A 72089-nucleotide genomic window follows, 5' to 3' on the forward strand; every position below is an offset into this window, starting at 1 on the left:
CTGGAGCTTCAGTCAAACATCTCTTCAATTCATCAAAACTCTACTGGCATTTATCTGTCTACTAAAATTTCACATCTTTCTGAAGCAGCTTAGTCAGTGGAGAAGCCAACATGGAAAATCCCTTCGCAAATCGACGGTAGTATTTAGCTAAACCTAGAAAATTTCAAATTTCTATGATATTCTTAGGTGGCTTCCAATTAAGGATAGCTTCAATCTTGCTGGGATCTACCTTAATACCCTCTGCCGATACTATGTGGCCCAAGAAAGAAATTTATGTTAGCCAAAATTCACATTTCGACAATTTGGCGTATAGCTGTTTCTCCCTCAAAGTCTGTAGCACAATCCGCATATGTCTATCATGCTCCTCTGCACTTTTAGAATAGACTAATATGCCATCAATAAATACCACCACAAACTGATCTAGGTATGGCCTGAAGATAGTGTTCATCAGGTCCATAAATGCAGCCAGAGCATTAGTTAACCTGAATGGCATAACCAGGAACTCATAATGGCCATATCGAGTTCTGAAAGCAGTTTTTGGGATATGCTGCTTGTAACATCCTTATTTTAGCTAGTCCGTACAGTTTACTGTTCCGGTGACCAGTGTCGGTCCGGACAGCTAGAACGTCCAAAAAAAATAAATAAATAATAAATAAATAAATAATATATATTTAAACTAAAATGAGAAACTATAATTAACTCAAATATTAATAAGAAAAATTTAGAAAAAAAATTTTAGAAATAAAATACAACCAAGTAAAATGAGCCGGTGCCCAAGCGATGGGTAACCCAGTGGGAAGTTGCGGTTCTCGCAACTAGGAGCCCTAGACCCGAGAGAAAATTCATAAAATAATTTTTGGGACTCCAGAGAAGGGTCATTGAGGTTCCTATGGCATTAGAATTCCAAGAAAATATTTAGAAAAATTTTTCAATCGGTACAGACAATTTTGGCCCTTTGAGCCAAACAGAGGGCATTTTGGTCATTTCGCCTTCAGAGGTGATTTTTGGCCGACTTGTCCAGTTATGTAAATAATTATTATAATATAAAATGTGAATAAATAATGCTAAAAATTAAATTGGAAATGAGTAGAGAAGAAAAGAAAAGAAAATGAATTAAAATTATAATTTTGACCTCATGCTTATGTCACTAAGCACTCCCACCCAATCACCACTTGACAAAATAAATAAAAGGGATAAAAATGAAGCAAAAATGAGATAAAAACAAAAGAAACCAGCAGTTTCCTTCTTCATACGGGCTGAATCAAGAGAGAATGAGAGAGAAAAGGAAAAGAAAGAAAGAAAGGAAGAAGGAGAAGGAGATGAACAGTAGCAGAAACAGGGGTTCAGCAAGGCAGCATGTTTCTCTTCCGTCCAGGTGAGTTTGGCTCAACATATACGGCTGATTTTTGGATATGTTTGAGGTATGTATGTGTGGAAGTTATGGTTAAAATTTGGTGATTGTTCAACTGTTGGATTTGGAGAAATATATTGTTGAACACAGGCTGTCTGTAGGTTGAATTCTGAATTTTGGCTACTGAAATTTGAGAAAAATAAATATTTAGGATGCTTATAAAATTATGAAATTTGGTACAAATGATATTTGGGATGTTGAGGCTGCTGGGTTAAAATTTGGTGAATTTTAGACTTGTGGTTTATGAGATATAAATTGTTTTGCATGAGCTGTCTGAGTAAGACTGATTTCTGCAAAAATTCAGATTTTGAAGGGTTGAATGAATGTTTTGATATCTCATGATATAGACATTATTTGATGCTAAAAATTTTACTGATATTGTATAGGGATGTCTTGAATATATGGTTAAAATTTGGGATTTATCTAACGGTTAGATCATTATATATAAATTTGAATGCACAAGCTGCCAGATTGGGTATTAATGGGTGGTTGTGGATTTAAGATTTATGATATGAGTTTAGTCCAATTTAAGGGGAAATGCTGTTGAATTTTTATTGGATATTTAATTTAGGAAAGTGAAGTTATAATTGATTATAATTATTATGGTTCTAGGAGAAATCTTGAAGAATAACAAGCTCAAGGTTGGTTTCAAAAAGGTTAGTGCTAATTCATCCTTAAAACTTTGTATATATATATCATGTGGAGTATGAAATGAGGGTAAAATTAAGAGAATTGAAACAAGTTTGCATGAATAAATTCCACCAATTTTGGCAGCCTTAGGATACATTAGGGTTTCATTGATTAGATTGAGTTATAGTTATACATGGCTGCCATTGAACATAAATTAGATACTTTGATTCATTGATTGCATGTATATGGAGAATTGAAATGGTAGAGTTAGGGTTTGGGCACAAATTTGAGATTTTGTTTATGTAATGATGAAAGTGAGTTTTAATGGTCAATTAGTGACCATTTGATTATGTGTAAACAAGAAATGAGGTGGTTTGATTAGTGGGAATTGCAGTTGGTGTGGCTGCCCATGGTGACCTGCAGAATTGGACATGAGTCCAGTAGGTTTGGGCAGCCATATCTTGAATTTTATGGGTTCAATTGGTACAAGGCCAAGTGGACATGAAACTAGACACATAATGGCAAAACTTTGGTGAAGAAACCATTCCCATAAAACTATACCAAGTGGACCAAAAGCTTGCTCAAATCCGGGTGACCTGCAGGCTGTTTCTGCAGAATGACCAAATGAACAATGGCCATAACTCAATGTAGAAAGGTCTAATTGACCTGAAATTTTACCATCAACAAGATAAGATATAGACCAACAACTTTCATGAAGAAACCTACCCCAAATTATGACTAGAACCTATCCAACAAGGCAGTTGCAGTCACTGTTCACTGCACTGTAGATATGGTCAGTTCTAAAATTTTTCAATCCAGCCAGTTGTGGTTTTTGGACCATAACTTGAGCTACAAAACTCCAAATAGAGTGATTCAAAAAAGGAAATTAAACTAGACAAAATAAGGAACAACTTTCATGTTGATCATTTTGCCAAATTCCCACTGCAAAAATGATTAATGGAATAGTAAATATAAGGTATAAAAACTGAAAATTCTGCTCAATTAACTTTAAACTTATAAATGGTATTGGCCACCAATACCAACAAATTTTGAATGCAAAACGTGGTATGTTGGGAGTATTAAAACCAATGTACCTATTGTCTATGCAAAAGTCAACATTTTAGTTGACTAATGAAATGAATAGTAATATTCAAACTTGAAATTCAAAAATTGTGAAACTTAAAAGTGCAAAATGCCCTAATAGGCCTAATGTGATTGGTTTGGATAGGTTGGCATGCCAATAGGGTTTTGATAGCAGTACTGCGTATGATGTATGGCTTCATTGCCATTCTGTGATGCGATAGCCTATGGCTATACTGATTATGATGTTTTACTTGACTTTATGCCTTATTGCTCTTATGGCTTATTAGCCATTCTGTTTGCACACCAGGAGACACATTGTGACCGATGGTGTGACGGCCCGAGGTACCTGGTACCCAGTGCTAGTTTACCCGTTTATCCAGTCCGGTCAATTTGTATAGGTTACTTGGGCATGGAAAAGTATAACTGTAATTGAACTGATTATTAAAGAAAATACGAAAATTAAATATCAGGAATGATTACAATAAAATACAAAGAAGCTCAAGATCATGAAGAAAATAATTAACAAAATGCATGAAAAAGTTAATATCATAAAACATAATTAGCCCTCGACTAAACAATAAGTTAGTAATTATTCATTTCTTATGAACACAATAGCTAGGAAATTATTATTTTTATTTGCATATTATATTTTCTTGTATTATTGGCACCACTAAGCTTTATGCTTAGCGCGTCGCTTTTGCAACGCGTAGGTACTGAAGATTTGGACAGAGGGCCCAGTAGACCACAGATTGGGTAAGGCCGTTCATAGTTCTGCATAGTGTCCGTGTCACCTCACAGACTATAGTCCATTGGTAGGACACTAGGTCCCATTTTGTATTTTATGATTTTTGTAAATTTTGTAATTAAATTCTTATTTTATCATGTGTATTTGAAACAAATATAATATAATTTTGTATTAATGTAAGTACTTGTAATTTGTGATTATAAATAACATATGAGAATTTATTTATGATTTGAGTCTAATGATGATGTGAAATGAATGAATGACAAATAGAGGAATTGTTAAGAAATTATTGTAAATTGATGTGATACAAATGGAGCTTGTGAATGATTGGAAATTATTGGAAGTGTTTTTAAACAGGTTCAGAAGAACTGTTTTTCCAATTTACAGCCGGCACTCTGCCGGATTTTTTAGAAAAATTGCGTAAAAATTTAGATTTATCAAAAATTATAAACAAATGATTTAAAAGGGATAAATTGTAATAGAACTATGAATTGATGCTCCGGCACACTGAGTGGCATAACTTGCTCGGCTACACTGTAGTCAGGTAAGGGGTGTCACACTGCTCTTGCACCTTCAGTTGATAATAACCCGATCTCAAATCAATTTTGGAAAACACAGCTGTACCCTTTAATTGATCAAATAGATCATCAATGCGGGGCAATGGGTATTTATTCTTTATTGTCACCTTATTCAACTGCCAGTAATTAATACACAAGTAGAGAGTGCCATCTTTCTTCTCAACAAACAACACTGGCGCTCCCCAAGGTGACACACTAGGACGAATGAAGCCCTTATTAAGCAACTCTTGCAACTGTATTTTCAATTCTTTTAGTTCTGCTGGTGACATTCTATATGGTGTTATGGAGATTGGATCCACACTAGGCATAACATCAATCTCAAACTGCACTTCTCTTTCTAGAGGTAATCCTGGCAACTCATCAGGAAACACATCCGGAAAGTCACATACAGTAGGGATGTCCCTTATTGCTGGACTCCCCACTTGGGCGTCTACCACATGTGCTAAGTATGCTTCACACCCCTTTCTGATCATTTTTCTGGCCAGTGCAGCCAAAATGATGTTTGACAGCAATAGTTGCCTCTCCCCGTGTATTACCACATCACCGTACTAAGGGAGACCAAAAGTGACTATCTTCAGTCTACAGTCAATCATGGCGTGATGCCTGGCTAACCAATCCATGCCCAAGATAATATCATAATCTCTGAAGGGCATTTCAATCAGATCGGATAGAAAAGTATGTCCTTGGATCACTAAAGGACAATCTCTATACATTTTATTTACCCTAACCTCTTATCCCAATATACTTGTTACTAGCACCTCAAAATCCATTTTCACACAAGCAACAGCAGTAAGGTAAGCAATGCTGGCACTAACATATGAGTGTGTAGACCCGGGGTCAAACAAAACATACACATCTTGATTAAAGATTGAGAAGGTACTAGCAACTATGTCTGAAGTCTCAGCCTCTTCTCGTTGTCTCATGGTGTAGACTCTAGTTGGAGCTTGCTCAGGCTGATTTACTATGCTCTGACTTCCTGGGGTACTACCCCTACCTCTGCCTCTGCCTCTGCTAGCTGGCTGTGAACCCCTCGGTGTAGAGGCTTGGGCTGATCCCTCTGATGTGGCAGATGGTCCAAAACGGCATGGACTGGTATAATCTTTTGCAAAATGTCTAGTCCCTCCACAGTTAAAACATGTGCGTGTGGCTTTGAAGCATACCCCACCATGTGTTCTACCACAAGTCTCACATTAACAGACTGATAATGACCCTCTAGGTGTCTACTAGGTCTGTTGACCAGATCGGGGTGGTCTCTGGCCAGAAAATCTGCCTTTGCCAGATTTACGGGAGCTGGATCCCTTAAAATTCTTTCTCTTCCCAAAACCACTTTCAGGTGCTTGATTAGTGGCCTTTTCAGTCTTCTCTTTCTCTTGTGTACCCTTCTTAACTGATCCTTCCTTTTCAATTCTTTCTAAGTCCAAAGCCTATGAGATCAGCTCAGAGAAATTCTAATGTCGGAACCCCACAACTTGCATTCTCAGATTAGGCCTTAACCCGGCCTCAAACCGCTTAGTGGCTCAACCGAGAGAAGTCTCTCTCATACTCTGCTATAATTCTGTCCCTTTACTTCAAACTCAAGAAGTCTGACCAGGTAAGGACTGGAGGTTCCACCAGGCTGTGGGAGATGGTCTTCCACCATTCATAGGCATCCCCTTACAAAAGTGAAACAGAGTACTCAAACTTCAGCTCTTCTGCACACTGTAGCTTCCTGAACACCTGTTCCATCCTTTCTAACTACTATTCTGCTTCCAATGGATCCACAGTTCCTTTGAATTTGGTAGCCCCAAATTTCATTAGCTTCTCATACTGTCTTGCAGGGGGCTGTGGCTGTGTTGCAGGGGTTTGTGTCTGTACTGGTGTTGGCAAGTTCCCAGCCATTTGCTGAAACAACGTAGCCATCTATTGTGCAAACTGATCAGGAAACTGCAGTACTTGAGGAGGAGCTGGAGTGGCTAACCCACTCACATTCTGGAGTGCTGGGGCTTCCTCTTGTGCCTCAACCTCGACAGATTGTTCAACAGAATAATCTCCCTCTTCCATTTTAATTCCAATAATTTTTACGTCCTGATAACAAATACAAGGTGGTTGACCTCTGTTAGTGCACATTCATGATGTAAATATATCATATGTATCAATTTAGGACACTTGAGCAGTTGCACTTATCGAAAGAAATAATCACTATCATAATCAAAACCATGCTCTGATACCACTAAAACATGTCACACCTTACCCCTCCGTAAGGCATAATATGATCTCATAGTATACTTAATGAATTATCGTACTTCGCCTACCAAAAATCCATTAAATACACTACAAGAGATTTTAAAACAATTTTATTTCCTTTTGAAGGTGGTGAGCACTTTTAACAGGTATTAAAAACTTTTAATTATAGTTTAAATACTAAGTACAAATTTTGATAAATTTTATTTTTCTGCAAATTTTATAAAAATTTTGGCAGAGTGCCATCTATAATTGAGAAAAACAAAAAATTTAAACCTGTAAAAAGCACTTCCAGTACAATCACTTCACAAATCCCAACCTCCAATGTAACTCAAATCCACATAATCAACACAAATTCAATTCAAAATTTCTCATCTCCAAATTTTTCATAAATTCATCCACATTGCATTCAAAATATTTAATCTACATTCACAAGTTAAATTTACAAGCATAAAATCCAAAAATAATATTATTATAAATTTATGGTACAACTGCTCAAATTACATTAATACATATGACATTACGATATTTACATCAAAATAACTACAAGAGTATAAATAAATACCCGTACAAAAAGGTTAATGTAGTCCTCATAATAGCAGCTCACTCTGCTGCTTTCTCCTTACCCTTATCTGCGACAGCAAAATAAGTTATCGCTGAGTAAAATTTATTCAGTGGTGCACAATAAAAATTTAAAATACTGTAAATAAAACATTTATTGACAAATCATAATTTAATCATTTCACAATCTTATTTCACAATTTTCAAATCACATTAATAATGCAATTTTGTCAAATAATTTCATAAATAGAGTGTTGCCAATCCATACATAATTTAAGTCATGACACAAAATTTCGGATCAATGCCGTGTTGTACACCACGATAAAGCAATCTACAACTTCACTAATTAAAATCAATGAGGGAGGTGGCTAGCTAACTAATGAGTACTCATCCGATCTCGACCTTAACTGGTAAGCCAAAGAGAGAGGAAAATAATCGATCTCAACCCTATAAATGGAGAAGGAATAATATGGCACTATTATGCTAAGTGTGAATCCGAAATCAATTTAAAACAATTTGTTTAAGTATTGCATACAAAATCTAATTAATTTCCTAAGTCACATTTTCATTCACAAAATGGCAACACAAAAGTTCTTAAACTCATAATTAACACAGAAATTTCATAATGCATACTAAATCAAACTTTCAATGAGAAAATGCTTAAATAAGGTTTATTGTGTACAAACCTGATTTAAGTAGCCTCTAGGCCTTGAATCAATGTTTTTTATCCTTTCCCGGATCTTTTTCAACTGAACACACAATTTACAGTATTTTAGTATCACATCTCATAATTAATCCAATAAATAAATTCACACCTACTTAATTCTAGCCTAAATTTGTTTAAAATAACGTTCTTTGAAGTTTGCATTTTGAGGTTACTATTCATGATACTATTTAAGTTAAAATGTTGACTTTCTCATGCTTAATAGGCATGTGAATTCCAATTACACCCACATACCACATTTTGAGTACCTAATTTGTTGGCCTTGGTTGTCATTTCAATTTCTAGGTCTCCTAAGAGAATTTTTAATTTTTCATTTTTGGTCCCCTGTTTTGGACTATTCCATTGGTCTAGTTACTGTAGGAATTTGGCTAAGTGTCTTTCATCAAAGTTGTTCTTTATTGTCTTAGCTTTAATTCCCTTTTTAAATCACTCCATCACTCCATTTAGAGTTTTGTAGCTCAAGTTATGTTGATTTTAATTTGGCTGCCCAGATTGGTCCTAACCCAGAATTCTGGGTAACCTTTAGGTTCTGGCAGTTTTGTGGTACCAACTTTGGGTGGCAAATTCACTTGGTTTTGGGCAGAATTTGGATTTATGTTCTTCATGAAAGTTGTAGTCCATTGTCATAGTTTCCAATGGTATAAATTTCAGGTCATTTGGACCTGCCTAGTCCAAGTTATGGCCAAATGAACAAATACTATTCATTTAGTCATTTTAGTACAGTGGCAGTGCACATTACCCGAATTTGACCTTATTGTTCACTATCTTAATGTCATTTTCTGGGCATGGTTTCTACATGAAAATTGTGTCATTATGTGTCTACTTTCATATCTAATTGGCCTTATATCAATTGGGGTGGCATAATTACAGTTTTGGTCCATGAAAGGGACCTAGGTCATATTGCCTAAAATTGACCCTTCTCCAATCCGAATTGCATTGCACTTCTAATCACTCCAGCACATCTCAATTGGTCAAAATTGACCATTTCTAACCTTAATTAGGGTCAATTGCATCAATTAACCATTTCCTCTAATTTTTCCCCCAATTTCATGAACTCAAGAACCCTAATTTTTGCAAATGGCTTAATTAATGCAATTAAAGTAGATATTCAACTCCTACACACTTAATTAAGCTCACATACCATTTTTATCTCATCAAAATCATGTAAAACCCTAATTTCCCCATGTGGCCGAAATTTCTAAATGGTCCAACATACTTGATTTGTTTGAATTTTCCATAATTTCTATGTTAATTTTAACTACTTAACCATGAATTTGAAGAGAAATTGAGAAGAACAATCACTAACCTTTTCTTTGGATTTCAACTCTTTAATTCTCTCACTTTCTTCCTTCTTTTCCTTCTTCAATCTTCTTGTCTAGTTGTAATAGCAAGGTTTATCAAGAAATTTAGGGGAATTTATGGTTAATTTGGGGGTTTAAAAAGCTTGAAATCAAGCTTTAATGGAGTTTTTTGAGAGAGAGAGGGAGGAGAGGGATGAGTCGGCCAATGTGGGGTTGAAGATGAAGAAGTAGATTTTCAATTTTTGTTGTTTTATTCCCCATTTGACTTAGTCAATTTTCAATCAATTAAAATTTAATTATGATGTCATTGCTTATGTCACCATATGATGTCATTAATCAAATTTTACTTTTCTTTTCTTTTTCCTTTTATTTTTCCATAGCTCTTTAATTTAATTCTATATTTCAAAATTTTCATTTCTCAGATTTTATTGGACAGTTAGGTCATGAGTCACCTCTAGAGGTAAATTGACTAATTTTTCCCTCACAGGTCTGATCCGATTTGCAAATAATTTGGTATTTCTTCCGAAACCCTAACCTAATTATTTGACCCACTTATCAACTCTTTTCTGTAATTTTCTCTTTTCCACTAGCTTCGCCATAGTCCTTAGGATTGCGGTGTCACAATTTCCCGTTCAAAATTAGGATTATAGTTGACCTCGCAGTCACTTCCCAGTTAGGTTACCCATCGCTGTGACCCCCGGTTCATTTAACCTTTTATGCTTTGTTTTTCTTATTAATACTTCACTATCTGGTACTCACTATTTATTTTCATTCAAGGCTTTTCTAGGTGTCTTAAACATAGTTTTAATCCTCTTAATTGTCCGGACCAACACTGGTTACCAGAACAGTGCATTACACATAGCTATGCATATAGGGGTGTTACATTCCATGGCTAGCCATGCACCTCATGGCCTCCAAAGCACTTCCAAATGCATCTCACAAGAAGCCAAGCACCCCAAGATGAATCCCATGGCTGGCCATGCACCTCATGGCCTCTAAAACACTTCCAAATGTATCTCACAAGAAGCCATGTGCCTAAGATGAATCCCATGGCTAGCCATGCCCTTCTAGACCTCTTCCCATAGCTAAATGTGAGCTTCTCATGGTCGGGTGAGAGATATTCCTCTTCTCTTATAAATAAAGATGTTTTTGGCTCTAAGTCATGACTAAAGGTGAGAATCTCATGGTTAGGCATGAGATATTCTGCCCCCTTTAGAAAATGAAGATATTTTGGCTTATTACCATTTGTTAAAAAAATTATTAGCATTGAATACCACCAAATCCATCCATGCACACTTGCACTAGTATGAGACATTTGAACTCTTTAAGCATACCACACTTGAACTAAGATGACCCATTTAAGCTACTTGAGCATGCCAAGTTTATCAATCTCATGTCTCTTTCTAACATGTGCTTGAATGAACCCTTGAAGAAATTCTTTGAAACTTGGTGCTCTCATAATCACATCATTATCCGATGTAGTAGGAGCCATTTGATGGATTTCTCCTAAAGATATCTATGACATATCTCTCTATGTTGCCAAAATGGTTGTTTGCAACTTAGGTTTCAATTGTTCAGGTAGAGACGTAACATAAATAGGCCTCAGATTCTAGTCATTGTAACTATTAAACATGTAATATCTTTAAGACATCATTTGATAGTTAAATTTAATGTCCTTTCTCTTTATTGAATAATGTTGCATGTCAAAATACTCCCGTCTCATCTGTTTTTTGTCAACAAGAGAATGGTTACTAAGAATTTCGTATTAATTACTCCAAGAACAATGTGGGCTCATGTTGCTTGAGAGAATTTAATTTGTCTGTATTCTCCCAAACATTGAAACCATTTTATAAGGAATCTTGTCATCCTAGCAACAAATTATTTTAAAACATTTGATAATTCTACTCCAAGTTTAGCCATTTACAGATCAATCCAAGCACCAACTTCAAGTAATATGTCTCTCCTCTTGGAAGGAGGTATATCATCAAAAGTGAACTAAGGACTAGTAAAAGTTCTTGGATATGCTTCTCCTTAGGATTTTGAGATAAATTTGGCTCAATAGAACTAGGTGTCTCATCTATAGTTTCTGTTACTCCTTCATTAGAAGCTATAGAGGTTGCCCTGAGCATACTTGTGATATCTGCTAAATATTTATGATATCTACTAAATTGTTCTTAAAATCAAATGAAAATTCTTCTTTTGAAAACTCACATTCAGATTGCGCAGCTTAAGTAGCCATTTGTTATGGAGGTGGACTTGAGGCCAACATAGGTTGTTTTTTCTTTTCTAAGTGAAGGTTTCTCCTCTTTCATTAACTATGAAGATGAGATACTTTTAATTGGCTAGGTTTTTTAAGGAGGAGGTTGTGCCGTTAGCATAGTTGTTCTTCAAAGATCTCATGAACCATTTTGAATTGGTTATAAAATGGTGATCAAGATGTACGGAAGGATGGTTGGTAAAATATTTTGTATGTGAAAAAAGGGTAAAAAAGAATAGAAAAAAACTATCTTTTGATGGTGTTTGATTTTGGTGAGCTAAGTCTGCTTCAATTTGAGCATTTTGAGCCTTCAATCTCTTCATTTATGATTCTTTCAGTTGAACTTCTTATCCAAATCTTTTTTGATGAATTAGACCACCACGATATGTGAGTTGATTGATTCTCAACTGGAGATTCTAATAAAGATCATGAATTTGTCAGAGACATTAATCATGGTTTCAATAAGCTTTACTTTTATTACTACCCTATCAAGTTTTGAATTTAATATTTCAAAAACCTTATTTTGAGCTCTGACATTCTACATATGTTGATCAAGAACTTCTTCAGTTTGGCTTAAAGATTTGGATTGTCCTTCTAATCCAAGCGTGGATGGCTAAACAAAAGGCTGATAGGAAATTTTCTAAATGGGATCAATGATGTGCCTAAGAGGAGGAAATTCTTCTTCATAGATTTCTTGAGAGGAGGAGAACATCATGCATGGTGCTACTAGAAATAAGACTAGAAGAGGAGTTGGCGTGGACTCCTTGGATTTTTCTTGTCTTAGAATTTCCAAGGCCCTTTCATAGATTGGCAAGGGATTCCTTTCTTTGACCCCTTTCATAGTCTGGTGAAGAGTCTCTTCTCGAAGCATAACTTTTGCACGGAGAGTGATGCTTCTTGGTTCTCCTTGGCTTAGGCTAAAAATTTCATCAATATCACTATTTTCATCATTTTCACAATCGCATTTTTTAACATACATATGGAATCCTGAAACATACATAAAAAGTAACCATTAATTTTATCCGTGTAGATACAAGTCCTATCTACCTTGAATGCAAGAATCTTTTTCTTTAGGACAAAGGTAATTGATAACTTCTCATATAGGTGGTATCTTAGATGAGTGACACGTGGATAGGATACTACAGGATTGTTGAGATTGGCTAAAGATGATACGAGTAGTCCTTTTGCTTAAACAACCACTCTAAGGACTCAGGAGGTTGGATGCATCTCCTACGGCCACTCTGAAGCTTAAGTTGGGATAGGGAAAAGACAATGTAAGAAGAGCTCAGAGAGAATGAGTGTAGAATAAGGGTTCGTAAAATGTCCATACCTGCCATAATGAATGCTTATATACTTCTTCCCATCTAATAGAATGGTGCCACATGAAAAGATTTGTACACGTGGGCCTGTAATATTTACAATAGGTTCTGAAATGTCATAGAATGTCTCCCACAAAGTGTTATCATTATTTTAACTCCTTGAAATGGTAGTTGCTAGGAGTTCAACACATATAAGTCGCATGCAGCTACCAAGTCAAAACTACGGCATATTAATGGTGGGCAATCAATATATATTGATCTAGCAAGCTAAACATCTTATTGTGTAACATAAGCATGTGAGGTCCTTAGACCAAAATGTCTTTGTTACATTAAATGAGTTGGTTTCTTATGTGAAAAACCCTCCTACTCACGCCTAAAATATGAAACGACCTCTCACGAAGCATCGTCTAACGACCACTTTGGATGAGTGATTGCCACAATACTGTTATAGTGACCTCGTGCCATAGTCTCTTCAGCATCATAATGTAATCCATATTCCAAAGCATTCATATAGTGCTACATAAGGTCACATACCCTACAGCCTCTCACGTTACATATATCACCCATCAGAGAGGTCAATTAATTTATATGGTATCAGTATCATACATAAATAAAATAATAACTGTTGTATGAGAAGTTTTAGGTTTTTTAAAGATCATCTTGATAATTTCATTAGACTATCGGTGAAAAGTAGAATCAATTGCCTGAACAGGATGAGAGCTGCTTTAAAGCTTTTCATTAAGAATTTTGCCAATATGATTTTTAAACGAATCCAATACTAAATATGTGAGAATGAAAATAAATGTGTAAAAAAAGTTAAGAATAAAATATTTACATCTAAAAAAGTAATATTTTATTTATCAAAAAAAATATTTACAATTAAATAAAAAACCATATTTATTCATACATCAATAATAATAATAATAATAATAATAATAATAATAATAATAATAATAATAATAATAATAAAGTAAGAGATGTGCCTGCCATCCATCTTTGTTGGACGTTACAAATTATTCTCAATACTCTTTACATTAAAATGCGTTTATAAATGATAAGTAATATTAAATTGTTTAATAATATTTTTCTTAATTTAAATTGTCAATAAATTGACCAAAATATAGTCCTCTAACTTAAGAAAAAAAATTATTTTTTACTGCTAAAGAGAAATATTTTTTTTAAAAAAAATTATGAGACAACTAACTATAAATTAGATAATATGTTAACAATTTGCAATATTTATTAAGAATTTTCAAAATCGTTTCTCCACCCTCGCAACAGTGGGTTGGTAATGGTAGTGAAGTGATTGTACCACTCCCTCTTGAACCCATGAATCTCATTTCTCATATATATATATTTCATACAATACGATATGAATAATAAATCCACATATAAATTAAATGAGAATCAAATATTCAAGTAACTTCATGGTTAACCAAGATTATAAAAATAACAGTTTTTTTTCCCTAATGTTGCAAAACGTGTCATACCACAGTGGCCATGATTGTCATATTATTAACTTAAAAATATGAGAAAATAAATAATTCAAACAGAAATAAAGACTCGAGATATCGTATGCATCTTATCCATTCAAGCTTTTTCATGGTTATTATGGACACCACAAACCTACAGATAGCTGAAGCAGAGGCAACTACATGCAACTAAAATTGCCAATTTATCTATTGGCTTGATGTATTACACCAAGTTTAAGCAAAAATTTTCGTAAAATAACATGATGATGACCTCATATTCCAGGGAACACGCATACCAAATATACATGCAAGTGTGTGTGTGGTCAGCACTGGCAAACTGTGAACGCTTGAAATGATTTATCATATTTTAAGTTTTCTAGCACGGAAGTCTTACAGCGTCTCCTCTAACTCTTTTCCCCTATGTAGAAGGATGTTAACAACTTTTTATGATGTGGCTTCCTTCCAGTTAGCCTTTTATGAATATTTGATAATAATCCATCGCCCATGACCCTGTCATGACTTAATTCTGCTAAGACGAAGGGTTTGATTTCAGGACCACAAGAAACAGTAGATCCTCATCCCAACTTAATTAATAAATCTTAAGGAAGAAAAATACTTAGTTAAATACAAAATATGATTAATTCCACTGTTGTGACAAAGAAACAGTTGGACTTGATGCCTCTAGTCCTCGTTTGCCATGTATGGCAGATTTAGGCACATTGCATTGCTTAATCACAGAATCATATAGAACCTGTGCATATGCTTCCTTAACCTGTTACAGAAAAGGTCAAGCAATTTAGAAACATTCAGAAGACAGTATGCAAGGGCTTTAACTTCTTTAGAAACAAATGAGAAGTTCTAGAGTAGATATCATCATCAGTCAAAACATTGGACAATCACAAAAGACTGGTTTAACAAGCAAGTGACATATCTTATAGGGGAGACAATTGATGGTATTTTTACAATTATTTATAGGTGGTAAAATATGTCCTTAATTACCATCTACAAACAAATCACAGGAGCTAGAAATCAAAATTCATTATTGTCCTAAGCTCTATAGCATCTGTTTAAAATTTATATGAAGAAGAATTTTTACTGCCAAGATTTTATTGTATAAGTTAAGTGTCTTTTATGCAACTCACTAGCTGAAAAATAAAAAGGACATTCAAATGTCTAATTAATTATGAAAAACAGTTCCCTCATTGTCTTGCAGCATAATTGCTCCCAAAATCAGATTTAATACAGCAAAAGTTGTTAAATCCACAGCGATGGCTTGATATTGCAGTATTAGGCTATTCTAATTTTCTAAAAATATAAAATTACAGCAAAATAATACTGCAATTCATAAGGCTCATTATCCAAAAAAAATTCTAATTTTCCAAAATCAGATTTAATATAGTAAAATCATGCATGTTCAAAGTTTTGTTTTTTTTAATGTGTTTTGTTTTTGTTAATGCGTGCACGTAATTATAAAAATCATATATTACATAAGGCTCAGATTGTTCAGTGATCTGTCACTGGCAGCATGTTACAGCCTAGATATTTTGCTTCTTCCTTATATTGCTTTTTCTCACTTCAAGAGCAAAATTACTTGCTTCTTTTAGGATTTATACTATTATGAAAGAAGATATTAGGAACTATCTAATGAAAGAAGATATTAGGAACTATCTATGTAAATGTCAAAGGTGCATAACCAGAGTATTAACTAGGACCAACCTCTTCAGGGTTTTCACAAGCAACAGCAATTTCAGAAAACAAATTTCTGGTGCAATTGATAATCCAGCCCCATGAAAGGAGATCATTTTTCTCTCTCCAATCTCTTTTTCCACCCGAAGATTTCAAATGTGTTATAGAGATAATGTCACGAGAAAAATAAAGAGTCAAACAAGCATATACCTGTGGCGGAGGGGGCATGATGTCATGGCACAATAGGGATAAATATTGTCCTGGAGCACCAGAATGTTCAGCAAGCCTTCTCATGTTGTCCACTGACGCAGCATCAAATGGTGCCTGCCCCACTTATATCATCATGAATGAATATAAAGGCATCACAAAAAGAAACATAGTCCTCATTGATATGATAACACTTGTTTTTGTCTCTTTGAACAAGAAGATATGCAAAACATCACCAAAGATGCTGTGATTAGCGTCCTAATTGAAGTCGAGAAAACCTCAACTAGTCATAATTTGCAAGAATGCTCAGATCAAATGTGAGCTCCTTAAAAACTCTATAGCCACCTTGCTGTTAGCCAGAGACAGACTCCTCAGAAGCGTAAATCAAGTAGATTCAAACAATGCAACATTGGCACCCCTTCAAGCGAGGATATTTTAAATTAAATTGTATCTTCAGATCACAACTTGGAAAGACAATCTAGAAAAAAATTGTAAATATATTCATTCCTAGGTCTAGAAAAGAGTAAATTGGACAAAAAGTGATGAGGTAACAGAAGAAAAACAAGTGTGAACACAATGATTCTTCACTTATATTGCATTTGAGCAGACTCTCCAACCAGTTACTGAATTTATTAGATCTAGAAAGAAATAGGTAAACATGCACGACAAATCCTCCTCTCCCAATTGACCATAATTCTACTTAGGCTCTAATGAACAAGTGCTCTACAGGTAATTTACTGTTACAGGCCCCCGTTTGTCATCTGGTTATGGGTCTTTGCAAACTAAAATCTGCGATGATTTCAGTCGGCAATTTGTGCTCCTGGGAATTTCTACCTTTCTTACCTATTTTGTAAGTGAATGGTTAAGAGCTCGTTAATGAGAAAGCACTCTTCGATCTCTGAGTTCAAAGGAAACTCAACGTTGCTGAAATATCACTAGTTCTTTCCTTTCATAATAACAAATAAATAATACCCTGAATTCCCAAACTAATAAATAATTCATTGAATTCCCAAAATTAACTTGGTAACTACCCAAAATTCAAGCACCCATGAACTAAGGAAACAATCCACAATAACTAAGGAAAATGCCCACAATTTAAGCAACACAGAAAACAAAGGAAACTACCCATAACATAAGCAATGTAGGAAAAAGGAAATACAAATGACAATAAAGTAAACCAACAATTAAAGACTTCATAACATTTACATCATATCTTTTAAAAGTTAAAACACTGAATTTAATTCCTAGTGAAACATTTATTTTGTTATTATGGGTTAATTACAAAAGTAGTCATGTAATTGTTGTCCTTACTTTGGAAATAGTCAGTTATAGCTTATACTTTAGCTACTGGGTGCAATCATAGCCATGCCATCACAATCAAATTAATCACATGTAAAATTAATTTCCAACATAGCCATTGCAAGGATATAAAATGATAAACCCATCAATACTGGGCCACAGTATTTATTAGAATGTGTGCTCAATTTCAATATTTATGTGTTAATTTACATGTAATTAATTTTAGGACCTGGCCATGATTGCAATAAACATTAAAGCAGAGAGTTGGCTATTTCCAGAGTGCTGTCCATAATTTTAAAATTAGAAAAAGTTGACTTTCTAGTGCTTAGCAAGATTTTAAGTCCATGGTGCACTATCACACAAGCATTAAACTCCCAGATTGCTAGAAAATTGAAGGCTATGAGAAAAACCTGCAGCAATTTCAAACCTCATTAAACAAATGATGCTTAAACTGACAAAAAGAATTAAAAATAAATCTATGTTAGAATCCCTCAATTAGTGTAAATCCCTTAATCAGTGTAAATTAGTTGTAAATTAAAATATAATTAGGAATCATTGTATTTATTGACTATTATTAGTTTCCTAGTTAGTCCTAGTCTTTGTATATAAATTAGAATTTTTGTAAATTATTTTAGTATGAAATATAAAAGAAAATTTTCAAATTCTCTGTTTTCTACATGGTATCAGAACAGTGCCAAAATTTATTGGCGTGAACAGTGTAGTTATGGGTATTTTTTTTTTGTTCAAGCTTCTACGTCGTTCTAGGAAGGGAGGTGACAGTTACCACCCACTTGAGGAGGAAGGACACCAGCCGATCGGCCTACGCCCGGAGTCCAGCTGCCGTCCGGTGAAGCGCGTGAGCTCACACACCTCCAGAAGTCTCGCATCATTCTTCACGCGCCGACGCGTGCACCCTTTTTTTTGGTGATTTCTCCGACCACGCCTCTTGCCGACGACCTTCCCTGTCCAGCGCGTCTCTAACCAACGTGTTTTCACACCTGGTTTGCATTTTTTTTTTTTTTGGAACATTCCGTTGCTCAGTTTCTTACTTTCTGTTTCAGTACCTATTTTTTTAATTGAAAAATGACTGATGAAAAGAAGAAAGCCTCTGAAACAAAGGCTGGATTTGTTGGTGATAATCCCTCTTTACAAATTAATCCTGTAAAGTTGGATGAAACTAATTATTTGACATAGTTTAGATCTTTTCTACTGTTCATTCAGGCTCGAGTATTGCAGGGGTATATCACTGGAGATAGAAAAAAACCAGAAAGTACTAGTTCTACCTATAGCCAATGGGAGTTGGAGAACTCTCTTGTTATGTCATGGCTCATCAATTCTATGCAACCTTATATAGCTCGTAGGTATTTACTGTTGGACAGTGCCGCTACCATTTGGAGTGCTATTTCTCAGACTTATTCTCAAGTTGGGAAAGATACACAAGTTTATGAGCTTAATAACAAGGTTCATGGAATGAAACAAAGTGAGTTGACTGTTGCTCAGTATTATGCGGAATTGAGTGGTATATGGCAAGAGTTGGATTTCTATTAAGGCTTTCAGGCTTCATGTCCGGCTTATGCAGTTAAGTTCCAAAAATTGGTTGAAAATGAGCGCATCTATGATTTTCTTGCTGGGCTAAATGTGAAGCATGATCAGATTCGAGTCCAAGTGCTTGGTAAGGATCCTTTGCCCACCTTAAGGCAGACATACTCTTATGTTCAGCAGGAGGATAGCAGAAAGAGTGTCATGATCAATTCTACAGCTGTTGATAAGGCTGGGCTGGCTGCTCACTCCAGTGTTGTTAAAGGTGAGAGGAGGCGCTGGGCGAGGCGTGGCGAGGCAAAGCTCCAGCGACTCCCCAGGCCAAGGCGAGACCACTGAAACAAGGCGAACGCCCCGGACCTGAAAGGCGACAGGCGACAAGGCATCAAGGTGCCGCCTTGTGAAAAAAAGGAAATTTTGTTTTTTTTTTTTCTTAACAGTCAAAAAATAAAAGAAGCCCTAATCTATCGTGACTTACCTTCAGTCCACCTACCCAGCAGCAGTTTGAAGAAGCAAGAAAGCCACCAGCAACAGACTAAACAAGAACAGCAAATCAAGTATGTCGTCATCTCTCTCTCTCTCTCTCTCTCTCTCTCTCTCTCTCTCTCATCTTCACGATGCTTTCTCCTCTTCTCTGCTCTTCTCTACTCCTCTCACTATCATCTCCTCTGTTCTCCTCTCACTGCTGCGACCTGGATCAGTTTCTTTTTTTTTTCTTCTTCTTTTTTTTGCACTGCTCCCATTTTATGCAGGCATGCTGCTAGAATTTCAAGTTCCAACAATTTTTTTTTTACAGTAGCAATTTTTTTAAAAATTTATTAAAATTTTAATGTCATGTCATTTTATTACTTATGCTAATTAAATGGGTATTGTGAATTTATAATTGTAATTGTGTGATATATTTTTATTAAATAGGTAATTAAATGTGATTATGTTATTAAATAGGTAATTAAATGTGCTAATTAAATTTATGTAATTGTGATTGTGATTATATTTTTATAAAATAGGTAATTAAATGTGCTAATTAAATTTATGTAATTGTAATTGTGTCTATTGTGATTATGTGAATTTGTAATTGTGATTATGTAATGTATTAATTAAATGGGTATTGTGAATTTGTAATTATGTGATTATGTAATATGCTAATTCAATGTCACATTATTGTTAGTATTATAAATTCTTTTAAAATATATCAATATAGCATGATGTATAATTATGCAAACTATTGAAATAAATCAAATGCTTAATATTTTAATTTCTTGTTTGCTTGAATTGATAGTTATTGCTTTAATTTCTTATTTTCTTATATTTGTTGCTTTTGTTGCAACTATTGAATTGAGATAACACAACCTTTATAGTGTTTTTTTGTGCTTTTTAATTATGTTTTTTTTTTTTTTTGTTAGATCATAGATGAGTAATCAGTGTAATACAACGAGATCTTCTACTGACAGTAAAAGAACAGAACCAGAATGGGCACATGTGATTCAACTTAATGAAAATAATACGAATGATCTTCAGTGCATTTACTGTATGAAAGTTTGCAAAGGGGGAGTTAATAGAATCAAGCAACACCTTGCTAGAGATTATAAAAATGTGGTTCGATGTCCAAAATGTCCAAAAGATGTGAGAAGTCAAATGCAAGACTTTATTAGTAAAAAAAGAGAGCAAAAATCAGTCATGAATATGGAAAGACCGCCTGAATTTGAGAATGTTGAAACATTAGGAATTGACGAAAATGAGGAAGAGGATGATGTGCAAGAAATTGGTAGTGAAAAACAAAGGAGAATAATTCATGGTAGTGGTTCTAGTGCTTCAAAAAGAGCAAAAATTCTACCACCACAAAGCAATAAAGGGCCTATTGATGCTTATTTTTCTCCAAAATCGGTTGTTATGGGAAAAAGTGTGAGGCAAACTACTGTTGATGAAAATAGCCCAGCTAAGGAGTTAAGGGAGCGTGCGTGTGTTGCCATAGCACGATGAATGTATAATGTAGGAATAGCTTTTAATGCTGTGAATTATGATAGCTTTGGGGAAATGATTCGAGCAATAGGAAATTATGGAAAGGAAATTAAACCTCTAAGTTATCATAAGGTTAGATTTAGGTTACTTAATAAGGAAGCACAGTCCACAAATGAACTTCTTCAGTCTCATAAAAAGAATGGGCAAATTATGGATGTTCATTGTTGTGTGATGGATGGACAGATAGAAAATGGAGAACCTTGATTAATTTCTTAGTTAATAGCTCGAAAGGAAGCGTGTTTATTAAATCAGTGGATGCTAGTGATGAGTCAAAGACAGCAGCGTTGCTGACTAGTTTGATTGAGAAAGAACTGATGGAAATTAGTCCTGAAAAAGTGGTTCAAGTTGTTATAGATAATGCATCAAATAATGTTGCAGCAGGTATAATTGTTATTTAATATTATCTATTAAAAGAAAAATCTATTTGTTTATTTATTTTTATTATTAATGAAATGAATTATCTATTTGTTTATGGCAGGAAGAATATTAGAAACAAATTTTCCTCATCTATACTGGACTCCATGTGCAGCCCATTGTATAGATTTGATGTTGGAAGATATTTTTAAAATAAGGGTTTTCAAAGAAACATTTCGCAAAGCTATTGAGCTTACTCGTTTCATATATGGCTCTTCAGAAGTTTTGAATATGTTGCGGAGTTTTACTAAAGGAGTAGAATTGCTAAGGCCAGAGCAAACTAAATTTGCTACTGCTTTCATTACATTGGGAAGGATTTATTTGCAGAAGGCCAACATTAGAAAAATGTTTACTTCAAAGAACTGGACAACTAGTAAATGGGCTAAAGAGGTGAAGGGCAAAAAGTGTGAAAGAATTGTTTTGAGTCCTGCCTTCTGGAATCATGTTGTATATGCTCTCAAGGTTTCTGGTCCTCTTGTTCGTGTGCTTCGATTGGTTGATAATGAAAAAAAACTAGCTATGGGATATATTTATGAAGCTATGGATAGGGCTAAAGAAACTATTGCCAACTCATTCAATGGTAATGAAGAGAAATATAAGAATATTTTTAAGATTATTGATGCAAGATGGTCAGTTCAATTGCATAGTCCTCTGCATGCTTCCGGATATTTCTTGAATCCATAATTTTTTTATCCAAATAAGATGAGAATTGAGCGTGATGAAGAAGTGAATTCAGGCTTGCTTTCGTGCATTCGTAAAATGGAACAAGATTCAGCAAAAGTTGACATGATTATTGATGAAATTGAAAAGTACAAGGCAGCTACAGGGACGTTTAGTTATCCTTCTGCTATTAGAGGAAGAACAACAAAATCTCCAGGTTATTAATTTATATTTTTATTAATTTTTCATCTTACTCATTTATTAATTATATTATGAATTTGAGTTTGACAATCATTGATTCTATATTTTAATAGCTACTTGGTGGAAAACATATGGCTCATCAACTCCAAACCTACAAAACTTTGCTATAAAGGTTCTGAGTCACACATGTAGTGCAAGTGGCTGTGAAAGAAATTGGAGTGTATTTGAGCATGTAAGTAAAAAAAACAATTATTATATTTAATATTCTTTGTTACTTTATTTTGAATCTTTTCAATTTTAAGTTTAACTTACTTGTTACTATAAAATTAATGACACCTTCATAGTAAAAAAAGAAATCGGCTATTTCAAGAACGCTTTGATAAATTGGTTTATGTAAAGTACAATAGAGCGTTGCTACGCCAATACACCTTTGGGGATATCACCACGCCAATTGATTTGGCAAATATTGATGAAAGTAACGAGTGATTGCTTGGTGAATTAGAAAAGGGAGATGGGGATGATGATGATGATACCCTTGTTTTCATGGATGATGTGTTGACCTGGGGTGATATTGGTAGAGCAGCTGGAGTTTCTGAATCTCGTTATGAATCGAGATCAATTGTAAGATTGTTATGGAAAGTCAATCACTATATTATTTCTTTGTATATTCTGTATTCTGTATTCCTATTTAGGATTTCTTCCTAATTAGTAGAACACAATTACAGGAATCAATTGTATATATATATACCCATGTACAGATTAATTGAAATTAAGGAGAATCATCTCTTTCTACATGGTATCAGAGCAGGTCATCTATCTAGGGTGACTATTTGTTCTCACCACCAAGCTCAGGAGAGACTTTGGCCGTCGACCGGCCGTTTTGACTCCGATCAACATCGCCGGCGTCGCCTCAACCCCCTCATTCCACCACTGTGTGCTGTTGCTTGATCCAGTATACCATTAAAGGACTTCTGAGGTTTGGCTCTCAGATCCTATTTTAGTATTTGCTTGATTTGTGATTTTAAATTATTTTGCTGCTGTAAGCACTTTGGATTAGCATTTCGGTTAGTTTTCTTTGTCTCAACAAATGGCAAACTATAAGAATGTTATTTCTAATGTGATTCCGGTGATGACTAAGATCACAGAACACAAACTTAATGGTTCGAATTACCTGGAGTGGAGTAAGACTGTTAGGGTCTATTTGCGTAGCATTGATAAGGATGATCACCTTACTAAAGATCCACCTACAGATGATACACGACAAACTTGGCTAAGGGAGGATGCTCGGTTGTTTTTGCAGCTTCGAAACTCGATTCACAGTGAGGTAATTAGTTTAATTAATCACTGTGAATTTGTTAAGGAATTGATAGATTACTTAGATTTTTGTATTCTGATAAAGGGAATATCTCCCGTATTTATGATGTTTGTAAGGCATTCTACCGTGCTGAAAAAGAGGATAAGTCTCTCACGACTTATTTTATGGATTTTAAACGGGTATATGAGGAACTTAATGTATTGTTGTCTTTTAATCCTGATGTGAAAGTTCAGCAGGCCCAACGGGAGCAACTGGCTGTTATGAGTTTTCTTGCAAGCCTTCCTTCAGAGTATGAGACTGCTAAATCTCAGATTCTCTCCAGTTCTGAGATTTCCTCTTTGCATGAAACGTTTACACGGATCCTTCATACAGAGAGTACCCAATCTTCACAATCTGCCAGTAGTGCTTGTATTAGCCGTAATCCAAATGGACAACAGGGTAATAGAAGAGGAAGTAGAGGAGGAATTACAGGCAATAGAAGTAATCAGCGTAATGGAGAGGCTAGTTTTAATCAGGACTCAAGAGAAGTCATTTGTTATTATTGCCATGAGCCTGGCCATACAAAATATAATTGTCCGCAACTTCAGAGGAAAAATCAGCGATCACAGATGGCAAATATAGCAGCAGAGGATTCTATAGTATCTTCCTCTGAGAAAACTATTTTGGTATCTGCAGAGGATTTTGCACAGTTTTCCCAGTATCAGGCATCTCTAAAGCCTACCAGTTCCCCTGTCACTGCAATTGCTGAGTCAGGTAAATCCACTACATGCTTTGTGTCTTCCTCATCCAAATAGGTTATTGATTCTGGTGCGACAGATCACATGACAGGTAATTCTAGTCTTGTATCTATTTTTAAGTCTAATCTCACTTCCTCTACTGTTACTTTAGTTAATGGTTCTACTTCTTGTGTCATGGGTTCTGGAACTGCAAACCTGACTTCGTCAATTTCTTTGTCATCTGTTTTGTGTCTACCAAAATTCTCTTCTAATCTACTTTCTGTTAGTAACTTACTCGTACCTTAAATTATTCTGTTTCCTTTTTTCCTGACCAGTGTTTATTTCAGGATCTTATGACGAAGCAGATTATTGGTAGAGGACATGAGTCAGGTGGTCACTACATTTTAGAAAATCATGTACTGCGGTCGCTTGTTTGCTCCAATACCTTAACACCTCTTGAAGCTCAATGTAAATTGGGTCATCCTTCTTTGTCTACCATGAAAAAGCTATGTCCTCTGTTTCAGTCTTTATCAGTATTAGAATGTGAGTCGTGTCAGTTTGCAAAACATCATCATTTGCCTTTTGTGTCTAGAGTCAATAAACGGGCTTCATCCCCTTTTGAGTTAGTTCATTCTGATTTTTAGGGTCCTTGTTCTGTTACTTCTAAAACTGGATTTCTTTATTTTGTTACTTTTGTTGATGATTACTCTCGTGTTACCTGGTTATATTTAATGAAGAATCGTTCTGAGTTATTTTCTATCTTTTGTGCCTTTTGTAATGAAATTAAAACTCAATTTAATATTTCTGTACGCATATTAAGAAATGACAATGCCAAAGAATACTTTTTAGCACAATTTCGGTCTTATATGAAACAAAATGGCATTCTTCATCAGTCTTCCTGTGTGGATACCCCATCCCAAAATGGCGTAGCTGAAAGAAAAAATCAGCATCTTCTTGAGGTAACTCATGCTCTTCTTTTTCAGATGAAAGTTCCTAAACACTTTTGGACGGATGCAATTTCTACGGCATGTTTTTTGATTAATTGTATGCCGTCTTCTGTCCTTAATGGGGATATTCCTTATACTGCTTTGTTTCCTACAAAATTTTTGTTCCCTGTTGAACCCCGTATTTTTAGTTGTACCTATTTTGTGCGTGATGTTCGTCCACAAGTTACTAAATTGGATCCAAAGTCTCTCAAATATGTCTTCCTTGGGTACTCCCGACTGCAAAAAGGGTACCGCTGTTTCTCTCCTACTCTTAATCATTATCTTGTTTCTGCATATGTCACATTTTTTTAGTCCACTCCATTTTTTCCTCAATCATCTGTGTATGAGAGTCAGGAGGAGGAGGATGATCTCTTAATATATACTGTCCAACCAATGTCTAGTCCTCTCCCACAGCTTGTTCCATCTGTCTATAGACCTACTCGACCTCCCGTTGTTCATGTTTATTCGAGGAGATTGGAGATTCCTGACTCAAATCCTCCACCAGCTACTTCGTTGGGAGATCCTATACCTCATACTAATCATGATTCTAATATAGACTTACCCATTGCTCTTCGTAAAGGTAAACATTTATGTACTTACCTTATCTCTTCTTTTCTTTGTTATAATCAATTGTCTTCTTGTTCTCTGTGTTTTGTTACTTCTTTAGACTCTGTTCCTATCCCTAATACTGTTGGTGAGGCACTGTCTCATCCTGGTTGGTGTGCTGCTATGAAAGAGGAAATGGAGGCTTTAGATGCTAATAGTACATGGAAACTATTGCCTTTGCCCACTGGTAAGAAAGCTATTGGTTGCAAATGGGTATTTACAGTAAAGATAAATCCTTATGGTTCTGTGGCTAAGTTAAAAGCACGCCTTGTAGCAAAAGGATATGTTTAGACATATGGAGTTGATTACTCTGACACTTTTTCTCCTTTAGCTAAACTTACTTTTGTTCGCTTGTTTATCTCTTTAGCAGCTATATATGATTGGCCACAACACCAATTGGATATCAAGAATACTTTTCTTCATGATGATCTTCAGGAGGAGATGTATATGGAGCAACCACCTGGGTTTGTTGCTCAGCGGGAGTTGGGTAAAGTTTGTAGGCTTCGAAAGTCTCTTTATGACTTGAAACAAAGTCCTAGGGCCTGGTTTGGGAGATTCAGTGAAGCAGTACAGGAATTTGGTATGCAAAAGAGTAAATATGATCACTCAGTATTTTATAGGCAATTTGAGACTGGTCTAATTCTCCTAGTAGTCTATGTGGATGACATTGTCATCACTGGGAGTGACTCTGCAGGTTTTTCATCTCTGAAAACTTCCTCCAAAAACCCAGTTTCGGACCAAAGACTTGGGATTGTTAAAGTATTTCTTGGGTATTGAAGTTATGAGAAGTAAGAAGGGTATTTTCTTGTCTCAAAGAAAATATGTCCTCGATTTATTAACAGAGACAGGAAAATTAGGTGCTAAGCTTGTAGTGCACCAATGACTTCAAATTTACAACTGTTAGCAGGGGATAGTGAGTTGTTTGAAGATCCAGAGAGATACAGGAGATTGGTAGGAAAATTGAACTACCTTACAGTCACTCGTCCTGACATTGCTTATGCTATTAGTGTGGTAAGTCAATTTATGTCTTCCTCAACTGTTGCTCATTCGGAAGCCTTGGGACAAATCTTGTGTTATCTGAAGGGCGCTCCAGGAAGAGGTTTGTTATATGGTAATCATGGGCATTTGAATGTTGAATGTTTTTCAGATGCTGACTGGGCTGGATCTAAGATTGACAGGAGGTCAACTACTGGATATTGCATTTTTGTTGGAGGAAATTTGGTGTCTTAAAGAAGCAAGAAGCAAAGTGTAGTTTCTCGATCTAGTGCTGAATCCGAATACAGAGCCATGGCACAATCAATATGTGAGGTAATGTGGATACTTCAATTACTAGATGAGACAGGTTTTAAGACCTCCCTGCCTGCGAAATTATGGTGTGATAATCAAGCTGCTCTCTATATTGGTTCTAATCCAATGTTTCATGAGCGGACCAAACATATTGAGATTGATTGTCACTTTATTCGTGAAAAGATTCAACAACAGATCATCTCAACATGACACATCAAAACTAGAGAGCAGTTAGGAGATATTTTCACAAAAGCTCTGAATGGAGCTAGGATTGACCATATTTGTAACAAGTTGGGCATGATTAACATCTATGCTCAAAATTGAGGGGAAGTGTTATGGAAAGTCAATCACTATATTATTTCTTTGTATATTTTGTATTCTGTATTTCTATTTAGGATTTCTTATTTAGGATTTCTTATTTAGGATTTCTTCCTAATTAGTAGAACACAATTATAGGAATCAATTATATATATATATATATATATATATATATATATATATATATATATATATATACACCCATGTACAGATTAATTGAAATTAAGGAGAATCATCTCTTTCTACAAAGATCAACACCAGTTAAAACTCCATCATTTCGAAGGTCTCGTTCAATGAGGGGTGCATCCTCTTCACAAGTTGATGATGATGAAGAGGAGGAAGAATTTGTGATGGAAGCTATTGAAAATGAAGATGATTTTGGAAATCTTGATGATGAGTAGTTTTAGTTACAAGTTCTTTTTTTTTTTTATATACTTGTTGTATTTGGATTGTTATAACTTATGACTTATTTCTATTTATTAAAGTTTGAACTTCTAGAATTTGCATGTTCTATTTAATGATTTAACAACTTTTATTATTATTATTAGTATTAGTATTAGTATTAGTATTGTTACTTAGGCTATGAATTTCAATTTTATAGCCTCAACTTTTATCCTATACTTAAGTTGGAAATGCAGGTATGCACAATTTCATTTCCTTTTATATTAACATCTCTTATTATTATTTATATTATTACTTATGCTATGAGTTTTAATTTTGCAGTCTCACTTTTATCTTTTACTTAAGCTAGAAATACAGGTACACACAATTTCCAATTTTTTTATCTTACATATAAACATAATGTAAATAATATGTTTTTTTTTCCTTTTCAATATGTATTTTTTTACATATCAAACTAGTTAAAAGTATGAATTTTCATGTTATAAGTACACATTTTTACTATAATTTTGACAATTTAGGCTACGGCGCCTTGCTTTGAAAAAGCCTCACCTCGCCTCGCCTCTCCTCTCGCCTCTCGACTGAGGTGGTAAGGTCCCTTGTTGCCTTAGTGTCGCCTTTCGCCTTGATAACACTGGCTAACTCCTTACGAGAACAGTCATATGGTCCATCAGATAAGGATAACTTGTATTGTAACTACTGTGGAAAATCTCAGCACACCAAAGAACAATGTTGAAAGCTGCACGGCTGCCCAACTAAAGGGCATGGAGGAAAAAGGATGGGTTTTGCTAGATCACAAGTCAATGTATCTAAGGCTATGAGTGTTTCTGAAGATACTGCTATCATTGGGATATTTTCCAATGAAGAGGTACAGACTCTGAGACGATTCTTATCACAGCTTGAATCACAATCCACTACAATTGCCTCTTCTAAATTCGTCAACTCAGGTAATGTTTTTCTTGCCAATCATAATAATTCATCTTAGGTTATAAATTCTAGAGCAAACAAACATATGATAGGCTCTTCGAATAAATTCATATCCTATTCTCCATGTTCAGGTAAAGAAAAGGTCCGCATTGCGGATGGATCCTTATCTAATATTTCTGGAACAGGTTCTGTTAAATGCAATCCTACTATAAGTCTTAGTTCTGTCTTATATGTGTGTAGCTTTCCTATTAACTTTTTGTCTGTAAGTTCTATCACAAAAGCTCTCAACTGCAAAATTGGATTTTTCCCACTCACTGTGTGTTTCAAGAGTTGATAACAGGGAGAACGATTGGCAGTGGTAGACTGCAAGATGGGCTATATCTATTGAATGATTGTGTTGATCAGGCCATGTTAGGACAATCTATGGGTGCTGAGGAAGAAATTATTCAGTGGCATAGAAGACTTGGACATCCTTCATTTACTGTTTTAGAGAAACTTTATCCTCTTTTGTTTAAGCAATGCAAAACTGAATTGTTAGTATGTGATACTTGTGAGTTTGCCAAATATACTAGACAATCTTATCCTGCAATAAATAATAAGGCTTCAGTTCCTTTTATGACTATCCATTCTGATGTGTGGGGGCCTACTTAAACTGTGTCTTTGTCAAGTTATAGATGGTTCTTAACCTTTATTGATTGTTGCAGTAGGTTAACTTGGGTATATCTGATGAAAGGGAAAAATGAAGTATTTTTATGTTTTCAGCAGTTTCACAAAATGATTAGCACCCAGTTTGCTGCTCATATTAAAATACTGAGAACTGATAATGGTACAGAGTATATGAATGAAATTTTTCAGGAATATTTGAAGTCACACGGAATTTTGCATCAAAGTAGTTGTTCTAACACTAGTGCTCAAAATGGAGTGTTTGAGATAAAAAAAATAGACATTTACTTGAGGTTGCTAGATCTCTTATATTTACAATGAATATTCTCAAACCTTACTGGGGGATGCAATTCTTTCTGCTACATATCTTATTAACAAGATGACACTCCGGACTTTGGAGTTTAAGAGTCCTTTAGAGGTTTTGCAAGGTAAAAATTCATATACTGTTCCTCCAAATGTCTTTAGTTGTGTTTACTTTGTTCATCAGCCTAATAGGGAGAAGTTAGAACCTCGAGCCCTCAAGTGTGTCTTTGTTGGTTATACCAGTACTCAGAAAGGGTATAGGTGTTACCGCCCTCCTACACGGAAATATTTTGTGAGCATGGATGTTACCTTTAGGGAATCTAAATCTTATTTCCATCCACCTCTTCAGGGGGAGTATAGGAAGGAATAAAAGGTGTCTTTCCCATCTTTGTGCTCTCCCAACTTTCAACTTCAAAGGGAAAATCTGGGTTTAAAGCCTATACCTAATAATAATACTCAGGGGGAGTCACCTAAATCTCGAGGGAGACTGAATGGACCAGATTTGAGAATCTATACTCAACGAAACAAGACAGATATAGCCATCGAGCAAGAGTGTAACACCCCTTACTCGTCTACAATGTAGTCGAGCAAGATATACCACACAGTGTGCCAGACCACCAAATCACATTTCCATTACAAAATACTCTTTTTAATTCATTTATTTATAATTTCAAACATTTTAGCTGCCCGAACTGACATTGGTAGTCAGAACAGTAGACTGTACATACTAGCTAAAGTGAGGATGTTACAACTCTTCCCCTCTAATAAAAATTTCGTCCTCGAAATTTACTTGATACAAACAGTTGAGGGAACTGTTGCCTCATCGTTTCTTCACTTTCCCAATTTGCCTCCTCAGTGTTGTAATGCCTCCAAAGCACTTTCACCAGTGGAATCTGCTAATTCCTCAATTCTTTCATTTCACGAGCTAGGATCCGTATAGGTTCTTCTTCATATGTCAAATCCGGTTGTACTTCAATTTCTTCCATGGAAATGACATGTGAAGGGTCTGAGCGGTATCTTCTTAGCATAAACACATGGAATACATTATGGATGTTATCCAGTTCTGGTGGTAAAGCTAGCCAATAGGCTACTAGTCCCACACGTTCAATAACTTCATATAGGCCAATGAACCTAGGGCTTAACTTACCCTTTCTTTCAAACCTCAGTACTTTCTTCCATGGTGAGACTTTGAGAAACACTTTGTCGCCAACTGCATATTCTATCTCTTTTCTCTTCAAGTCGGCATAAGATTTCTGTCTATCTGAGGCAACCTTCAAATTTGCTTTGATTATTTTCACTTTCTCCTCAGTCTGTTTCACCAGGTCTGGTCCTACCAGCTTATCTTCGCCCAATTCAGTCCAACATACTGGGGTTCTACACTTCCTCCCATACAGTGCTTCATATGGAGTCATTTGAAAGCTAGCTTGGTAGCTATTGTTATATGCAAATTCTGCCAGTGAGAGATATCTATCCCAACTCCCCTCAAACTCAATGACACAACTCCTCAGCATATCCTCCAAGATCTATCACATAATTCACATTGTTATTATCATTTCAATTTATTAATTTTTATGTTTACCTGGATTACTGGTTCCGACTGTCCATCCGTCTGACGATGAAAAGCCGTGCTAAAGGGGAGTTGTGTGCCCAAGGGTTCTTGCAACTTTTTCTAAAATCTCAATGTAAACCTTGGGTCTCAATCAGATATGATGGAAAGTGGGATTCCATGTAGTCCAACTATCTCACTGATATACAATTCTGCTAGCTTCTCCAGTGAATAGTCAGTCCTAACTGGCAGAAAATGTGCTGACTTCGTTAATCTATCCACTATCACCCATACTGCATCATGCTTCTTCTGGGTGAGAGGTTCATGCTTCTTCTGGGTGAGAGGTAGGCCACTAACAAAATCCATAGTGACCCGGTCCCATTTCCATTCAGGTATGCTTATAGGCTGTAGCAATCCTGATGGAACTTGATGTTCTGCTTTAACTTGCTGACATGTCAAACACTTAGTCACATAGTCAGCTATATCCCTCTTCATACCAGGCCGCCAATAATGACGCTTCAAATCATTATACATTTTTGTGCTTCCCGGGTGCATAGCATAAACACTAGTGTGTGCTTCTTTGAGAATTACTAGTCTTCAATTCCCCATCATCTAGTACACACACTCTTCCTCTGTAGTACAGTCACCCATCTGCTTTCACCTCATAATCAGTTTCCTTTCCCTCTAGAATTTTACCCACAATAGCCATTAATTTTTCATCTGCCTTCTGCCCATCTTGTATCTGCTGTAGCAGGTATGGCCTCACTTGTAACTTAGCCAAAATAGCTCCATCTTGAGCTAAGGACAAACGGGCATTTAGTGATCTTAGAGCTGTGATGGACTTTCTGCTCAAGGCATCAGCAACTACATTTACCTTCCCAGGATGGTAATCTATCACACAATCATAATGCTTCAGGAACTCAATCCATCGCCTCTGTCTAAGATTGAGCTCCTTCTGAGTTGGCAAATATTTCAGACTTTTGTGGTCTGTATAGATGTAGCATTTTTCACCATACAAATAATGCATCCATATCTTCAATGCGAAGATAATTGCTGCTAACTCCAGATCATGAGTAGGGTAGTTCTGTTCATATGGCCATAACTGCCTAGAAGCATAGGCGACCACTTTTCCCTCTTGCATCAATACACACCCTAACTCATTACGCGAGGCATCATTGTAGACCACAAAGTCCTTTCCCGACACTGGCTATGTTAACACTGGTGCTTCTGTCAACATAGCCTTCAGCCTCTCAAAACTACTTGGCACTTGTCGTTCCAGCCAAATTTCATATTTTTGTGTAACAACTTGGTCATTGGAGCAGCTATGAGAGAGAACCCCTTCACAAATCTTCTGTAATACCCAGCTAGCCCCAAGAAACTTCTGATCTCAGTTGTATTTCTGGGAGGCTTCCATTCCATCACTGCTTCTATCTTTTTGGGATCCACTCTAATCCCCTCAGCTGATACTATGTGTCCAAGGAAAGAGATTTCACTCATCCAGAAGTTACACTTAGACAACTTAGCATACAGTTTCTTTCCTTGCAGGGTTTGCAGAACAATCCTCAAATGTTCATCATGTTCTTCCCTGGTCTTGGAATACACCCGAATATCATCAATAAAGACCATTACAAATCGATCTAAATATGGATGGAAAATACGATTCATAAGGTCCATAAATGCTGCTGGTGCATTTGTTAACCCAAACGGCATCACTAGGAATTCAAAATGTTCATACTGCATTCTGAATACAGTTTTTGACACATCTGCGTCCTTTACCCTTAACTGATGATACTCTAATCTGAGATCAATTTTTGAAAATACACCGGCTCCCTTTAACTGATCAAACAGATCATCAATTCTGGGCAACGGATATTTATTCTTCACAGTTATTTTGTTCAACTGCCGGTAATCAATACACAATCTCAAGGTTCCATCCTTCTTCGTCACAAACAGCATCGGAGCTCCCCATGGTGACACACTAGGGTGTATGAACCCCTTATCGAGTAACTCCTGAAACTGAATTTTCAACTCCCTCAATTCAGTGGGTGCCATCCTATAAGGAGCAATAGAAATTGGTGTTGTACCCGGCATTACTTCAATAGCAAATTTGACTTCCCTTTCTGGTGGTAAACCAGGCAATTCTTCAGGAAACACATCTGGAAAGTCTCTTACTGTGGGTGTATCATACAGGTTCGGCTTAGCTTGCCTAGTATCAACCACGTGTGCTAGGTAAGCTTCACAACCTTTTCTCATCCATCTTCTTGCAACTGTAGCTGAGATAACATTGGACAAGAAATCTGTCCTTTCACCCACAACAGTAATCTCATTACCCTCAGAAGTTTTCAGAGAAATCCTCTTCAGTTTGCAATCAACTATTGCCTGATGATGTGACAACCAGTCCATTCCCAAAATCACGTCAAACTCGTGGAAGTGCAATTCAATTAAGTCTGCCAAGAATTCATACCCTTGAATCCTCAACGGGCAACCTTTATACACCTTATTCACTATCACACTGTGGCCTAGTGGATTTGTGATCAGAATGTCTTGATCATTCTTCTCTACTGAAACTCTCCTCTCTACGGGTAGTTTGATGCAAATGTATGAATGAGTGGATCCTGGATCCACCAATGCATGCACAGATATGTTGTAGAGGGAGAACGTACCCCTGATGACGTCCGCAGCATCTTGCTCCTCCTGAGCTCTGATGGCATAGGCTCTGGCAGGTACTCTAGTCTCTGGCCTCTCGGCCGACTCAGATGCAGGCCTTAGTGATGGACCAACTGCCTCAGATTTACCGGGCTTCCTACCCCTTTGAGGTGTAGGGGCAGACTTATCAGCTTGTGTTGGGGCAACTGTAGTAGTCCTTTTCGGGCAATTTTTGATCTAATATTCTGTAGATCCACACTGTAAGCATGCACCAGTCACTCGCCAATAGTCCCCCTTATGCCACTTCTAGCAGTATGGACAGGCAGAAGATGCTGGGGCTGGTCCCCTGAACACCGTCCTTGGAAAGCTACCCACTGATGGTGTGGACTGGCCTCTCCTAGGTGTGAACTGTAGTCTGGGCCCCTGGGACTGACCCTGAACTTGTGGTTGTCCTGAACCCTGAGCAGGAGGACCCTTACTCTTCTTACTGGGAGCAGAGAATGTACTAGACTGACCTGGACCCCTCTTCTGTTGTCTTTCCCTTCTATTTTGCTCATTTATTCAGACTCTTTCTACTTTCGATGCAGCATCTACTAATTTGGCAAAATCCGTGATCTCCAATGCTGTTATCATGACTTTGATATTGTCATTGAGCCCTTCTTCGAACCTTCTACACCTTTCTGCCTCTATAGGGACTATCTCTCTCCCATACCGACTCAGTCTGATGAATTCTCGCTCATACTCTACCACTGATAGTTGCCTCTGTCTCAGATTGATAAATTTTCTTCTTCTCTCTTCTAAATACACTTTACTGACATAAATCTTCCTGAACTCTGTAAGGAAGAAATCCCAAGTAATTTGATCCGGTTGCACCTCACTGGTTACTGTGTCCCACCACTAGTATGCATCATCTTGAAGTAGGGACACAGCACCCTCCAGGTTCTGCTCGGAGGTGCAATGAAGCTGTTTCAATACTCAGATTGTTCTATTCAACTAGTTTTCCGCTGTCATAGGGTCATCCTCCTTCTTTCCAAAGAAATCCAAAGCCCCATGTTTTCGCAGTTTCTCTAAATGGGACTTGTGTGGTGCTGGTGAAGGTTGTGGCTGTGGTTGTGGTGGTGGAATTGCCCCCATCATTTACCGATAAAATTCAGTCATTTACTGAAATAATGCAAACTGAGGTTGAGCAGGTGCCTCAGCTGCTAGTGGAGCAGATTCTCCCTTGCCTCTAGATTCAGCTCTTGGTGGAGCACGACTCTCCACCTCTTCATCAACTGCTCTTTGAGAAGCAGGATCCATATCCTAATCAAAATAACAAAACAAATAGATTTGCATCAGTATCACCTCAACACTTACAAATGCAATGCAATGGTATGCACTCTATCTAGGCCCAGAAACGCCTAAACCGATACTCTGATACCACTAAATATGACACCCCTTACCTGTCTACAGTGTAGCCGAGCAAGATATGCCACACAGTATGCCGGAGCACCAAATCATATTTCCATTACAATTTACCCTTTTTAATTCATTTATTTATAATTTCAAACATTCTAGCTGCCCCGACTGACATTGGTCGCCGGAACAGTAGACTGTACGGACTAGCTAAAGTGAGGATGTTACAAGTTGTAACATCCTCACTTTAGCTAGTCCGTACAGTCTACTGTTCCGGCGATCAATGTCAGTCCGGGCAGCTAGAATGTTTGAAATTATAAATAGACTAGAATTGTAACATCCTCACTTTAGCTAGTCCGTACAGTCTACTGTTCCGGCGACCAATGTCAGTCGGGGCAGCTAGAATGTTTGAAATTATAAATAGACTAGAATGAGGAGTTATAAATAAACCAAATAATACTCATAAAAATCAAGAAAATTTTTTAGTTGTAACATCCTCACTTTAGCTAGTCCGTACAGTCTACTATTCCGGCGACCAATGTCAGTCCGGGCAGCTAGAATGTTTGAAATTATAAATAGACTAGAATGAGGAGTTATAAATAAACTAAATAATGCTCATAAAAATCAAGAAAATTTTTTAGGAATGAAATGCACTAAGGTTAAACGAGCCAAAACCCAAGTGATGAGTAACCCGAAGGGGAAGTGAAGGTGAAGGCCACTAGCAACCCTAGACCTAGGGAAAACTTTATGAAATAATTTTTGGGACTCCAGAGAATAGTCATTAAGGATTCTATGGCATTAGAATGCCAAGAAAAGGCTTAAAAAAAATTTTCAATCAGTACACACAATTTTAGCTCGTTAAGCCAAACGGATGGCGTTTTGGTCTTTTCGTCTTCAGAGATGATTTTTGACCAACTTGTCCATTTATCCAGTCCAGTCGATTAGTATGGGTTACTCGGACAATGAAAATAAATTTTATCAAAATTTAATCGAATAATACTGCAATAAATGCCAGAAATTAATTCTACATAAAATGTAAACATACATTCTGCATATTTACGTTATTTTAGTTATTTTATTTTATATTGTCAACACTAAGCAGAATTGTTTAGCGCGTCGCTTTTGCCATGCGCAGGTACTGGAGACATAGCTGGGGAGTCCAGCAGACCTCGGACTGGGTGAACTTTCAGATCTGCACACCGAGTCCAGAGTCACCTCACATTTGCAGTGCATTGGTAGGACATTAGGCTACTTTTGATATTTTGTATTTTGTAAACTTGTGTAATCAGACCTTTATTTTGTCATGTATATTATAAACTCATGTAATTATGTTTTGATGTAATCATCTATAAATTATGTTTAGTAATAAATTTGAGTATTTCTTATTGAGTTGAGTATGACATGAAATGAATTGAATTTTAAAATATTGAAGTCATTTGAGAAATTGTGGAAATATGTTGGTGGTTGACTGAGATTGATAATGTGATTATATTGGAAGTGTTTTTAACAGATTCAGAAGAACTGTTTTTTCAATTTACAGCCGGCACTCTGCCGAATTTTCTATAAAATTTGCGAAAAATTCAGATTAATCAAAATTATAAATAAATGAATTAAAAAGAGTAAATTGTAATGAAAATATGATTTGGTGCTTCAGCACACTGTGTGGCATATCTTGCTCGGCTACACTGTAGACGGATAAGGGGTGTCACAAGGAGACTGTTGATCAACCGGAATCTCTGGATTCAATTCCTGAACATCCTGAGGTATGTGATGAGTCTCCTTTGGTTCCTGAAGAGTCTAATTTTAATTCTCAGTCTACTCTTTTTTCTTCTAATAATGATCTTGATATTCCTATTGCTCTCAGAAAAAGGTGTTAGAACCTGTACTAAACATCCCATCTCTAACTTCATTTCCTATGATTCTTTGTCTCCATTCTATAGAGCCTTTCTATTGTCTATTTTCTCTATTTCTATCCCACAAGATTGGAAGAAAGCATGTCTTGATCCAAAATGGAAGGCAGCCATGGTGGAGGAGATGAAAGCTCTAGCAAAGAATGAGACATGGGAACTTGTTACTCTTCCAATGAGAAAAAAACCAGTTGAATGCAAGTGGATGTTCACTGTGAAAAATATAGCAGATAGTTCAATTAAAAGGTATAAGGCTAGGCTGGTAGCAAAAGTCTTTACACAGACATATGAGGTAGATTACCAGGAAACATTTGCTCATGTTACTAAAATGAATACCATCAGAATTTTACTATCATGTGCAGTAAATCTTGAGTGGGATTTGCAGTAGTTTGATGTAAAAAATGTCTTTCTACATGGTGATTTGGAAAAAGAAGCATATATGGAAATCCCTCCAGGGTTTGAGAATGGGAAGACCAAAGAAAAAGTTTGCAAATTGAAGAAAGCACTGTATGGTTTCAAACAGTCACCTAGGGCATGGTTTGACAGGTTTAATAAGGCTATGGTTTCTTTTGGATACTGCCAAAGCAATGCTGATCACACCTTGTTTATAAAACACTATAGGGGTAAGATGACTCTGCTTATTGTCAATGTGGATGATATTATGATAACTAGTGATGATAGGGAAGAAATGATTCATCTAAAGGAACAACTAGCACAGGAGTTTGAAATCAAATATTTGGGAAGGCTAAAGTACTTTCTTGGAATAGAGGTTGGCAGATCAAATAAAGGAATCTTTATTTCTCAAATAAAGTACATACTAGATCTGTTGGAGGAAACAGAAATGTTAGGTTGTAAACCAGCAAAGTCTCCCATTGAGGCAAATCACAAATTGCAAGCTGGAGTTAGGGAATCTGTGGATATTGGGAGATATCAAAGGTTGGTTGGCAGACTGATTTACCTTTCGCATACCAAACCAGATATAGCATATACAGTGGGTCTAGTGAGTCAGTATGTGCATGATCCTCGTGAACCTCATTTGGAGGCTATTTTCTATATCTTGCGATGCTTAAAATCTACACCTAGGAAAGGACTTCTTTTCTCAAAGCATGGTCATCTTCAGATTAAGGCCTTTACAGAAGCAAATTGGGGTAGATCTCTTGATGATAGGAGATTGACATCAAGTTACTGTACTTTTGTTGGTGGTAATCTAGTCACTTGGAGAAGCAAAAAGCAAAATATGACAGCTAGATCCAATGCAGAGGCTGAGTTTAGAGCAATGGCTCAAGGTATTTGTGAACTATTGTGGTTATGAAAGTTGATGGAGGAATTAAAATTGCTGAAAACTAGTGGCTTGTCCCTGTTCTGTGATAACAAAGCTGCCATCAGTATAGTTCACAATCCAATTTAGCATGATCGGACCAAGCATATAGAGATTGACAGACACTTGATAAAAGAAAAAGTTATCAATGGTTCCTTAAGTATCTCTTACATAGGGTCGAATGACTAGTTAGCTGATGTGTTCACTAAGGGATTAAGTTGTAAGGGGTTTCATACCCTAATTTGCAAGTTGGGCATGTGCAACATACATGAACCAACTCGAGGGGGAGTGTTAGTCCGTCATTTAGTGTAAATCTCTTAATCAGTGTAAATTGGCTATAAATTAGAATATAATTAGGAATCATTGCATTTATTGGCTATTATTAGTTTCCTAGTTAGTCCTAGCCTTTGTATATAAATTAGAATGCTTGTAAATTATTTTAGTATGAAGAAATATAAAAAAAAAAAACTACAATCTAAAAGCACAATCTTTCCAATTTTTTTCTTTCCAAAAAAAGAAATAAGGTAACAAAAGGAAAGGAAAAAAAAGAAAAAAAAAAAGGAAAAGAAAAATGCTTACCAGATACCATTCTCCAGGCAGAGGATCTAGGTGGTACCTACCACCACTTGGGGCAATCCACACTATTTGTGACCTATCCCTGTATTCAAAAGGTCTCATACATAGAATGCTAGTGTGTATGCTTGAGAATATCAAGAAAAAGAACAGAACATATGACAAATGCATAATCTGCATGAAAATCATGTAATAGACAAGATCCCTTTGCATCAATTGGGGTTAGGTTAAATAGTGCATTCCAAGTTCAAAGTATCATTTGTACAAATAAGAATCCCCTTTATTACATAGCTTCTTCATCATATGGATAGATATAGGATATATGGGGCAATTACTTAGAAACACATTTACAAAGGATCACATTATCCTAAATTGATCTTACCTGAGATTGGCATATTGCAAATCCCAAGTTTGTCAATAAACAGCAAATCTAGTTATGTTAATATCTATGTGTAATACTAATAGATAGGGTCTCGCTGAACATTTCTAAATTCTACGTTGCAAGAATTTGAATGGAAGTCTTTGTCAGCATTTATCAAGAGTAAAATCACCAATGAGCTTTGACTCAATGATACTAGAGTCATTTCCAAGGTTATGAGCTTACGAGTTGGAACCTTAATCGAAGCCCAACAATCAACCAAAAAACATCATCAATGGCACCATTTAAAGAACTTTTACAAGGTTGAAGCTGCTATCTTCAATTCCAAACCGTGCTTTGAAATATCCATCAAAGTAAGCCCCACATGGAACCTTAGCCAATTTCAATATTTAGTTCTCTTTTTGCCTTTTTGAAGTTACTGTGCTGATACTTAAATGTTGTACACAAATAGAAAGACATATAATATATGTATATATTGTATAATTGTGTTCTGGTAAGCAATTCACATATCTCGAAAATTCTCAGACATGCTATGCCTTTTGGCCTTCAATTAAAATGTATTTTCTAGTTAAAGTTTTAAAATTTTTAGTCCCACGTCAATCAGTTATCCTATAGTTTTACAATATCTAACTAGCGTAAAACAAGGATCTAAAGAGCAACATCAAATAACTATAAGCCTCATGCAAAAAGATACTAGTGCATTCATCACAAAATGTAAATATTTTGAACCCAGAAGTGATTGCTATACTTCTCTTATTCTACTCTTCTAGTTTTTAATTATCCTTCTTCCCTTCCCAATTTCAGTCTGAAATTCCTTTGTCACTTTAAGACCTGAAACCACTCATGTAGACCCTTTAGCTTTGGCCAAATCATTATGATTCCTACACAAATCTTTAAGCATTATATGCAATCCAAATCCAGAATGATACTACAATTTGTCAATGTTTACTAATTAAAAAATATACAAGGATTAGTTGTTAAAGAAACTAAGACTTTTTTAGTTGGTACAAATAAATGTTCAGTTTGGAATAGCGGTTTATCATATTAACTGGACCCTTCCACAAATACTTGCCCATTCAAATGTTCTTTTAGCATTATGTTTAAAACATATGAATATGAAATTCATTTCATTTGCAAATGAATTTCATTAAGGTTTCTTTTGGATAGGTAGGAATTTGAAATAAAACTTTTGAACATTATAATTTAGTTTTAATACTATAACATAAAGGTTTCTTTATTTAGGTAGATTCTTTGAATAGAAACTAAATTTGTATTTTAACTCATGTGAGTATGAATTTGAAATACCTATTAAAAAGGTGTAATTTCAAAGGCACACTTCAAGACTTGGATTAAATGAATTCCACAAAATCATTTAGGAATTCATTTTCACAAAATAAGCTCTAAGGCTCCACCTTCAAATCTTCAATTAATCTATTGCTCATAACAGTTTGATCTGATCCAAAAAATGATTTCAATTCTTTCAAAAATGATGCATAGAAAAACTGGATGTATGTGATAGAATGTAAAACACTAAAATGGAAGGACTTAGGGACAAAAAAGTACATCTGAATCATAATAAAGGGGATGATTCCTTCAAGTTTTAGTCATCCATTAGCATCTTTCTTTCCGTTGTTTCTTCCATTTATATGATGTTATGACTAAGGGATGGGAGAGCTTGATGAGTTGACTTAGGTGGGCTGACTGCAATGGTAAGGGCAGTATTCTGTTATTTTGTTACAAGAAGTAAGTGTTGGTATAAATATGAGGGAGGTACTTGTAATTGAGGCATTCCTAAAATCAATAAAAAATGCAGAATTCTTCTTTGTCTTCTTCTCCCTCCCTCTCTTTCTCCCTCTCTATTTCCACTCTCTTTCTGTCTCTGCTCTTCTCTAATTCTCTCTAAATATTCTTCCCTTTCTATTTCTTTTCTCAACACAGACATTTCTATCCCTCTCTCCCTATTTCTCTGTTCTAGTAAGTTGTGCAAGTCTGACACGTAACATGAGTACTACAGATAAAAAAAATTTCCATGCACAAGTTATACAAGATATGAAAACTAGTCAGTTGTAAAAAAGCACAAACAATTAACAAAAACATAAGGACAAACCAAAAGAAACCCAGTGGTTTTGGAACTCCATAATAACATGACTAACAAACCCAATACTTCACCAACCAGACTTGCATTTTTGTAAGAAAAAAAAAATGGTGAGAAACTCATTATTACTGTTTTACTATCACAGAAAAGAGAACAGAGAAAAAAATGATGACTAGAACAAGTAGCCACAAGAGTTAATCAATCACTTTCCAAAGAATCTAATAACAGATTGAATTATATATAATACAAGTAATAGAAATAGCAAAAAATTGACAAGTCCTAAATTACAGGCCCACCATATATTTCATATACAAGAGTTTGACCTAATCAAGAAGTAATTGAAATACCTTAAAATCACAGCCATCTCCTTCAAACTTTGTATGTTCGCTCTTTTCTTCATCTCAGTAAGTTCAGGAACATCACCCATGTGTTTCTTTGAGTACACACATATAAGATTCCTGAAAACATGCAAAATTTGAAATTTTTAACCCAAATATTTAAGAGGCATGTGATAGAGAACAATCAGTGTTGACGAGATCTAAAGGCTTCAGAAGGACCTGCCTATGGTGAATGGCTAACAAAGAGGATCTGTTACAACTCCATCCCCTGCTACATAGATCTGCAATGTTATCGGTAGAATTTGGTTATGACAGCATTTCAAACACAGAAAAAGGCTATTTGAAGTATGCTCAGGATGGAAAAAGATCACTTCACCAAGTTCTCAGCAATATAGGACTTTGTCTTTTCAAGCAATAGTGCAATGATGGCAGGGCCTGCTTCAGTTTGGTGGTTGGATATCAAGACAACATATTGACCCTGCAGTCAACAATATGAAAGCAGTTATTTCATCAAGAAAAGTGAAACCTAACAGAGAACATCGTAAGACATATGTTGAAAACAAAAAAGGATGCTTAGAATAAACATGTCAGAAACAAACATGAAAGTGATAGCTCATTATGACCTTTCACCTCTCATAGATAAGATGTCCTGGCAGTTAAAATGCTTGAATGCTTTGTACCAACATACCATCTGGTTGGAATATGTCAATCATACCATTCATACAAATGGTTTTAAAAATCGCAGTTGCAACCATGAATATGGATAATGGAAACAAGCTTGTAACAACCATGATGTAACGGAAAACAGCTATCACTGTGCAAATTTTTTGAAAAATTTGCAGTTCATGAAATGATTAAATATTTAAAGTGTTAGAATAGAGATGTCATTGATCATGCATATCTCATTGAGCCAATCCCTATAATCATGTATATCTTATCTATAATTATATATAAATATATCAACATCTTGAGAAAATTAATCAAGCTATTCCACAAATCCTCTTCTTCTTCTTTATTTCTTTCATGGTATCAAATCCTAAAAAGGCTTGATTATTCATTGTTCTTTTATCTTAAACCCACTGCTTCCTTAGTTCACGTTCTTCCAAGGGAGGTGGACTACACCACCAGTCTAGGGAGAAACTCTAGGGCTGCCAGCGAGTCAACTCTTCAAAGACAGTCAATGGACATCATTCTCTTAAGCCCCACATCCACATGACCCAGTTTCCAACCGGCAATCACTCCAAGGTCGCCTTTCTGCACCATCCTAGCCCATCAACTACACCTAAATCCCAAGTCTCCTAAACCCTTTCTTAAACAGTACCTCTCCCTTTCTTAAACAGTACTGTATGAAGAGATTATTCTCATTGATTTCAATTAATCTGTACATGGGTATATATATACAATTGATTCCTATAATTATGTTCTAATAATTAGGAAGAAATCCTAAATAAGAAATCCTAAATAGGAATACAGAATACAGAATATACAGAGAAAAAATATAGTGATTGACTTTCCATAACATAGTGATTGACTTTCCATAACACTCCCCCTCAAGTTGGAGCATAGATGTTAATCATGCCCAACTTGTTACAAATGTAGTCAATCTTAGCTCCATTCAGAGCTTTTGTGAAAATATCTCCTAACTGCTCTCCAGTTTTGATGTGTCCTGTTGAGATGATCTGTTGTTGAATCTTTTCACGAATAAAGTGACAATCAATCTCAATATATTTGGTCCGCTCATGAAACACCGGATTATAAGCAATATGAAGAGCAGCTTGATTATCACACCACAATTTCGCAGGCAGGGAGGTCTTAAAACCTGTCTCATCTAATAACTGAAGTATCCACATTACCTTACATACTGATTGTGCCATGGCTCTGTATTCGGATTCAGCACTAAATCGAGAAACTACACTCTGCTTCTTGCTTCTCCAAGACACCAAATTTCCTCCAATAAAAACGCAATATCCAGTAGTTAACCTCCTGTCAATCTTAGATCCAGCCCAGTCGGCATCTGAAAAACATTCAACATTCAAATGCCCATGATTACCATATAGCAAACCTTTTCCTGGAGCGCCCTTCAGATAACACAAGATTTGTTCCAAGGCTTCCCAATGAGCAACAGTTGGGGAAGACATAAACTGACTTACCACATTAATGGCATAAGCAATGTCAGGACGAGTGATTGAAAGGTAGTTCAATTTTCCTACCAATCTCCTGTATCTCTCTGGATCTTCAAACAACTCACTATCCCCTGCTAACAATTGTAAAGTTGGAGTCATTGGTGCGCTACAAGGCTTAGCACCTAATTTTCCTGTCTCTGTCAATAGATCGAGGACATATTTTCTTTGAGACAAGAAACTACCCTTCTTACTTCTCATAACTTCGATACCCAAGAAATACTTTAACAATCCCAAGTCTTTGGTCTGAAACTGAGTTTGGAGGAAGGTTTTAAGAGATGAAATACCTGCAGAATCACTCCCAATGATGACAATGTCATCCACATAGACTACCAAGAGAATTAGACCAGCCTCAGATTGCCTATAAAATATTGAGTGATCACACTTACTCTTTTGCATACCAAATTCCTGTACTGCTTCACTGAATCTCCCAAACCATGCCCTAGGACTTTGTTTCAAGCCGTAAAGAGACTTCCGAAGCCTACAAACTTTACCCAATTCCCCCTGAGCAACAAACCCAGGTGGTTGCTCCATATACACCTCCTCCTGAAGATCACCATGAAGGAAAGCATTCTTGATATCCAATTGATGCAGGGACCAATCATATGTAGCTGCTAAAGAGATAAACAAGCGAATAGAAGTAAGTTTAGCTATAGGAGAAAAAGTATCAGGGTAATCAATCCCATATGTCTGAGCATATCCTTTTGCTACAAGGCGTGCTTTTAACCTAGCCACAGAACCATCAGGATTTGCCTTTACTGTAAATACCCATTTGCAACCAATAGCTTTCTTACCAGTGGGCAAAGGCAATAGTTCCCATGTACCATTAGCATCTAAAGCTTCCATTTCCTCTTTCATAGATCACACCAGCCAGGATGAGACAGTGCCTCATCAATAGTATTAGGGATAGGAACAGAGTCTAAAGAAGTAACAAAACACCGAGAACAAGAAGACAATTGATTATAAGAAATAAAAGAAGAGATAGGATAAGTACATGAACGTTTACCTTTACGAAGAGCAATGGGTAAGTCTAGATCAGAATCATGATCAGTATGAGGTACAGGATCTCCCAACGAAGTAGCTGGTGGAGGATCTGAGTCAGGAATCTCCAATCTCCTGGAATAAACATGAACAACGGGAGGTCGAGTAGGTCTAGAGATAGAAGGAACAGGCTGTGGGAGAGGACCAGACATTGGTTGGACAGTATATATTAAGAGATCATCCTCCTCCCCCTGACTCTCATACACAGATGATGGAGAAAAAATGGAGTGGACTAAAAAAATGTGACATCTGCAGAAATAATATAACGATTAAGAGTAGGAGAGAAACAACGGTACCCTTTTTGGAGCCAGGAGTACCCAAGGAAGACACATTTGAGAGATTTTGGATCCAATTTAGTAACCTGTGGACGAACATCACGCACAAAACAGGTACAACCAAAAATACGGGATTCAATAGGGAATAAAGATTTTGTAGGAAACAAAGTAGTATAAGAAATATCCCCATTAAGGACAGAAGACGGCATACGATTGATCAAAAAACAAGCCGTAGAAACTGCATCCGTCCAAAAGTGTTTAGGTACTTTCATCTGAAAAAGAAGAGCACAAGTTACCTCAAGAAGATGACGATTTTTTCTTTCGGCCACGCCATTTTGGGATGGGGTATCTACACAGGAAGACTGATGAAGAATGCCATTTTGTGTCATATAAGGCTGAAATTGTGCTGAAAAGTATTCTTTGACATTGTCACTTCTTAATATGCGCACAGAAATATTAAATTGAGTTTTGATTTCATTACAAAAGGCACAAAAGATAGAAAACAACTCAGAACGATTCTTCATTAAATATAACCAGGTAACACGAGAGTAATCATCAACAAAAGTAACAAAATAACGAAATCCAGTTTTAGATGTAACAGAACAAGGACCCCAAACATCAGAATGAACTAACTCAAAAGGGGATGAAGCCCGTTTATTGACTCTAGACACAGAAGGCAAACGATGATGTTTTGCAAACTGACACAACTCACATTCTAGTACTGATAAAGACTGAAATTGAGGACACAGCTTCTTCATGGTAGACAAAGAAGGATGACCCAATCTAAAATGAGCTTCAAGAGGTGTTAACGTACTGAAGCAAACAACCGACCGCGGTACATGATTTTCCAGAATGTAGAGACCACCTGACTCGCATCCTCTACCAATAATCTGCTTCGTTGTAAGATCCTGAAACAAACACTTGTCAGGAAAAAAGGAAATAGAACAATTTGAGGCAAGAGTAAGTTTACTAACAGAAAGTAGATTAAAAGAGAATTTTGGTAGACACAAAACAGAAGACAAAGAAATTGACGAAGTCGGGTTCGCAATTCCAGAACCCATGACACAAGAAGTAGAACCATCAGCTAAAGTAACAGTAGAGGAAGTGAGATTAGACTGAAAAGCAGATAGAAGACTAGAATTACCTGTCATGTGATCTGTCGCACCAGAATCAATAACCCATTTGGATGAAGAAGACACAAGGCATATAGTGGATTTACCAGACTCAACGATCGCAGTGACAGGGGAACTGGTAGGCTTTAGAGATGCATGATACTGGGAAAATTGTGCAAAATCCTCTGCAGATACCAAAATAGTTTTCTCAGAGGAAAATATCAGAGAATTCTCACGCCATATTTGCCATCCGTGATCGCTGATTTTTCCTATGATGTTGCGGACAATTATATTTTGTATGGCCAGGCTCATGGCAATAATAACAAATGACTCCTCTTGAGTCCTGATTAGAACTAGCCTCTCCATTACGCTGATTACTTCTGTTGCCTGTAATTCCTCCTCTACTTCCTCTTCTATTACCCTGTTGTCCATTTGGATTATGGCTAATAAGAGCACTACTCGCAGGCTGTGAAGATTGAGTACTCTCTGTACGAAGGACCCGTGTGAACGTTTCATGCAAAGAGGAAATCTCAGAACTGGAGAGAATATGAGATTTAGCAGTCTCATTCTCTAAAGGAAGGCCTGCAAGAAAACTCATAACAGCTAGTTGATCCCGTTGGGCCTACTGAACTTTCACATCAGGACTAAAAGGCAACAATACATTAAGTTCCTCATATACCCGTTTAAAATCCATAAAATAAGTCGTGAGAGACTTATCCTCTTTCTCAGCACGGTAGAATGCGTTACAAACATCATAAATACGGAAGATATTCCCTTTACCAGAATATAAAAAATCTAAGTAATCCATCAATTCCTTAACAAATTCACAGTGATTAATTAAACTAATTACCTCACTATGAATCGAGTTCCGAAGCTGCAAAAACAACCGAGCATCCTTCCTTAGCCAAGTTTGTCGTGTATCATCACTGGGTGGATCTTTAGTAAGGTGATCATCATTATCAATGCTACGCAAATAGACCCTAACAGTCTTACTCCACTCTAGGTAATTCGAACCATTAAGTTTGTGTTCCGTAATCTTAGTAATCATCGGAATCACATTAGAAATAACATTCTTATTGTCTGCCATTTGTTGAGACAGAAAACTAACCGAAACGCTAATCCAAAGTGCTTATAGCAACAAAATAATCCAAAATCACAAATCAAGCAAATACCGAAATAGGATATGAGAGCCAAACCTCAGAAGTCCTTTAATGGTATCTTCGGATCGTGCAACAAAGACACGCTGGTGGAATGAGGGGGTTGAGGCGATGCCGGTGATGTTGATCGGGGTTGAAACGGCCAGTCGGCGGCCAAGGTCTCTTCTGAGCTGGGTAGTGAGAACAAATAGTTACCCTAGATTGATGACCTCCTCTGATACCATGTAGGAAGAGATGATTCTCATTGATTTCAATTAATCTGTACATGGTTATATATATACAATTAATTCCTATAATTGTGTTCTACTAATTAGGAAGAAATCCTAAATAAGAAATCCTAAATAGGAATACAGAATACAGAATATACAGAGAAATAATATAGTGATTGACTTTCCATAACATAGTGATTGACTTTCCATAACAAGTACCTTCATCGTTCAAAATTTTAAAAAAAAATTAAAATGACAAAAAACACCTCAAACCTAGTTACGGAAAAACCAATTTTCTCTTCAATTACCTCCTCTCCTACAATTACTACTGTCAAATTACAAGGCAGCAATAATTATGTCTCTTAGGCAACTTCAGTTGAACTATGATTCATGGGTCAAGGATATGTGAGAAAGAAGAGAATAGAAGAAGATTGTGAGAGAATTATAGAGCTTAAGTATTTCCTCAAGCCAATTAGGATTTACATAGCTTTACAGAAGATTACAAAAAAGGAATATACAGATTCTAGGCTATTTTATAGATCCTAGTAATAATTAAAAGATTACAGCAACTAATTAGGAAAATTAGGTGCATGAGTCAAGGCAAGAATCAAGGCAAATATCTCAACACTCCCCCTCAAGTTGGAACGTACACGTTATATTCTCTAAGCTTATTACAAATATATTCAATCTGTGGACCTCTAAGGGATTTAGTAAGAACATCTGCTAACTGATCATTTGAATTAACAAAACTAGTGGTAATACACCCTAATTCAATCTTTTTTCTAATAAAGTGATAATCTACCTCTATATGTTTTGTTTTTTCATGGAAAATTGGGTTAGAGGCAATATGAAGGGTTGCTTGATTGTCACAAATTAACTTAATTTGACTAATTTCCCCATAATTCAACTCTTGAAGAAGTTGTTTCACCGAAATAAGTTCACATGCTACCAAGGCCATAACTCGATATTCTGCTACTACACTTGACCTGGCAATCACATCCTACTTTTTACTCTTACAGGATATTAAATTCCCTCCAATCACGATACAGTATCCTGAAGTGGATTGAGTATTTGAAGGAGAACCAGCCTAATCTCCAACTAAATAACCAACATTTTGTGAGTGACCTTTGTTTTCATACAACAAGTGTTGCCTTGGAGCTCCTTTTATGTACCTGAGAATGCACACACCTGCATCCTAGTGACTACTACATGGAGCTTGGAGGAATTGACTAACCACACTTACAACAAAGGAAATGTCTGGATGTGCGATTGTGAGATAGTTGAGTTTATCGACTAGCCTTTGATATCTACCAGGGTTATCCAATGGCTCCGCTATTTAGGAACAAGTTTGACATTTGGATCTATAGAAGTGTCCACTTGTCTGCAGTCTAACATACAAGAGCTTCCAATATATTCAAAGCATATTTCCTTTGAAAAATAGCAATGCCTATCTTAAACTGTCCCACCTCAATCCCTAAAAAGTACTTCAACTATCCTAGGTCCTTAGTCTGGAAGTTACTGAATAAGTATTGTTTGAGTTAAGAGATCTCATCCTGATCATTTCCTGTAATAACTATGTCACAAAGCACCAAATAAATGCATCTATTATGGCCATCATGACAGAAAAGCACCAAATGATCAGCTTCACTTTGAGACATTCCGAATTGCTGGACTACAATATTGAATTGTCCAAATGAAGCAGAGGAAGCAAGCCATCATCACTAGATTGGATTATATGTGCAGTTTGTTGAGATCGTCTCTTATCCACTTGGATTATCAGCTTTACTTAAGTAGTTTAATAGGATTACACTTTCTAAGTATAATAAGAGTCCACTTCCTATTTGTAACATGTATATACATCTGTATAATTGTGAATGAAATATGCATACAGATTTTCTTCCAAATCTTTCTTTCTTTCTATTATTTTCACATAGTATCAGAGCACCCTACTTCAATGTTGGGCTATCCGCAAATGTATTTGCCTGTAAATCTCATGCTCCTGATGTTCATGCCACAATAGGAAGTTTATTGTCCCACTTTGTGCTAAATATAGGACTTGGATACTCCTCCCCCCTTGAGCTAGCTTTTGGGGTAGAGTTAAAATCGATCCATTTTTTCCACAAAAACACGACTAGATATCTCATTTGTTGTTAGTTTGGTAAGTCAGTTTCTCCAAGCTCCATGTAGTGATCACTGGAATGCAGTAATTTGCATTCTCAAGTGTATCAAAGGATCTCGTGGACAAGGTCTATTGTATGAAAACAAAGGTCATTCACAAGTTGTTGGGTACTTTGATGCAGATTGGGCATGTTTTCCTACAGATAGGTGATCTACTTCAGGATATTGTATTATGATTGGAAGGAATCTGATATCCAGGAAGAGTAAAAAGTAAGATGTAGTTACTAAATCTAGTGCAAAAGTAAAATACAAAATTATGGCTCTAGCAACTTGTACGCTCATCTGGTTAAAACTTTTTTAAGAATTAAGGTGTGGGGAAGTTAAACAAATAAAGCTAATATGTGAATCAAGTTGCCATTCATATTGCTTCAAATCTAGTTTTTCCTTAAAGAACAAAACATATAGAGGTGGATTGTTATCTTATTACACAAAAGATCGAATCACGGTGTATTGCTACCAATTTTATTAATTTAAGTGACCAGCTAGCAAATGTTTTCAAACCTTCAAAAACCTTAACTTCTTTAAAAAATGCCTTGCTCCCAAACAAACCTATTACTTTAAAAAATCATACCTTACCTCCAAAACTTCCTCCCAAACATAATGTTATAGGCTTCCATTTCCATGGTTTTTGTAGAAACCACAAAAACAGTAATCATAATATCTCAATGCAACTTAGAAGTAATTAATTCCTTATTCTATATTTTAAGCAAGATTCTACACAGTGACCAGGCCTCCATTTTTTGGAAAAGGAGTCATATGGTCAAGCATGAAGGCAATTAAGATCCTACTATAGCACAAAGCCTTCTTTACTTAAGTATTGAAGAACCAAAAATAAGAATATATATTAGCATCAAAGGCCATGCCGCTAAGCACTGGACTCACACAGTGATAAGGAAATGGCCTAGCAGTTAATAATATGTGAATAGAAATGGCAATCAGTAATCTTGTTTCTATAAATTGATCATTTGGGAATTGGATTTATATGACTTTTGTGAGCATTGTGAACTTTGTAAAATGAATCTCATCAATTAACACTAGTTGCTCACCTCCTCATTTTATGGGTGAATTTGAAAATATTATATCTATTTGTTAGAACTTTCTTTGATAAAAAGCATTGATAACAGCATCACTATAGGGTTTGGAAACATCCTTTTACAATTTTAAACACTTTCTTTATCCCTAGTTTGCAGCTTGCACATTTTCCTTTCTAATAAGATTAACCAAAAAGCTAACCACAAAATGAATAAGAAATAGAATAGATTTTTATAAGGAAATACTGCAGTCAAATTAGAAACCCAATATCATTGCTGGAAAAAAAAAATCTAACAATAAATTTCAATAATGATGAGCATAACAATAAATATTTATTATTTTTTAATTAAATGATAAATTTATTAGGAATTGAGGACAGAGAGAGAGACATTAACAGAATCATTCAATCATTACAAATACATGCATTTGAACACACTGACTAAATGAAAAGTCAAAGATAGGTATATGGTACAAAAACAAGGATTGCAATGTTGAGTTCTATATCAAAATATCCATCAATTTTTTGAGTTTCTAAAGTTCCTAATTTTTTATTCACAATATTTATGTATCGACCTTTACTTTAAAACAAAATTAAAATTTTCAATTATTTTATAATTTTTTCAAATCATTATTGATATCAACATTTTCTTTAATAACTCAACTCAACTCAACTAAGCCTTTATCCCAAAAATTTGAGGTTGGCTATATAAATTCTCTTTCTCCACTCTAAACGATTTTGGATTAAATCCTCAGAAATATGTAATGCTTCTAGGTCATGTTGTACTACTCTCTTCCAAGTCAGTTTAGATCAACCCCTTCTTTTCTTTCTATCCTCTACCCTAATGTGCTCTACTTGTCTAACTAAAGCCTCCGTATGTCTACGCTTCACATTACCAAACCACCTCAATTTCCCTTCTCTCAACTTATTTTCAATTAGTACCACTCTTACCTTTTCTCTAATACTTTCATTACGGACTTTATTTAGTTTAGTATGGCCACTCATCCACCTTAACATTCTCATCTCTGTAACTCTTATCTTAGACACATACGACTCCTTCAGTGCCCAACACTCACTACCATATAACATGGCCAATCGTATAGCTATACGGTAAAATTTTCCTTTCAATTTATTGGGAATCTTGCGATCACATAAAACTCACGTAGCACATCTCCACTTCAACCATCCAGCTTTAATCCTATGACTAACATCCTCCTCACATCCCCCATCTCTTTAATAATGATATCAAAACATATAGTGAGATTTTAATAAAATGATTATATTGTTATGTGAGGAGGATGTTAGTCATAAGATTAAAGCCGAATGGTTGAAGTGGAGAAGTGCCACGGGATTTTTATGTGATCACAAAATTTCCAATAAGTTGAAAGAAAAATTTTACCGTACAGCCATACAACCGGCCATGTTATATGGTAGTAAGTGTTGGGCACTGAAGGAGTCGTATGTGTCTAAGATAAGAGTTACGGAGATGAGAATGTTAAGGTGGATGAGTGATCATACTAGACTAGAGAAAGTCCGTAATGAAAGTATTAGAGAAAAGGTAGGAGTGGTGCCAATTGAGAATAAGTTGAGAGAAGGAAAATTGAGGTGATTTGGTCATGTGAAGCGTAGATATACGAAGACTCCAGTTAGACAAGTAGAGCATATTAGGTTAGAGGATAGAAAGAAAAGAAATGGTAGACCTAAACTGACTTGGAGAAGAGTAGTACAACATGACCAAGAAGAATTACACATTTTTTAGGATTTAACCAAAATCGTTTAGAATGAAGAACGAGAATCCATATAGCTAACCCCAAATTCTTGGGATAAAGAATTACACAGAGTTGTCCTTGAACTTAAAAATATAACTTAAAATCCCTTGAACTTTAAAATTTTGCACAGTATAATTCTTTTGACTCCCAATAGTTAGTTTATATAATTCTGAGTAGTAATGTTGTAAACAATTCTCTCCCCTCTATATGATAGTAGCAAAACCAGCTATGATTTTTTTCACAGATCAAGGATGAAAGAATCTCAATCGTATGGGATAATGGGGTGTTAAATGTATTGTAGCTGATAAAAGGGGCTTTACCTACAAAAACAACAGCAATTGTCCACATTATCGCCACTCTGATTGTCCACATCAACATGTTACTTATAAATCGGCTATTGAAAATTGGAAGATTTTACGATACAAAATTTGAAAATTCAAGAGATTTTATGTTACATTTTTAAATTCAGGGACATCTTTATTACAACCCTTAAAGTAAAAAAACAACTCTTGAAATTTATCTTTCATATGCACATACATATATAATCTAACCTCAATGTCACTATTAACCACTTTGATTATACATCCATGCATAAGGCTCATATGAGGAGGGTAAACAAAGAATAAATGCAAAAATGAAGGCTCATACATAACTATACATCTAGGTTCCTTTCTTCTTATTTTAGTTTTTTTGTTTCTTCTGCATATAATTACTGGTGTACCTTTAAAAAAAAAAGTTGTTATAACACCACAATTTTTTTCAATTTACCATTATATTGAAGGGCATTAAGTTATTACCACCATAACCATTATAAGAGCAAGATTCCCAATAAGTTGAAAGGAAAATTTTACCGTACAGTCATACGACTGGCTATGTTATATGATAGTGAGTGTTGGTCACTGAAGGAGTCGTATGCGACTAAAATAAGAGTTACAGAGATGAGAATATTAAGGTGGATGAGTGGCCATACTAGACTAGATAAAGTCCATAATAAGAGTATTAGAGAAAAGGTAAGAGTGGTGCCAATTGAGGATAAGTTGAGAGAAGAGAGATTAAGGTGGTTAGGTCATGTGAAGCGTAGACATACGGAGGCTCCAGTTAGACAAGTAGAGCACATTAGGTTAAAGGATAGAAAGAAAAAAGGGTAGACCTAAATTGACTTGGAGGAGAGTAGTACAACATGACCTAGAAGCATTACACATTTCTGAGGATTTAACCCAAAATCGTTTAGAGTAGAGAAAGTGAATCCATATAGCCGATCCCAAATTTTTGAGATAAAGGCATAGTTGAGTTGAGTTGAATTGTTATTTAAACCCTTGCAATTATCCCCCCAGGGCCTACTTCTTTCTTTAGCAATTTTTAGAATTCTTTCCCCATTTTCTACAAATATGGTTCACCAATTATTCTTCTTCCCGATACTATTAATTTATGTGTAGCCTTTACGTAAGACTAACAAAATTCTTAACATAATGGTGTTAAGTGAAAGTACTTACAGTAATAAAATATTAAAGGAATAACAGCAAAAAAGTAAATGTATTGCTTTGGCCATGGTTTTGAAACCCAAACTAGCCAGGCCGGTTAGACCCAACAACCTAGGAAACTAGCATAGGGCCAATCCAAGTCACCCTTAAAACCGGAAATTACAAAATCCAGTTAAAGCCCATAAAACCTGGTCAACCCAATCATAAGTCTCACAAGTCAACCGGGTTTTCGATCTTTTTTTTTTTTTTTTCTAATTGTGTACAAAACGACATCACTGAGTACATATGGCAATCATTAGTTAGTGACACATGACAACCCTCTACATGGAAAAAAAAATACAAGATGATTATGTTTTATTTTTTTTAACATCGTGAACACGTTAATGATATCTATTTTTCTAAAAGATAAATCTAAACCATTATTATGGATAATGCAAATTTATCACCAGTGTCTTTGGATAGTAAATTTTACTTAATTTTGGATATTGATGTGGAATTGATCTTACACAGAGTTGAATGACACAAAATGATCCATATAGCTGGCTTCCAACTAGTGTGGGATTAAGACTGAGTTGTTGTTTGTTTTGTTATTAATTAAAATTTAAGAGTTAAATTAGAAAAATTGATGATATATTAAACTAGTATGCTAAATTAGTTTATAAAGGTAATATAAATTTAATATATTAATATTTAGTTTAATATTAGTATATTAACATTAATTTATTAAAATCATTAATTGCATAATATAAATTTAATAAGCCCTCTGCCTTCACTAATTCTCAAACCAAGCCAAATTTGAAAACCATGGTTTTGGCCTTTTCTGTTCAATTCCACTTACTATTTTGTTTCTTAATCAAGTACGTGAACTGTTTATAAAAGAGCAGTGTGTACATAGTTGACAGAATCCAACAAAGATTTCAACAGAAAAGAGACTAACAGTGCAAAAGCTAATACACGTGGGATAAAAAAATTTTAAAGTGAGCAACTAAGCTAGAACACCCTCTGAATGTGTGTTACATGGTATCCATTTTAAAATTGTGTATTGAAACCATGAGTTGAAAATCTTTTTACTTTTCCAATGGAGATTTGTCAAATTCCACCCAATGTGTTCTATTTATTCTCTTATAAATAGTTTCTATGCTTGTTTTTATCCTTGAGTAAAGTAAGTTATATTCCTGAATATATATGGTCAAAATTCATTGTAAGAATTAGTAATGTAACATTTGAGTCATTCCTTCAAATTTGCGTCAGACGCCATTCATTATTTTAAAAATGAAATGACATACAAGAAAGGAGTGACCCTAACATCATGCTCACAACAGCCCATTTGAAGCAGCACTGCAACTGTGATTTAAAAGCTAAATAATGCAGCGCAGCAAATACAAAAGCAAAGCATCTAAAGTTATCTTTTCCACTTTCTACATTTAAAGGATGTTCAAACTGGTCATATGAAAAAATAACAGAAAGAAAATATTGAATCTCATACTTCAAGCATTTCAGACCAAAGAAGACAAAACTTTTCATCCATTAGAGTGCCAAACAGAAACAAGTATCCAGCCACAGAATGTATCTGACCATTTTAAGCAATAAATATAGCATTCAAAACATATTTTTCATTAGCAAATGGGAGCCACAGCTATACAATGCTTCCAGTAAACAACAACAACAACCAAAAAAAAAAAAAAAAAAAAAAAAGCAAAATGCTGTTTAGACCTCAAGAGGAAAAAAATGAAATTCAAGAGGAGAAAGCAAATCCACACTGCAAGCCAGAAACAGAAAATAATAATTTCATTATTAACATTTTTTTTCCTATTTCTATAGTTCTAAACCTTGGGAAGATAAAGAACATCCATCATAATCATATCATAAAGGGAAAGGGGGTGTGGTGAGCAAGTGAATTCTTACAATCACTTATCCAAAATTAGTATTAAGCATAGTTAAATGGAAATTCAAACCATAGCTCATACATGTGCAGTGGCTAATCTCTCTCTGTACGTTACTAAATATTATTCATCTAAATACATATCATTCTCCAAAAGAAAAAGAAAAAGAAAAATCCAAGAAATACCTAACATGCATTTTTCACTTTCTTTGAGCATAAATAGTTCTAAGTTTTTCCCTGATTTTCCAATAGAAAACCAGAAAGAAAATAATAATAATAATAATAACAATGAAAAAGAAATAAAACTACTGAACAGTACAAACATTTTACCAATAGCTTCAAACCTTCTTCCGTTGTCGCGTTAAGAAAAGTTCGCGGCAGACTAGACTTTTCCTTCTTCTTCTTGTTCTTCTCTTCCTCCTCGCCTGAAGCTGAAGCGTTAGCTTCTTTGTCCTCCTTGACGAGCTGGACCATTGCGTTGGCGTTGATAGAATAGATCAAGCAAGGACAAAGGACCTTCGCACACTCGATTTGAGAGCGAGAAAATGAGGAAAAAGAGAGGGAGGGACGAAGCAGAACTTAGAAGACAAGAAAGGAGAGGAAAGGGAAAACTCAGTCAACGGCGACAGCTATGGTATTCTGCAGAGGAATGTGGGAGGAAGAACGAAAAGGTTTCGGTGGAGGAAGAGGAGGGATATATCTTGTGCTTAATGCCTTGGCTAGCTGACTCGAGGCTACCATTCCATGCGCCGCACTTTTTTTCTCTCCGGGCCGAAGTGAGTATGAGGTGGAGGAAGATGAGGCTTTCTCATTTTCCTTTTCTCTCTTTTCTTTAAGAAATATATATATATATATATATATATATATATATATATATATATATATATATATATATATATATATATATTTCTTAAAGTTTACAATTTTATTTAAATCAAAAAAATGTTAATCATCAATATTAAAATAATTTAATTTGAGTTTAAATCTTAATTTTAAAAGCACTTATTAAAAAATAACTAAATTCTATATTTTTAAGTATTAAAATTATAATTTATTTTAAATTTTTTATTAATAAAATAATAAAAATATCACATCAACCTATCATTTTTATCTTCCTCTCCCCTTCACTTCAGAAAATCTAAATTTTTTGCTTCTCTTTTATCCCTCTTTCTCATCTTTCATTATTTTTGTCTCTTTCAATTTCTCATATTACAATCTCTCGTATTATTCTCTCTCTCTCCCAGTATTTCCATTAGCATAATGTCTATGCATATATGCGTGTGTTTTTATTTTTTTTAATTTAATTACATTTTAAATAAGATAAAATTATTATTAATTAATTTTTAACCAAATTTCTCTTTTATTTAAATTTATTTAAATAAATTTTTATCTGTTATAATAATAATTTTTTAATTAATTTATAATATAATTAATTAAAATACTTTATTTAATATATATATATATATATTAATAGTTTTCATGATAACTTTATCTAAAATGTAATAAAATTACTTTATAAAAAAACTATTTAAACTTTATGAAATGTTTATATTTTATTTGATATTTTATGTAAATTGATATTTATTTTTTTATAAAAAAAATATAATAGATTAATGATAAAAATAATGTTATTTCAAAAAATATAAAAGTAAATTTTTTTTTAATTAATATAATAAAAATATATTAAATTACTAATAATGAATTGAATTATTTAATTTTAATAATAATAAAAGCATAAAATTATTATTAATTAAAAATAATATTATATTATATTATTTTCAAAAAATACTATATCTATAAATTTTTGTAAAGTGTATTTTTTTAAGTACATAAATTTATAATATAAAATACATATATTTCATAAAAATTAAATTTTTAAATAAATATATATATAATGAAAAATCATCATTTTCTGTTAATCTAATAAATGTTATAAAATGCATACCCTTTTTTAAAAGACAAATCTCATATCAATCATCTTTAAGTATAGTTAAATTTTCGATATAATCATATTAGGCATCTATTTTTTACATTTTATATTGCATAAAAATATAATTAAAATATAATTTTTACATAAAATATATCTATTTAACTAAAATTTGAAAATAATACGATTAAAAATTAATGATAATAAAATATAGATAATTAAAATATTAGTTTGAGATATGATAATTTTAGTATAATACACTATCCTTTAGGATTTACCAAACTTTTCCTAATATTATAGGAAATAAAGAATAAGTAGAAATATAAATAACTTTTCAAAATGGGGACAAATAAATCTTGAGTAAAAATAATAAAAATAAAGCAAATTAAAGAAAGAATTTGATAGCAAAATATGAGAAGAAAAGCATTTTTTTAATGACTTTTTTTTTTAATTTAGTGTGTCCTAACAATAATACAAGATATCAACTATTTATAGGCAATGAATAAGGAGTCATTAAAATCAAAATTTTAATTTTATCATTAATCATTATTTAATTGAAAAATAACATTAACTCATTTTAAGAAAGTATTTAAATGACCATTTAATACTAAAACATTGGCTAAAGAATTTGTTGTTTGAAACAATATATGGGGCATATCATCAATTCAATGGCGATAACTCGAATCAAATAAAAAGAAAATAGAAAAAAGGAATTATTATCCTATTATAATGAAAATTTGAAAGTTAATTCTCTAACTTTTTAGAAAAAAATTACATTAATTATATTGATAGTGTAACTGGTGTGATGAACTCTAACAATAGATATTTCTTTTATAATGTTATCATAATTAATTATTAAAATTATTTTATGTAAAGAAAGTCACAATATAATATATTTCACTAATAAATATAATGTATAATGCAAAATTTACATATAAGTTATAATTGTCAACTTTAAAATACAAACTGTCAATTGTTATTTACTTTATTTAATAAATATTATATAATTGGAAATTACTACAGATATTCCCAATGATCATAATTGTAAAATAATATATATGGACACCAGGTGTATAGTCACATACAGTGTTGCATTTAATGAATAAAATTTTGTCTGAGATTGCAATAGGAAAGTTAAAATAATTAAAAATTATTTTTAAAAAATTATTTATTTTGATGTGATTGAAAAATATTTAGAAAATATTTGATTACTTTAAAATTACAATAATCAATTAATTATATTAAATTTAGAATTTTTAATAAATAATTTTAATAATACATAATAGAGATTAAAATGGGCTTTGATGTGTACATTTGCAAAAATAAAACTAGAGAAATAATTTTATAATATTAATATATTATGTTATACATAATGTAGTTTAAATAGGTAAATTTAAATAAATAAATAATTTTATTTTAACAAAATTAAAGTGTAATAACTGCATTAAATTTATTATTGGAATTTTAAATAATAAAACTAATAACCTCAAATGATACACATAATTCATATATTTTTATATATTTTTTCAATTTTATTTTATTATATATCTCATATACATAATTACATAAATAAAATTTTATTTCATTTTTCCAAAATTCATTATATATATATAATGAAATGAAATATTAAATAAGAAATTTAATACTTAATAATTAAATAAATGTTAATTAAATATATTTAATATTTTCAATCATTTAGTCATGAAAATTGAGATCACAGTAGCAACAATAAAGATAAAAGGAAAATAAAAGATAATTAAATAAAAAAATAAAATTATATACTTATCATGAAAGACAATAATTATTCTAATTATAAAAAGTGACAATCTATGCATGATAAGTGCCAAATGACAATAATAAGAGGAAATCTATCCACATGACAATACAACGAAAAACTCTGCCTACATTATCAAAATTTTAATTTTAATTTTAATTTGATCATTAATCATTATTTAATTAAGAAAAGAAATGTTAACTTATTGCAAGAAAATATTTTAAATTGACCATCTAATACTAAAATTTAAGCCAAAGAATTTAACCATTTGAAACAACATTTGCAGTATATCATTAATTCAATGACCATAAGTCTAATTAAATAAAAAGAAAATAGAGAAACAGAACTATTATCCAATAATAATGAATACTTGCAAGGTAATTCTCAAATTTAAAAAAAAAAAAATTTGTATTGACTATATAAAGAGTGTGACTTGTATATTTGGATGAACTCTAACGATTGATGTTTCTTTTATAAAAGGTATTATAATTAATGATTAAAATTATTTTATGAGAAAAAGTGTCACAATATAATATATTTCACTAATAAATGTGTAAATGTAAAATTTACATATAAGTTATATTAATTGTCAACTTTAAAATAAAAATTGTCAATTGTTGTCTATTTTATTTAATAAATATTATTTAATTGGGACTTATTATTAATAGTTGCTTCAAATGTCATATATTTATCATTGTATAGTTAGTTAGTTGAGTTTGCTTCTTGTTTAAGCAGCTTGTTAATGCTTGTTTTTATGTTATTAGGTATTTACAAGAGCATAAAAAGAGTTTATAAAGCATAAAAAAAATGAATTGAGCACAAAAAAAAGCAAAGCACACATCAAGCACTTTAAGGCATATGAATGTATCATTTTGATGAGGATTTTAGCCAATGACAAAATGAGCTTAGAGGAGTCTTATTCATGGTATTTGAATGTTAATAGTGAAAAATAAACAGATTTGGACATCAATTCATATTAAACTTCTTTGGACAACCTTAATGGAGCTTATATGTAATGCACTATATAGAGTTTGAATCTGATATTATGGGCTTAGATGGACCTCGATTGACATATTTTGAGGCCATATATGAAAAATGAGTACAATTAGTCCAAATTATATTAAAGACCACATATTGAGTGTGTTTGAGCTCTTTATATTGATATATGGGGGCCAAGAGTTAAAACCTTAATTGGTGAGTTTAATTATTTTATTTAAGGCCCAAAATAAATAAAATAGAGGTGTATGGGTCCCCTAGGTTGTGCAAGTGGTAGATTTATATAAAGGAGAATTGTTTTTAACTTATTTTTCTACTTAAACTAAGATTCTTGAGAGACAAGTAAGTCATGACGCAACTATGACTACCAAATCAAATTTGGAGCCTTATTTAATCAATTTTTCCAAAATACAAATCTAGAGCTGAACAATTCCCTCAAACTCATAGTGGCTAAATTCCATCTTTGTGCATTAAAAGGTATCGATAGCTTGATCTAGTTGCTAGTGTGATTTCTTTTTCTTCCTTTTAGCTTGTGGAGCGCTTCTACATCTTTTGAAGTGTGTGGCACCATCATCAACATCAGATCCAAGTTGTTTGAATTCTATTTGTAATACCCCAAATTTTAAATATATTATTTTGTGAATAATATTAATATTTTATTTTATTTAAATTTTAGAAAATTATTTGAAATTTCTCAGATTTTTGAAATCGGGTTTGATTTCCCGAAAATATAAAACTTTGATAATTTTTAAAAATTAATTTAAAGACCACGTGGCAAAACTAAAAATATATTTGAAGTCTACAAATTTTTCTGAGTTTTACAGAATTTTTTCGAAATTTTTGGGTCTCGTTTTCAGTCCCAGGGCAGAGTAAAAATTCAAAATTTTGTATCCTGAATCGAACCGGACCGGACTGGATCGGACTGGCCGAATCGGGCCAGCTCCTTTTCTTCTTCTTCTCCTCTCCAGAGCGCGTTCTCCTTTTTCTCTCTCTCTCCAGTTTTCTCTCTCCTCCCACCTCCTCTCGCCGGCTAGCCGCCTCCTCCCACCCAGCCACGGCGCTCCTCACCACCCACCACCGGCGCCTCCCACCACCCCACTCGGCCGGCCGCTTGAAATGCCGATAAATGTCGCACGAAGCGACGCGACAGGACGCGCGCCTGCGCGCCACTTCGTCTTCCCGATCGAAATTCGATCGATCCGGCCACCGATTGGGTCGGGTCTTGTGTCTAAATCCATCTACACCTCGAGAGCTTTCCATAGACACCAAGAACACCAAAATCCATTGAGCAGTTTGTCCAATTTTTGTCCGAGAAGTTTTAGCCCATTTTGACACTTCATCTTCCCGATCGAAATTCGATCGATCCGGCCACTGATTGGGCCGGGTCTTGTGTCTAAATCCATCTACACCTCGAGAGCTTTCCATAGACACCAAGAACACCAAAATCCATCGAGCGGTTTGTCCAATTTTTGTCCGGGAAGTTTTAGCCCATTTTGACTTTTAGGCTAGATTTCTCGCAAACCGTGAACCCCACGAGAAAACCGAGAGTACCAGAGCACTCCACTCGTCGAGAGCTTCGCGGCAAAATAAATTTCAAAATTTTCTGACATTGTTTTTCGGTGGGTCCCATGGAACTTCATAATATTTTTCCGAGCATTAAATGAGCTTAGAAAATTCCGTAAAATTTATGTACTAATCCCCGTGTTGTGGGCTTCGTGTAGGTATCTTCAATCCGGGTCTGTGAATTTTCGACCAAACAGACCGGTTACCGAAAAAGTCTCCGAATTGGATCGAGATTTTGGCTACCCCACCATTGTCAGACGTCCCGAGTGCATCCTCGAAGTCGGAATCGGCATAGGTAAACCCAAACTTTACTTTTTCGTAATTTTCTAATGCTTAAATGGGATTAAAAATTCATAAAATATTTGTGGTAGCTCAGAAAATTATGATTCTTTTTGCAATAGCCTAGCAATATTGCTAGGGACCGCGAGGCAAAGTTTTAGAATTTTTAGAGCTTATTTGGACAGTTTTTGCAAAAATGATCAATTATAAGGACTAAACTGTAAATTTACATATTGTGATTGAGGATTGTTTGGATGGGCCCAGGAGGGGCTGTGTGATGTGATTGAGTTGTGAGTGTATGAATTGTGAATATAAAAGTGCGTTTTGAGCCATTTTGCAGGTTAGGTAGGTCCTAGGTATAGGGGAGACTCTGCTGGATTTTCGACACGACTTAGGACGTATTTGATCTTTTTCTTAGTTTGTATTGAGTCAAATTTACTAAATAATTGTAATAAAAATTGTCAGGTGAGCCAGGACAGCCTTCTTCCTCCGCCCAGCCACCACAGTGATTGCTGTTAAGTCTGTGAGTAAAATATTAATTTTAATTGTAATTTCACTATTATTATATGTTCAAGCATGCCCATGCATCACTTATATGTATGTATCTATGTAGTTAAACTCTAGGCACGTTTTATGTTGCATTCACAACTGTTAAAGTGCCATGAATATTGTTGTGATAATTTAGATCAGTGTGCGTGCGTTGGCGTGCGTGTGATGTGGTGTTGGCTATGGATAGGACGGGTAGTCACGGCTTGAGATCTTTGCTAGGACCCGATCCTTCGGGGTAGTCACAGCTTGAGTTCTTCACTGGGGCCCCGATTTGGTTTATTAAGCGAAAGTTCGGCTTGAGTTCTTCGCTGGCACAGGTTGGATTTAAGAGAGCTGTATAGGGGATCAGCTCCCATATATATTATGATTGATATTACTGGGTGTGTGAGTGCTCCAAATTACCTTTTTGATGTTATGATGTGAAATTATTGCTGGTGTTGTATTTCACTCTATAAGGTGCATTAGTTTTAGATAGTTATAGAGATTATGGTTAAAATTGATATTTGACTCTCTGAGTCGAACGCTCACTCCTGTTCAATATTTTTCAGGCCACAGGAGGATATTTTTGAGGTTAACCTGCTTTTCTCCCTCGCAGGTCATTTATTAATGTTTGTATAAACCTGTTAATTCTTAGAATTTCTGCATTTGTTAGAAGTATTTATTTGATTTGGGTCTGTAATATAATTATCATGTTGGACCTATAAACGTATAATTATATGGATGTTTGATGGACTGGATGAGGGAGCTGAGCTCCCATTTATTTTTATGACATTGAGTATGTGGAGGGTGAGCTGAGCTCCCTAATTGATTATATATTTTGTTTACAGGTCGGGTGAGTTAAAAACTCCCCGTTGAAAGGTCCACTTTATGGTCGGACTCTGTCCGGTTGATTTCTTGAAATTAGGCCCAAATGGGCCTTAGAGTTGGGTTAAGGAATAGTTAGACTTACTACGGGCCTCGGGGGCTTTAGGCTGGCCCAGGTCCTAGTATCGGTCCGGCCCATAGGTTGGGTCGTGACACTATTCATAAGGGGCAGTATGCTTTTCTCTCTTCTTTGTTAATTTATTTATGTTTAATGTTCATAGTTATGTGCGAAAAGCTTTGTAATTCGACAAAGAGATAGTTGAAGCTATGAAAAATTTTATCATGAGAATTTGAATTGAGTTTAATAAATTCTAGATTTGTTCTATATTGAATATCAATTATCTTTTGGTTTATTTTATTAATGTTGAATGTATGGTTAGTTAGGTTGGCTAACTAATTAATTATGTATGAAAACATATTATTAATTTAAGAATAATTTGGGTAAGTAATAGCTTGAATAATCTGACTATAAATAGCATATAATGATTTATTTCATTATAAATATTAGTGTCTAGGTTGAATGAACTATGCTGAATGAGTTTATTACCTTAAATTAGAATGTCTTTCTAATGATTAATGCTTTAATTAAACTTAATTATAAGCTGCTCTAGTCTCAGATTGAGTGTAATGGTAAGGGATTAATTGTAAAGCACTTCCTAGTTAATCTAATTCGTAAAGAAAGATAAGGAAGTTGTTAACTTCTATAACCCATTTACTCAATTGAATAAGTTTACATCTTTAGTCAACGATTGATACACGTTACATAGTGGATACACCCTCTCTATTGAATCTGTTGCAATATGGTTATTTATTACATTCATATGTAACACCCCTATTTGCATAGCCTGGTATATTTCACTATTCCGGTGACCGGTGTTGGTCTGGATAATTAAGGGGATTAGAGCCACATCTAAGATAACTAGATAAGCCCTAAACACAAATAATTAGAAATTGTCAATTAGATAAGTATAAATAAGAAAAATAGAACATAAGAAGTTAAACGAGCTGAGAGTCACAGCGATGGGTGACCTTCTTGGGAAGGACTGCAAAGTCAATTTAAACTCAAATTTCGAACAGTAAAATGTGACGCTGTGGTCCTTAGGACTATTGCAAACACAGTGGAAAAGAGAAAATCACAAAAAATAATTGTTAAGCTGGTCAAATAATTAGGTCAGGGATCCGGAAAAAATGTCGAATAACTAGCAAACTGGATTGAACCGACGAGGGGCGATTTGGTCAATTCACCCCTAGAGCTGACTCTTGACCTAACTGTTCAATAAAATCAGAGAAAAGAAAATTTTGAAATATAGAATTAAATTAAAGAAGTGAGGAAAAAGAAAGAAAAAAGAAAAGAAAAGAAAATAAGATTAATGACATCACCCCATGACATGAGCATGACCTCATAAATAAATTACCATTTATTTTATTTATTTGACTAAGTACAATAATGAATAAAAACAAAATTTAAAAGTTATCTTCTCCATTGTTCCTGTCACTTTCCTGTCTCCCTTTTATTTGTATTCTTTCCACCATTGATGAACCTAAAAGCTCTTACAAACCTTAAATTCTCACCCTAAAATTCATAGCTCTCTCAACAAAACTTTGATAATCATGCTTGGGCAAGAGATTGGGCACAAGAAAGAGAAGAAAATTTGAAGAATTAAAAGGATAGAAAAGCTTCACACAAGGTTAGAGATCTAAACTTGAAAATTTGTAGTTAGATGATTATGTTTAGTTTTCATTAACTTAGAAAGTAACTTAAAATCATAATAAAACAATTGTTGAGGGACCAAATAAAAATTCATCCAGCTAGGGTTTAGGTTTGAGGATGGAAGACTTTGATGCAAATTATGAATTAGTTAAGTGTGAACGAGTGTATAAATATCAAATATGCATTTAGAATTCAACAAATGAATTAAACATGGAAGTTAGGGTTTTGGACTTAGGATTTTGGGAGGAAAAATGTGAGAATTTGTTAAATGATGTGTTTGACCTTGTTGGAGTTGGGAAATGGTCATTTGTGACCAATTGAGGTATGTTGGAAGTGTTAGAATTAAGTTTAAATTCAGAGTGATTAGGGTCATGCTGTAGGCAGCAGGACCAAGGTCCTTTTCAGGGATCAAAACTAAAAATTTACAAGCCCAATTGGTGTGAGGCCAATTGGGAATGAAACTAGACACAAAATGACATATTTTTCATTTAGGAATCATGCCCAAAAAGTGACCAAAACCAAGTGAACAAATTGACCAAATCCGGACTTAGGCAGTCTGACCCGTACAAAAATGACCAAATGAATAGTGTTTGTTCATTTGGCTATAACTTGGGCTAAGCAGGTCTAAATGACCTGAAATTTTACCAGTGGAAAACTGAGATATAGACTTAAAACTTTCATGAAGAACAAAAACTCAAATTATGCCCTTAACTAAGTCATTTAGCCACCCAAATTTGGTGACCTAAAACTGCCAGAACCAGAATTTGCCCAAAAAATCTGGGTTAAGTCTAATCCAACAGCCATGATTCAAATGGCTATAACTTGAGCTGAAAAACTCCAATTGGAGTGATTCAAAAATAAGAATAAAGTTAAGACAATAAGAAACATTTTTTATGAAGAAAATTTTGCCAAATTCTAATAGCAAAATGACCAATGGAATAGTGCAACATAAGACACAAAAATTGAAAATTTGCAAATTTACCTAATAGACTTAAGTTTTGAGAAAACAACCAAAACCAACAAAATTGGTGACCAAAATATGGTATGTGAGTATAGTTGGAATTTTCATACCTATTAAGCCTTAGAAAGTCAATAAATTGACTTGAATAGTGTCATGAATAGTAACTCCGAAATACAAAATTTAAAAAACACCAAGTTTAGCATATTAAAGCTAGGTATAAGTGAATTTGAATTTATTTTTGGATTTATAATGAGTTATGATACTGAAACACTGTGAAACCGTGTGTTTCAGTAGAAAAAATACCGGGAAAGAACCCGAGGGATCGAGTCAAGGCCAAGAGGCGACTCGCTTAAGATTTGTGCACAACATCAATATGCTTTAAAATTCATTTACAAAGTACATGAAATGTGTATTATGCTTTTGCTTTGAATTGTTAAAAGTTTATTTATGTATGTTTGAAATGGCAATAAATGTTTAGTAAATTGTTAAGATAAGTTTTGAAACCACAGTGTCATGATCATAATATTTGAATACCTCACTAGCATGACTAGTGGGGGAAATCAGTTTCGAATTTTAATTCCTTCTCTGGCTGAAGTGTTGAGGTGTGTGCCAGTAGAAGAAGAAAAAGAATAGGTTTCCATATATTTGAGCTAGCTAGCCTTGTGATGTGACTTTTTCTTAGCCTCTGGCTATTGAGATTATATTTGTTTCGAATGGCATGATATAATCGTGTGTTTTTATGTAAAAGGTTTTGAGACTTTGAAATAAAATTGTTTGAACTAAAATCTTGTAAATCATGTTTTGTATTGATATTGCATGTTCAGTTTAATTTTTGAATAAATATGTTTTAAATTCCGCATAAGGATTATTTTAGTATATTGTGCACCACTGAGTCCTAGTACTCAGCGATGGCTATTATTGCTGACGCAGATATAGAGACTAGAGGAGCAGCAAAGTAAGCTACTGAGGATTGAGGAGCTACCTGCCTTGAAGTCTATCGGGTATATTTTATACCCTGATTGTAAAAACTATTTTGATATATGTAAATATATGTAACTATATGTACATGTAAAATTGGTTATGAGCAGTTGTATAAAGTAGTATAAAGTTGTATAAAGCTTGTGATAAGTTTTGGTTTAGATTTCTCTTAATGTAAATTTTTGGAATGTTGTATATAAATTGTTTTATCTTTAATGAAATATGAATGGAAATATTTTGTTTTAATTTGAATGAAATTAATTGGTAGTATTTTGATGGTTGTTGAATTTTGAAAATTGAGAAATGATATTGAAATTGGTTAGGATGGTTGTGAAATTGATGAAGTTGTTAAGATAAATCTTTGGAAGTGCTTTTTATAGGTATTTAAAGAACTGTTTTCTCAAAATACAAATGGCACTCTGTCAAAATTTTTATAAAATTTGCGAAAAATAAAATGGGATAAAAATTTTTACTAGTTTTAAATCTTCGAATAAATGATTTTAATACCTATTAGAAAATGCTCACCACTTATAAAAGTAAGAAAATTATTTTAAAATCCCTTGTAGGGTACTTAATGAGTTATCGGTAGGTGAAGTTCGGTAGTTCATTAGGTATTCTACGGGATCATGTTATGCCTCACAGAGGGGTAAGGTGTGACATCATAAGTGTCATTAGTTTTATATTTATATTCTAGCATTCTTAGTTTTAGCTTTATTAGTTTAGGGATTACAAATCAAACCCACCCCCACTCCCCTCCCCTTTATTTTACTTTGCATATTCAGTTTGGTAGATTAGGTGTTTATTGTGCATATGTTCTAAATTTCCTTTTTTTTTTATTTGTGTCTCTAAAATCTATTTTTTTTTTTTGCATTTACTTATTCTCGGTGAGATTGACCTCTGCTTGCCCTGTATACAAGTAGTTTAGGTAGAGTAAATTTAATTAGTGCATTCAACACGCATCAAATTTTGGTGCTATTGTCCGAAAGTGATTGTTATTTGTTTTAAAATTAAATTCAGATTTGTTTATATTTAGTTTTGGTGTTTATTTTTAAGTTGCATGTATGAAGAAGAACTTAATACAAGGCTTAAACATATCAAGGAATTTATGAGTCAAAGCTGAAACTTTTATTAAAAATGACTTACAATCAAAAGAAAACCCTTATCATCTTTATGGGCAAGAACCTTTGAATTCATCAAGTCAATCATAATTGGAAATCATGGCTATAAATGCTAATGGAAATCACACCATAACTGATGTACTTTCAAGGGCACTAAGATAAAAGATCATTTTGGTAGTAAAAAAATAACAAAAACTAAACAAATTATGAATAGTTAAACACTTAAAATAAGAATTAGACAATTTAAACACACTGAAATAATGATGTTAAAGACTAAACAAAGAGTTTGGAAAGATGTAACAAAGTTTTAAATAGATTTGGAACTAGAGTTTCAATTTGAATAATTTGAGGTAAGATTTTAGATCACCAAATAAATGATGGAATTTTGATATGAAATTTAATATGAAGTCTATTTGGGATGTATCTATGGTGATCCTAAAGTTAGAATGAATTCTAGGTAGGTTTGGCATAGATTTACTAAAATAGCCACTAAAATACGTTTTAAGAAAAATTAGGGTTTGGACTTGAAGATCATATTTTTAGAAGTTAAAACAAGTTATTTGGGGTACTTTGTTTTGATGAAAATAATGGTTAGGAAAAGATATGGGTAGAATGGAAAAGTTTGGTATTTTTGGACTAAGTTAGGTGAATGTAATAGATAAAAAAAGGAACTATGGAATTTGATGGAAAGAAAGGTAGAGCAAATAGGAAATTAACTTGAAGTCTCATTGGATAAGAATCCTCACCACCAAAAACACAATAATTGTCTTCAATTTCAATCCTTGATAAGCAATGTAATATAAATAATAGAGAACAATGCAAGTCGCCACACCAACGGTGATAAGACTTGAGGTTTACATGCCACTCCAAAGAGATAAGTATATGGATAAATAAGCTGAAAGCTTTTAATTGTGTTAATCTCAAAATCAGGTTAAGTTTACATAATGTGTGTACCTATTTATAGGCATTACAAGAAATCCTTCTCCTACTAGGAGTACTAATTAAAATAGGAAGTTAAAACTAAATAGGAAAACATATAGCAATTAAAATACATAAAGTAAATAGGAAATAAAGTAGGAAAACAAGATCTTGATCTGATTAGATTCTCTTTGGAGCCACCCTTGTTGACTTTGTCAAATCCTTGTAGAATAGGCATGAAATTACACATCCAAGTAAGAAAGAAGTCTCCCAAAATATGCAATCATGCAAGAATTTGAAGAATGAGAATACCCTTTTTAATGTCAACTTCTTCCTTTCAAATGCTTAGGATAAGAAGATAAGGATTCCTAACAGGTAGGCTACTAAGTAGGCAAGTTTCTGCTTTGGAGGAAACCATCCCTAATTTGAAATAGGACTTCAAAAACATCACTTTTGGCTCCTCCAATCTTCCAGATGCTATTTTAGTTATATTAGGTCTCCATGTGTTATTCCAAGGCCCCTAAAGCCATTTAAACATGGACCTCCGATTTAGGCCTTTTTTAGTTCTTATTTTCTTAACTTCAAATAAGTTTAGATCAACAATTCTTGTACAGCCCATATTCATGCATATTATGCAATTGCCATGCACCTTCAAGTAATCATGCTTATTGCCATAGAATTTAGAATTACCAATCAAGGAGTTTGAACATGCCTCATGCTTAGGCACATCAATTAAGGAGTTTGCAACTCCTGACATGAACCAACAACTATTATGCATTGAATATCATGCACTTATGGCACCTTTTGAATTGAAATCTAGCTTATTTCACTTATTGCCTACTTTTTGTGGTCTTGCAGGGAAGGATCCTCACAAACACCTCAATGAGTACCATATTGTGTGTTCAAGCATGAAACTTACGAGTATTATAGAGGAGCAAATTAAGTTAAGAGTGTTCCCATTCTCATTAGGGGATGTAGTAAAGATTGGCTCTACTACTTACCTTTTAGTTTCATGAACACATAGAATGACATGAAGAGACTATTCTTAGAGAAGTACTTTCCATCTTCAAGGGCAGCCAACATCAAAAAAGATATTTATGGCATTAGTAGTATAATGGAGAGTCATTGCATGAGTATTGGGAGAAATTTAAGAGATTGTGTGCAAGTTGCCCACATCATCAAATAAATGACCAACTACTCATTCAAAATTTTTATGAAGGTCATTTTCCCACTAACAGTGGTATGATAGATGCAGCTAGTGGGTGTGCTTTGGTAGATAAAACACTTGAGGTAGCAAAGAACTTGATCTCAAATATGGCTACAAATTCACAACAGTTTGGAGTAAGGAATGATCCTTTTATAAGAAGAGTCAATAAGTAAGTACATCATTTTTAGAAAATCAAACAGCTAATTTGACTTCTCTTATTAGCTAGTTAGTTGTAGGGAATGTGCAACAGGTGAAGACATGCGGCATATGTTTATCACAAGGACATCCAACTGATATGCATCCTACATTGCATGCAAATGAGGATTTCCTAGTCCACCACAAAGGAAGTATGATCCTTATGCTAACACATACAATCAAGAAGGGAGGGATAATCCTAACCTTAACTATGGCAATCATGCACAAAGGAGCACCTTCCTTAACTGAAACCCTAGTTGCAATCAAGTGCAACCTTTTTTTCAAAGGCAACCATAACTAGCAGCTCAAGATCAAGGTATGTCTTTAGAGGATATTGTCAAATCTCTTGCTACTAATACTATGAATTTTCAGAAAGAGACAAGGCAAATATCCAAAATTTGGAGAATTAAATGAGCCAACTAGCCACATCAATTAGCAAGTTGGAAGCACAAGGGTCTGGTAAGCTTCATTCTCAACCAATTAAGAACCCAAAAGAAAATGCATGTGCAATTATGTTAAGAAGTGGCAAGGAAATGGAAGCAACATAAGGAGGCTCTAGTTGAACAAAAGTCGATCATAGAGTTGAAAAAGAAACAGTGGTTGATAAAAAAATGAAGAGCAAGAAGTAGAAGTCCCTTCAAAGGTAAGTCCTTTTACACCTCTTTCAAATTATAGGCTTGTACCATCTTTTC

At 34.5% G+C, this 72089-nt stretch overlaps 2 protein-coding genes across 2 annotated transcripts; both read right to left on the bottom strand.

Moving 5' to 3' along the window:
* Nucleotides 1-14687: 14687 nt before the first annotated feature.
* Nucleotides 14688-42174, bottom strand: LOC131173856 (glycerol-3-phosphate acyltransferase, chloroplastic-like; the record flags this gene model as incomplete). Its single annotated transcript, XM_058136451.1, has 4 exons — nucleotides 14688-15073; nucleotides 16198-16311; nucleotides 39238-39316; nucleotides 42053-42174. Coding segments are annotated over 4 exons (450 nt in total), but the record flags the coding sequence as incomplete, so codon positions are not given.
* A 92-nt stretch (nucleotides 42175-42266) lies between these two features.
* On the bottom strand, nucleotides 42267-57138 carry LOC131173941 (glycerol-3-phosphate acyltransferase ATS11, chloroplastic-like). Its single transcript, XM_058136804.1, has 3 exons — nucleotides 56688-57138; nucleotides 42420-42521; nucleotides 42267-42324 (listed from the first exon to the last, which is right to left on the bottom strand). The coding sequence occupies exons 1-3, from the start codon at nucleotides 56829-56831 to the stop codon at nucleotides 42280-42282; spliced, it is 291 nt and encodes a 96-aa protein (XP_057992787.1). The 5' UTR covers nucleotides 56832-57138; the 3' UTR covers nucleotides 42267-42279.
* Nucleotides 57139-72089: the final 14951 nt, after the last annotated feature.

The sequence above is a fragment of the Hevea brasiliensis genome, chromosome 15, assembly GCF_030052815.1.
Source record: "Hevea brasiliensis isolate MT/VB/25A 57/8 chromosome 15, ASM3005281v1, whole genome shotgun sequence".
Taxonomy (NCBI): domain Eukaryota; kingdom Viridiplantae; phylum Streptophyta; class Magnoliopsida; order Malpighiales; family Euphorbiaceae; genus Hevea; species Hevea brasiliensis.

Excerpts from the sequence above, each read along its gene's own strand:
- LOC131173941 (XM_058136804.1), bottom strand. The coding sequence starts at position 56,831 with ATGGTCCAGCTCGTCAAGGAGGACAAAGAAGCTAACGCTTCAGCTTCA. Across the intron at positions 42,522-56,687 it reads AAGAAGGTTTGAAGCTATTG|GGTCAATATGTTGTCTTGAT; the intron begins GTAAAATGTTTG and ends TGTTGACTGCAG. Across the intron at positions 42,325-42,419 it reads CCTATATTGCTGAGAACTTG|ATCTATGTAGCAGGGGATGG; the intron begins GTGAAGTGATCT and ends ATAACATTGCAG.